At 44.7% G+C, this 72089-nt stretch overlaps 1 protein-coding gene across 1 annotated transcript; it reads left to right on the plus strand.

Annotated features, from left to right (window-relative positions):
- Positions 1-26044: 26044 nt before the first annotated feature.
- MYL10 (myosin light chain 10) lies at positions 26045-57428 on the plus strand. Its single transcript, XM_075014069.1, has 7 exons — positions 26045-26189; positions 36131-36220; positions 39517-39592; positions 41171-41275; positions 45569-45647; positions 54508-54556; positions 56855-57428. Exons 1-7 carry the CDS (start codon positions 26187-26189, stop codon positions 56951-56953), a joined length of 501 nt encoding a protein of 166 aa, XP_074870170.1. The 5' UTR covers positions 26045-26186; the 3' UTR covers positions 56954-57428.
- Positions 57429-72089: the final 14661 nt, after the last annotated feature.

Raw genomic sequence — 72089 nt, forward strand, 5'->3', positions numbered from 1 at the left:
CTGCCAGTTGTAGCCCCAGGGTCATCCTTAGCCACTGGGAACTATTCTGCTTGTTTCTCATATATGTAGCCTGAGTCTCGCATTTAAACTCCTCCCACTCCATCACATGCTGCTGCTGCTGCTGCTTCTGGGTGTCCCACCCCCTCCCCCCGGGGGACCCTAGAGGTTCCGCTCCCCCCAGCCCCAAGGATGGGGCATGGCACTGTTGTGCTGGGGGGGGCAGGGGCTGATGCACTTTCTGAGGGACATGCCACTGCTGTCCTTGAGGCCATGGTCATCTGGGCATGTGGAGGGCCCTGGTCATATCTACTACCCCCGCCCCTCAACCCCGGGGGTGTGCACCGGGGGGGTACGTACCTGACGGTCCACTCCCACGGTCGGGGGACACCCGGGGGGCGGACGCCCAGCTGGAGCTCCTGGATGGCAGGACGATCCTCAGGCCAGCGTCGCTGGAGGAGGACTCCCCCTCCTCCTCCTCCGGTGCCCCGGGGGTGGGCTCCTGGGGGGGACCCCGGGGGGTCAGGGCTTGCCTCTGGGGTGGACTCCGCCTCTGGGGCCTGCTGGGGCTCATTGACCGAGGTATCAAGCGTGGCCGGAGGGGAGGAGGTGTGCCGGAGGCCCAGGATGTCCCTGAGCTCCCTGTAAAAGGGGCAAGTGACAGGGGCGGCCCCAGATTGGCCGGCTGCATCCCGGGCCCGGCGTAACCCTGCCGCAGCTCCTTCACTTTACTCCGGACATGATCCGGAGTGCGGGCAGGGTGACCCCCGGTGGCCAGGCCCTCGGCCAGCCGAGCGAATGCATCCGCGTTCCGCCTCTTGCTCTCCATTACCTGGAGCACCTCCTCCTCACTCCAGAGCCCCAGCAGGTCCCGAAGCTCGGCCTCCGTCCAGGAGGGGCCCCGCTGCTGCTTCCCCGCCTGGCTGCTGGGCTGGGAGCCCTGGCTCCCCTTGAGGGGGTCCCCTGGGGGCACTTGGGGGGCTGGGGGGCGGCCATTGCGTTGGGTGTGGGTGTATGTGGCTGCGGAGGAGCGTGCAGGCTAGCCGCGTGGCAATGCTGCTGCCTGCACGCTCTCTCAGCTTCCTGCACAGGAAGGCAAGGGGTGGGGAGCTTTAAGGGGCCGCTCCACGTGGCCACCATCGAGCTCAGGGGCTGGAGAGAGCGTCTCTCAACCCCTCAGCTGATGGCCGCCATGGAGGACCCCGCTATTTCGATGTTGCGGGATGCGCAACGACTACACGTTCCCTACTTCGACGTTGAACGTCGAAGTAGGGTGCTATTCCCATCTCCTCATGGGGTTAGCAACTTTGACGTCTCGCCGCCTAACGTCGATGTTAACTTCGAAATAGTGCCCAACACGTGTAGCTGTGACGGGCGCTATTTTGAAGTTGGCGCTGCTACTTCGAAGTAGGCGGCACGTGTAGACGCGGCTATTGTGTGCTGCACAGGACAGCAAATGATCCTGGGCTAAACCAGGGATGCTGAGTGCCTTCCAAAAGCAGAAGTTCAGCAGCTCTCTGAATTTGATGCTTAATTTCAGTAACTCAGTTGACACAGACTGGGCTGTCCTGATAGCATTTATTATTATTATTATTATTATTGTTTGTATTTTCAGTAGCACTCAGTCATAGACCAAGACCCTGTGGTGTTAGGTGCTGTACAAACACAGAGCAAAATGATAATTCCTGACCAAAGAGCTGAAAATAAAAGACAAAAACAACAGATGGATACCAATGAAGGAGGGCTTGCCATTTCTCTGTTAAATATGATGGTGTTGTAGACATTGTCATTGATTTTTTCTATCGCATGATCCAGCAAGTGCTCTGCTAACTGCTGGCTCAAACCAATACAAAATTTAAGCACATAGGAAATTTATCTGTGCAGCATGTGCAGATGTGGTTGTCACATCTCAAAAAGATATGTTTGAATTGGAAAAGGTTCAGAAGAGAGCAATAAAAATGATTAGAGGTACAGAATGCCTGCCATGTGAGGAGAGATTAAAAAGATGGGGACTTTTCAGCTTGAAGAAGAGACAACCTCCTAATTGAAGTCTGTAAAATCATGACTGGTGTAAAAAAGTAGATAAGTAGCCTCTTTTTTGTCAGAAGCTGAGAATGAGTGACAGGGAATGGATCACTTGATGGGTATCACTTCTGTTCCTTCCTTCTGGGGCACGGGGCACTGGCCACTGTCAGAAGACTGGACGTTGGGCTCAATGGACCTTTGGTCTGACCCAGCGTGGCTGTTCTTATGTTCTTATGCTTAACCAAATGTGAGCAGCCCCATTTGCAGGATCAAATACTTCACTTTTATGATACTGGCCAGTCTGGAGGTTTCAAGTTTCCTTTAGAGTGGTGGAAGCCTGTAGGGAGCACTGTCATAAGGATGTGGGAAGAGCTGTAATCAAAGAAGGCATGGCTGGCCTTGGACTCATGGTCAGAGACTTCCCTTTCCATCTCTCCTAGGGTGTTGCTGCATCTTTCTTTTACATCCCGCATATAGGCAATGCCAAGCACACCCTCTTAGAGGTGCAGAGATGCACAGGCCTCTTCCAGCTTTTTAGGCCCCCTAGCCATAACAAAAATAAATAATGACGACACATGAAAACAAAATAAGGTTCCAAAATTTTTGATCTGATAGCGAAACACATAGAAATAAGATGCAAAATTTATCACATGCCAAAACATTGACAAGTATCTAAATTTGAGGCCCCCTTTGAGCTTCAAGGCCTGATGGCCCTCCTAGTGCACCCTATGATTAGCCCTGGTGCCAAGAGGTTAGTCTGAGTGGTGCCCTGCAATATTTGATACAATCTACATGTCTCATTTTGAGGCTATTCAGGCTGGGTCAGATAGTGACCTGGCTATGCAGCGGTGTCTATATACCCAACGGGGCAGCTGCCCCAGAAAGAAGATTCTCTCTGGATGTGAGTGATAGATATATGCCATCTTTTCCTGTGCTTCCCTCATAGAAGAGCACCGTTAATATCAATGGGAGCCACAGCAATGCAGCTTGCCCAGCACTTGCCCTGAATCACCCTGTCCTCTGGGTGATTTGACTCCAGCTCAGAGCCACCTGATAAGGTGGGAATTGTGAGCAGATTGCCCCAATCTCCATCTTCTGCTGTCTGCTCCTGGGGTCTTCATCCACCAAAGAGAGCTCTGGGGGACAGATCTGATTCTCATGCACAGGTTCATCCCTGCTGATTTCAGTTTTCCCAGCTCTCATACTTTTATTGTCTGTCTTGTGAGCTGCACGCTGCAGGCATGTGAGAACCTCAGTTATCATCTGAAAATAGTTCTAGTTTTCAGGATGGCAGAGAAAAGCTTGAATGCCTGGACGGTAAAAGCTTAACCAAAAAGCTGAAAATATTTTTTTAATTTAAAAAATCTAGTGTGTGTTTAGACTACCTTGAGATTTTTCAGGGTCTGACATATATTTAAATGACAGCCATTGGCTGTGCCAGGGTAGATAGGTGTGTCAGGCTAGATCTAAACAGTAAACCGTCAATTTTATGGAACCCGATTTAGTGGATTTCCAGAACAATAGATGTTGCTTTATCAGGGCCTGTAAAATCCTAAATCCTGACCCCCCAATAAAAAAGTAAGGGACTCACCCAAGGTGCCAGAGCTGCCATTGCCTGGACTGATGCCACTGCCAGAGCTGCCACGTGCTCCACCCATGGGGGTGGGGCATGTACACAGGCAGACAGCACTTGTGCATGCCCCCACCCCTGGTGGGACGAGCATGTGGTGGCTCTGGTGGTGGCAGTGGCTCCTCTAGCTTGGTTAACTCTCAGCTCAGCCTAAGGCATGCCTAGGCTAGCAGTTTATGGGCAAAGCTCTTCAATTGTGACACTGGGCGATCCTGTGCGGAAGGCTTTCAAGAGCTTCCAAGTTGGAGGTGCTCAGCAACTTTCAGAAGAGAGACAAGAGATGTCACAAGTCAGATACTCTCATCTTTTAAAACGCACCCCCTCTCCATCCAGCCACAACACACCTCACAGGCAGGTCCTGGGCTCAGATAGAAGGCCTCAGTATCCAGTGCTGTTATCTGCAGAGCAACAAAAAAATTGGGCCAGATTCTGATTTGTCAGCTCCTAGAAAATCCTGAGTCACTCTACTAATTCAATGAGGTTATTTTGGATTTAAGCTAGTGTGACAGACCAAATTTATTGGGGAAAAGTAAAGGTGGTTTCTGTAAGGGGAATCATGGCTTACTAATCCACCAGAGTCGTTTGAGGGGTTAAACATGCATGAGGCCATGGGAGAATCCAATAGATGTAGTGTACTTAGATTTCCAGAAAGCCTTTGACAAGGTCCCTCACCAAAGTTCATAAGTAAAGTAAGTTGTCAAGGGATAAGAGAGAAGGTCCTCTCACAGAATGATAATTGGCTGAAAGACAGGAAACAAAGGATAGGAATAAATGGTCAGTTTTCAGAATGGAGAGAGGTAACTAGTGGTGTCCCCAAAGGATCTGTACTGGGACCAATCTTATTCAACACATTTATAAATGATCTGGAAAAAGGGGTAAACAGCGAAGTGTCAAAATTTGCTGCTGATAATGACTGCTCAAAATAAAGTTGAGAACAGAGCAGACTGTAAAAAGCTTCAGAAGGATCTCACAAAACTAGGTGATTGGGAAATGAAATGGCAAATTAATTTTAATGTTGGTGAATTCAAAGTAATACACTTTGGAAAAAATAATCCCAACAAAATGATGGACATTAATTTAGCTATAACCACCCAAGAGAGAAGATCTTGGAGTCATCATGGAAAGTTCTCTGAAAACAATCACTCAGGCTGTGTCTACACGGGCACAAATCTTCAAAATAGCCATATTTCGAAGATTACTAATGAGGCACTGAATCGAATATTCAGCCCCTCATTAGCATTAGGATGCTTTCTGCTGCGGCACTTCGAAAGCACCACTTTTGAAAGCGTGGCTCGGTGCGGCTACATGGGGATCCTTTTCGAAAGGACCCTGCACCTTTCAAAATTCCCTTATTCCAATCAGTGAGCAGGATAAAGGGATTTCGAAATGTGCGGGGTCCTTTTGAAAAGGACACCTGTGTAGCCACGCTGAGCAGCGCGCTTTCAAAAGCAGCGCGTTCGAAGAGCCGCAGCCATAAGCGTCCTAATGCTAATAAGGTGCTGAATATTCAATTCAGTGCCTCATTAGTAATCTTCGAAATATGGCTATTTCGAAGATTTGTGCCTGTGTAGACACAGCCTGAGTAGATACAGCCTCAGTGTGCAGCAGCAGTCAAAAAAGTGAACAGAATGTTAGGAATAATTTAAAAAGGGATAGAGAATAAGAAAAAGAATATCTTTCTGTCTCTATGTAAATCCATGGGATGCTCACATCTTGAATACTGCATAGAGATGTGGTGGTCTCATCTCAAAAAAGATAGACTGACATTGGAAAAGGTTCAGAAAAGAGAAATAAAAATGATTAGGGGCTTGGCATTTATGTCTGTTAACTATGATGGTGCTGTAGAAAGTGTCATGCTGATTTTCATTTGTATCTTGAGTCTGCAAAGTGCTAAGTGCTCTGGCTCAATCCAATAGGAAATTTAAGCACACAGGAAATCAGCATATGCAGATGTGGTTGTCATATTTCAAAAAATGATACAGTAAATTCTTTCATATCCGGCAGCCTTGGGACCTGGAGATTGCTGGATAATCAAATATTCTGGATAATAGAGAGATATACCTCACATTGCATATCACAAAAGGAAAACAAGATTAGATATTAAGAAACAAACAAAAATGTATACAGAGCACTTTATTTACCAATAGCTGTCATATTGTACACTGTAAATTTATACTATATTTTTTGTATTTAATTGCATTTACTTTCATTATACCATACTTATGAAAAACATAACTAAAATTTACTTATGGTTAAAATGCCAGTTATCTGAGAGTTCTGGATAATAGAATGCTGGATATGAAAGAGTTTCTTGTATGTTTGAATTGGAAAAGGCTCGGAAAAGGGCAACAAAAATGATTAGGGGTACGGAATACGTGCCATATGAGGAGAGATTAAAAAGACTGGGACTTTTCAGTTCAGAAAAGAGGAGACTGGTGCAGTGGCAGGGGGTTGGAATATGACAGAGGTCTATAAAATTATGACTGGCGTGGAGAAAGTGAATAAAGAAAAGTTATTTACTTATTCCCAGAATATAAGAACTAGAAGTCAGCAAATAAAATTAATAGCTAGTAGGTCTAAAACAAACAAAGGGAAGATTTCTTCACACAACTGGTGGAACTCCTTGCCAGAGGATGTTGTGAAGGCCCGGATTTTATCAGGGTTCAAAAAAAAAAACTAGACAAACTCATGGAGGTTGGATCGATCAATACTTATTAGCCAGGATGGGTAAGAATGGTGTCTCTAGTCTCTGTTTGTCAGAGGCTGGAAATGGATGAAAGGAGAGGGATCACTCAATGATTACCTGTTGTGCTGCTCTCTCTGGGCCACGTGACACTGGCCACTGTTAGAAGACAGGTTACTGGGCTAGATGAACCTGTGGTCTGACCCAATATGGCCGTTCTTATGTTCTTGGAATCTGACCAATTGCTTCTGTGTACTGTGCTTTATGCTCATCATGCTAATTAAAGTGTAGGAGGTGAGTGTGGTTACCTCTTTAGTACAAAACAGGAGGGTTTGTTTTTGTGCCACATCATGTTGCTGTCATAATGATGTCTAAGAAGAGTGCCAAAGGATTGAATTAGGGTTAGGTAACATTTCCAAAGGCACTGTAAAAATTTCTTTGTGGTTCCCAGATTTTACAGCTACTGCAGGGAGAAGGTAGCTAGGGGGCTCAAAGGGGGCCCCATAAGCTTGGCCAACACCAAGTTGAGATCCCACTGGGGCAGTGATGGCCAGATCTGGGGCTTGATTCTTTCTAAACCTTTACACATCTTGGACGTTCGAAGCGTGCTGGCCTTCTATATGGCTAGGACTAGGCCCTTTAGAAGAACACAGCAACTCTTTGTGGCATTTGCTGAAAGAATGAAGGGCCTTCCGGTCTCCTCCCAGCAGATTTCCTCCTGGATAGTGATGGGCAGCAAGGAGTATTACAAGCTCAAAGAGGTCTCTCCCCCACCAGTTAGGTCTCACTCCGCTAGGGTGCAGGTGTCTTCTGAGGCATATTTGGCACAGGTGCCTATCCAGGACATTGGTTGACTGTCCACTTGGTCCTCAATCCACATGTTTACAGCACATTACGCTTTGATGCAGCATGCAAGGGAAGATGCTGCAGTGGGCGGGGCTGTCCTGCATTCCATTTGGGGCTCCGATGCCACCTCCTAGGCATTGGCTTGTATTCACCCAACTTGGAATGCACATGAGCAATCACTCAAAGAAGAAAAGACAGTTACCTGTTCTGTAACTGGTGTTCTTCGAGGTGTGTTGCTCATAACCATTCTAAAACCCTCCCACCTTCCCCACTGTCGGAGTAGTTGGCAAGAAGGAACTGGGGAGGTGGGACAGGTGGGGCATATATTGGTTGCCATATCAGTGCCACTCCCTGGGGCACTGCACTGACCCTATGGCTACTGGCTAGGGCAAAAAGCTTCCGGCGACTGGGCGTGTGCCAGCGCATGCCCAACTTGAAATGAACATGAGCAATGCATCTCAAAGAACACCAGTTACAGAACAGAAATTGGAGGGAACACATACATCAGTCTACCCAACCAGGGCACACCAAAGGTGTCTGCCTAGGACCCCGGGCTCTGATTGTGGTAGGAGCAAAGCATCCCACATTTTGCATTGAGGTGGCAGGCGAACAGGTCTACCTTGAGATACCCCTACCTCCAGAAAATATAATGAACGACTTCTGGGTGGAGAGACCATTCGTGATCTGTAAAGGACCTGCTAAGCTGGCCTGCCAGTGAATTGTGCATACCTGGCAGGTAAAGGGCCTGCAGCATGGTGCTGTGCTGTATGCAGAAATCCCAGAGCATCGTGGCCTTGTGAAATAGGGGAGAGGAGTGTGCATCCCTGGTTGGTGATATAGTACATTGCTGTCATGTTGTCTGTACTGACTGACACGCAATGTCCTGCAGATTGGCCTTGAAAGCCACACATGCTCGTCTGATAGCCCTGAGTTCTCTCACATTTATGTGGAGCCGAAGGTCTGAGACGCTCCAAAGAGCCTGGGTTCATAGCTGACCCATGTGTGCTCCCCATCCCAGGTCCGAAGCATCCACTACTAGGGAAAGTAAGGGTTGCTGAGGGGCAAAGGGGACTTCTGTGAGGACAAATCACTCATCCAGCCACCAGCGCAGGGTCGAAAAAGTCTGTGTCAGCACCTTAACCACCAAGTCTAAACTGTCTCTTACAGGGTGATACAGCAATGACAGCCATAGCTGCAGAGGGCACATCCTCAACCTGGCGTGCTGTACCACGAAGGTACATGCTGCCATGTGATCCAGCAAATGCACGCAGCACCTGGCTATCATGGTGGGAATTGCCAGGATGTGTTGGATGAGAGCACCCAGGGACCTGAACCAGTCGTCCGCCAGGAATGCCCTGGCACACTTGGCATTCAGTTGGGCTCCTACAAACTGATACGGGACCAACAGTGACTTTGTTTTGGTGATCGAGAGACCTAGGCTTACAAAAGTTTGGCAGATCAACTGTACATGCTGAAGCACCTCCTCCCTGGAACAATCCTTGACCACCCAGTCGTTCAGGCATGGGAACAGCTGCACCCCTTGCCTGCGTAGGTGCGCTGCCACTACCTCCATGCATTTGGTGAAGACCCTTGGGACTGCAGACAGACTAAAAGGCAGTGCTGTGAACTGAGAATGGTTTGCATATGCCATGAACCTGAGAAACCTCTTGTGAGGAGCGTAGATTGAAATATGGAAATATGCATCCTGTAAGTCAAGAGCTGTGAACCAATCTCCCTGCTCCAGCATCGGGAGTGTGAGACCTAGGGATCTCATACAAAACTTTATCTTTCTTATGAACTCTTTGAGACCTCTTAGGTCCAGAATGGGTCTCAAGCCCCGCTTTGGTTTCAGAATTAGGAAATACTGGGAATAAAACCCCAGTCCCATGAACCTGGGAGGAACTTCTTCTATGGTCCCCAAATCCAGGAGGGATTGCAGTTTCTGCTGTAACAGGATCTCATGAAAGGGGTCCCTGAAGAGGGACAGGGAAGGGGGTTGTGACAGTGGGTATGAAGAAAACTGAATAGCGTATCCCCCCTCTACCATATGTAGGACCCACCAGTCTGTGGTGATGCTGCTCCACATATGGTAAAAAGGAAATAGACAGAACGAAAAAAGTGGGGACACTGGAATGGGTGAGATCGGCTTGATGCTCCTGACCATGCTATCAAAACTGAGGCTTGGGCCCCTGTGGGCCCTTTAGGTGACCTTGTGGTTGCTGGCCTGAATGGCACCTGCCCACCTTCTACTGCCGTCCCTTTGAGGCTGCATAAACTGTCTTTGCTGAGGATGGGGGTTAAAATGCCTGCGTTGGTTGGCAGGTGGATATAGGTCCAAGGAGTGGAAGAGAGTCTTTCAGACTATTCAGTCTTTTATCTGTCTTGTCTGAAAATAGGGTATGCTATCAAAGGGGAGGTTCTGGATCGTGGGCTGGACCTCATGAGGCAGGCTCGAAACCTGCAACCAAGCCCCCCTGCGCATTGCCACTTCAGAAGCATAACCCTTGTGGCAGCGTCTGCAGCATCCAGTGCTGCCTGCAGGGCCACCCTTGAAACCAGTTTGTTCTCCTTCAGCATGTCTGTGAAGTCCTGCTTGGCTTTGGGTGGTACCATCTCAGAGAACCTAGACAGGGTGCTGGCTGTGTTATAAGCATACCTGCTAATCAGAGCCTGCTGGTTAGCATTTCTTAGTTGCAACCTTCCCGTTGAACAAACCTTCCTCCCATAGAGGTCCAAGTGCTTAGCTTTTCTGTTTTTTGGTGCTCTCTATGGTTAGCAGTGTCCAAGGCCAGGGAGTCAGGTGCGGGGGTGAGTGAACAAATGTTCATTGGCCTGGGTACCATCTCTCATTCCTATGGGCCATAGGAAGGGCGGAAGCAGGGGTCTGCCAAACTGTTTTAGCTGAAGTGGCAATTTGATTATAGGCAGAGCCACCCTCGTGGGGCCTGCGGAGGACAAAATGTCTGTGACAGGGTCCATTTAATCCTGGACCTCCTCTGCCTGCACCCCCAAGTTTTGGGCCACTCTCCTGAGGAGTTGTTGAAATGCTCTACCATCCCCCAAAACAGGTGAGATCGATAAGCCCACCACCACCTCATCCAGGGAGGAAGAAGATGATAGCCCTTGTGCCTCCATTTGGAGGGGAAGGGCAGTAGTGACCTGCTCAGTCACTTGGCCCCTGACGGGAATTATGGAGAAATGAGGAGGCACTGTAGGTGGAGCTGGCATAGGCACTGGCTGGCTAGAAAATCCCACAACAGATAGCACAAGTGATGCTATTACCGCTCCATGTACTTAAGTCAGTGCTGGTGCCTGTCCCATTAGCACCGGAGGTACAGTCACAGATGGCACTGGCACAAAAGGGGTCCAGTCCCTCTGCAATGGTGCTGACAACAGTGCTGAGATCAATGCCAACAAGGCAGAGGCAGAGGGCTCCACAATGACCGCCGCCTCCGGTCTTTGTTCCAGTAGTTGGACACCCAGTGACACTGATGGTGCCGAAAGCAGGATCCGCACGGTCCCCAGCATCCTTAAAGGCACTCCAATGCCCTGGCCTTGTACCTCGTGAAATGTCCACGGGGTCCAGAAGGGCTACTGTTGAGTTGCCTGAAAAGCCGGTGGCCAACCCATATTGTCCAAGCGACGACTACCATGCCTGCGACAGCTATGCTGTTACCTTCTCGAGCTCCCACTGCATCCAGAGCTTGAGTAGAATGCATCTGACTCTGACACTGATTCAGAGGCAGATGACCACGGTGGGGCCATCGGCATTGGCACCGATGTCATGTGCACCAAGGACGGTGACAGATCATAGGACACTTGAAACTGGCCCACAGTCTGCTGGGCTGGACTGGAGGACTTGGCACCAAATATGGTATCGTTGCTGGCATCAATGTGAGTGCAGGGGTTGGTGCTGGTGTCACGTCCATGAACCCCAATCGTTCTGTGTCAGTGCTACAGTGTCTGTCCTCCATAGATGGAGAAGGACCCAGCACAGTCATCTGAAGAAGTCCTTATGCTGCTCAAAACACCTCTGGGGCTGAAGACAAGTCCAGCACCTGTGAGCTACCACTCCGTACCAGCTTCAATGTCTATGCCTCCTGCCCTTCGACAGTGTGCACCGGAGCCTTGGACTTGAGGCTGCCCCGCTTTGACTTTGGCGAGTGATGCCTGTCATGCCTCCTCCTCTTCTTTGGCATTGGAGATTGACTCTTATGGTGCCGAGAAGGCGATAGTTCCTGCACCTGCTCCCTGTGCTGGGAGTCCTTAGGCAGCACTGTGGTTGACAGTGCCGGTGTACTTTGAACCGAGGAGGCTCCACTCTCTGCTCCTGCTGGAGACTCTTGAGGCTTAAATGCCGCCTCCATTAAGAGGCCTTTAAGGCGTTGGGCCCTATCTTTCAAAGTTCTGGGCTTAAAGGCCTTACAAATCAGACAGTGATCATGCAAGTGTCCTTCCCCCAAGCAAATCAAACAGGCTGAATGGGGGTGACTTTTGGGCATACGTTTGCTGCATTTTGAACAAGCCTTAAAGCCTGGGAAACCAGGCATTCCCCAGTGCTGAGGCACTGAGGGGGATGGAAAGCCCCACTTGGGCTATTAGTTAAAACACGACGACTAACTAACAAGTACTATAATTATTTACACTGCTTCAAAAACTGTTTACACTACAATAGGCTACTATCTAATGATTTGAACAGAGAAGGCAAGAGCTCCAACTACCAGCAGCATAGTGAGAGGAAACTGAGCAGAGCAGGGGAGGGGCATGTTGGGTGGTGCATATGTTGGTTGCCATATCAGCACCGCTCCATGGGGCACCACACCGACCCTATGGCTACTGGCTAGGGCAAAAAGCTTCTGGTGACTGGGCATGCACCAGTGCACACCCATCTTGGAATGGACATGAGCAATCACTTGAAGAAGAACTGCCATATTACTGTGTCCTACTGACAGTATCTGGAAACCAGTCTTACTCTGGTACATAAGAACATAAGAACATAAGAATGGCCATACTGGGTCAGACCAAAGGTCCATCAAGCCCAGCATCCCATCTGCCGACGGTGGCCAATGCCAGGTGCCCCAGAGAAGGAGAACAGAAGACAATGATCAAGTGATTTATCTCCTGCCATCCATCTCCTGCCCTTGTTATGAAGGCTGGGGCACCATACTTTATCCCTGGCTAATAGCCATTTATGGACCTAACCTGCAAAAATTTATCAAGCTCTTTTTTAAACCCTAATAGAGTCCTGGCCTTCACAGCCTCCTCAGGCAAGGAGTTCCCCAGGTTGACTGTGCGCTGTGTGAAGAAAAATTTCCTTTTATTAGTTTTGAACCTACTACCCATCAATTTCATTTGGTGTCCCCTAGTTCTTGTATTATGGGAAAAGGTAAATAATTTTTCTATATTCACTTTCTCCACACCATTTATGATTTTATATACCTCTATCATATCGCCCCTCAATCGCCTTTTTTCCAAACTGAAAAGTCCCAGTCTCTCTAGCCTCTCCCCATATGGGACCCTTTCCAAGCCCCTAATCATCTTAGTCGCCCTTTTCTGAACCTTTTCTAATGCCAATATATCTTTTTTGAGGTGAGGAGACCACATCTGCACGCAGTACTCGAGATGTGGGCGTACCATAGTTTTATATAGGGGAAGTATGATCTCTTTTGTCTTATTATCGATCCCTTTTTTAATAATTCCTAACATCCTATTTGCCTTACTAACTGCCGCTGCACACTGCGTGGATGTCTTCAGAGAACTATCCACTATAACTCCAAGATCCCTTTCCTGATCTGTCGTAGCTAAATTTGACCCCATCATGTAGTACGTGTAATTTGGGTTATTTTTTCCAACATGCATTACCTTACACTTACCCACATTAAATTTCATTTGCCATTTTGCTGCCCAATCACTCAGTTTGCTGAGATCTTTTTGTAGTTCTTCACAATCCGTTTTGGTTTTGACTGTCCTGGACAACTTGGTGTCATCTGCAAACTTTGCCACCTCACTGCTTACCTCATTTTCTAGATCATTGATGAACAAGTTGAACAGGATCGGTCCCAGGACTGAGCCCTGGGGAACACCACTAGTTACCCCCCTCCATTGTGAAAATTTACCATTTATTCCCACCCTTTGTTTTCTGTCTTTTAACCAATTCCCGATCCATGAAAGGACCTTTCCTCCTATCCCATGACCACCTAATTTACATAAAAGCCTTTGGTGTGGGACCGTGTCAAAGGCTTTCTGGAAATCTAGGTATATTATGTCCACTGGGTGCCCCTTGTCCGCATGTTTATTAACCCCTTCAAAGAATTCTAATAGATTAGACAGACACGACTTCCCTCTGCAGAAACCATGCTGACTTTTGCCCAACAATTCGTGCTCTTCTATATGCCTTGCAATTTTACTCTTTACTAGTGTTTCTACTAATTTGCCTGGTACTGATGTTAAACTTATCGGTCTATAATTGCCAGGATCTCCTCTAGAGCCTTTTTTAAATATTGGTGTTATATTGGCCGTCTTCCAGTCATTTGGTACCAAAGTGGATTTAAAGGATAGGTTACAAACCACTGTTAATAACTCCGCAATTTCACATTTGAGTTCCTTCAGAACCCTTGGGTGAATGCCGTCTGGTCCTGGCGACTTGTTACTATTCAGCTTATCAATTAATTCCAAAACCTCCTCTAATGTCACTTCAATCTGAGTGAGTTCCTCAGATTTGTCGCCTAAAAAGGCTGACTCAGATTTAGGAACCTCTGTAACATCTTCAGCCGTGAAGACTGAAGCAAAGAAATCATTTAATCGCTCCGCAATGGCACTGTCTTCCTTGATCGCTCCTTTTATATCTTTATCATCCAAGGGCCCCACTGCTTTTTTAGCAGGCTTCCTGCTTCTAATGTATTTAAAAAACATTTTACTATTGTTTTTTGAATCTTTGGCTAGCTGTTCCTCAAACTCTTTTTTGGCTTTTCTTACTACATTATGACAGTTAATTTGGGAGTGTTTATGTTCCTTTCTATTTTCCTCACTAGGATTTGACTTCCACTTTTTAAAAGCTGCCCTTTTCTCTCTCACTGCCTTTTTAACATGGCTGTTTAGCCATGGTGGTTCTTTGTTAGGTCTCTTACTGTGTTTTTTTATTTGGGGTATACATTTAAGTTGGGCCTCTAGTATGGTGTCTCTAAACAGTTTCCATGCAGCTTCCAGGGATTTTAGTTTAATTACTCTACCTTTTAGTTTCTGTTTAACTAGCTTCCTCATTTTAGTGTAATTCCCCTTTTTGAAATTAAATGCCAGAGTGTTTGACCGCTGCGGTGTTCTTCCCAACACAGGAATATTAAAAGTTATTATATTGTGGTCACTATTTCCAAGCGGTCCAGTAACAGTTACCTCTTGGACCAGATCCTGCGTTCCAGTCAAGACTAGATCGAGAATCGACTCTCCCCTTGTGGGTTCCTGTACTAGCTGCTCCAAGAAGCAGTCATTTAAGGCATCAAGAAATTTAATCTCTGAATCCCGTCCTGAGGTGACATGCACCCAATCAATATGGGGATAATTGAAATCTCCTATTATTACTGTGTTTTTTATTTTGATAGCCTCTCTAATCTCCCTCATCATTTCAGCATCACTATCACTGTCCTGGTTAGGTGGTCGGTAATATATTCCTAATGCCATATTCATATTAGAGGAACGAATTGTTATCCATAATGATTCTATGGAACATTTTGATTCCTTTAGGATTTTTACTTCATTTGATTCTATATTTTATTTGATTTGATTCTATATTATCCTTCACATATAGTACCACTCCGCCACCCGCACGACCTGTTCTGTCTTTCCGATATAATTTATATCCCGGTATGATAGTGTCCCACTGATTTTCCTCATTCCACCATGTTTCTAAGATGCCTATTATGTCAACTTCCTCCTTTGATATGGGGTACTCCAGTTCACCCATCTTATTAGACAGACTCCTAGCATTAGTGTAAAAGCATGTTAGAAAACTACCACTATTTATATGTCCGCCTTTCACAGACGCGTTGGATTTTTTTATGCACGATTGTTTCACATCTGATCTTGCCCATATATTATTTCCCACGTTCCCTATCTGACTAACTTCTAGGGAATCCCTGTCTATGGAGCCTCGTGTAAGAGAAGTCTCCGTCTGATCCAGGTGCTCCCCCGCACCAATCGGCTTTCCCCCACCTCTTAGTTTAAAAACTGCTCTATGACCTTTTTAATGTTTAATGCCAGCAGTCTGGATCCACCTTGATTTAGGTGGAGCCCATCATTCCTGTATAGGCTCCCCCTACCCCAAAAGTGTCCCCAGTTCCTTATAAATCTAAACCCCTCTTCCCTACACCATCGTCTCATCCACGCATTGAGACTCTGAAGTTCTGCCTGTCTATCTGGCCCTGCGCGTGGAACTGGAAGCATTTCAGAGAATGCCACCAAAGATGTTCTGGATTTCAGTCTCTTTCCTAGTAACCTAAATTTGGCCTCCCCAGAACATCTCTTCTACCCTTCCCTATGTCATTGGTACCAACATGTACCACGACGACCGGCTCCTCCCCAGCACTGCCCATAAGTCTGTCTAGATGCCTCGAGAGATCCGCAACCTTCGCACCAGGCAGGCAAGTCACCATACGGTTCTCCCGGTCATCACAAACCCAACTATCTATATTTCTAATGATCGAATCCCCCACTACTAAAACCTGCTTCTTCCTAACAGCTGGCACTCCCTCCCCCGGAGAAGTATCCTCGGCACGAGAGGATACATCACCCCCCTCTGGAAGGAGGGTCCCAACTATGGGATGGTTTCCCTCTGCTCCCCTTGACTGCTCTCCTTCCCTGAGCCTCCGGGTCTCCAACCAGGGGGACTAGTATAACTAGCTATCTTCACTGGGACTTGGTTGTGGATTGCCCCTCATGTGGCAGTCCCTATTGTAAACACCCCCAAGGTTATGCAGCCCCACATTTCTGCTGGGACCTGTTGTACTATTATCGACTACCCCCCATTTAGTTGGGTGTGTGCTCTAGCCCACAATGGCACAGAAGCCACTCCAAACCTCATTCTCGTGTAAGCTGTACATTGTGGGATTCATCTGCCATTAAACCACAAAATACAGGGAATGAGTTTAGTTATATTCCGATACGGCTTTTGGTAAACAAAATTCTCTTGTGATCTAGAATTTTGCAGCCTTGGCCCTCTGACTCAGTAAGTATAAAGACAAGTGCAGTGGAGGTTTTAGCCTGATGAATTGATATTGTTTCTCCACTCTCCACCCAAAAAATAAGCGCCACCATGCTACATGTATTTCAAATTTTTCAGAAATAGTGCATGTGTACAAATGAGAGATTGTAAATATAGTCAATTAATTTAGAGGATTAATCCAATGGACAATGGCACAAGATTCAGTGAGTGGAGGGCAAAGATTTTTAACAGTGAGGGTAGTTAAGCCCTGGTACAGCTTACCCAGTGAGGGCATCTTTCTCCATCCCTTAACATCTTTAAATCTAGTTTGAATGTTTTTCAACAATATGCTGTAGCTTCAACGTAAGGTATGGGTATAGTGCAGGAATTATTAGCTGAGACTGTGGTCTGTTTTATGCAGGAAGTAAACTTAGAAGATCATAATGGCCCCTTCAGGCCCTTAATTCTATGACTATGACTCTATGGCTACGTCTACACGTGAACGCTACATCGAAATAGGCTATTTCGATGAATAACGTCTACACATCCTCCAGGGCTGGCAACGTCGACGTTCAACATTGACATTGCGCAGCACCACATTGAAATAGGCGCTGCGAGGGAACGTCTACATGCCACAGTAGCACACATCGAAATAAGGGTGCCAGGCACAGCTGCAGACAGGGTCACAGGGTGGACTCAACAGCAAGCCGCTCCCTTAAAGAGCCCCTCCCAGACACAGTTGCACTAAACAACACAAGATCCACAGAGCCGACAACTGGTTGCAGACCCTGTGCATGCAGCATGGATCCCCAGCTGCAGCAGCAGCAGCCAGAAGCCCTGGGCTAAGGGCTGCTGCACACGGTGACCATAGAGCCCCACAAGGGCTGTAGGGAGAGCATCTCTCAACCCCTCAGCTGATGGCCGCCATGGCGGACCCCGCAATTTCAATGTTGCGGGACGCGCAACGACTACACGGTCCCTACTTCGACGTTGAACGTCGAAGTAGGGCACTATTCCTATCCCCTCATGGGGTTAGCGGCTTCGACATCTCGCCGCTTAACGTCGATGTTAACATCGAAATAGCGCCCAACACGTGTAGCCGTGACGGGTGCTATTTCGAAGTTAGTGCCGCTACTTCGAAGTAGTGTGCACGTGTAGACACGGCTTATAAGACCCAATAGACTCCATTATAATCCATCAACTAGTCTATTAGATTTTATTGGTTACCACTGGGCGAATAGTAGGCAAAGGGACCAATAAACCAATGGATGGCTGTTCCATTCCAGACTTAGTCACCTACTTGAACTAGTAATTAACCATCTGAAAAATTTCAGCCAGCAATTTTTATGAAACCCTAACTCTCCCCAATTGTGCTTATGCATTATGATATAGTCCTTAGACATTTGCCATATATTTTTCTATATATACTGGCATGTTCTTTGGGTCTGTTGGGTGGAGAACAAAGCATGGTGGTATGCTGGGAACCAGTTCACAATCCTGCTTTGTTTGCTGCAGTGGTTGTATGAAGGGGTAGGAAATGAGCTGTTGTCTGTCTCATTCACTGAGGAAATTGGATGGTCTTTTGGTGTATGGATGGGTATGTTGAAGAGGAGGAATATTTTGGTGTGTTCTGGCATTCGGGTGGGGCCTATTCTTACTTCTGTCCCAGAGTTTCTTTGTGATTATCAGAAAGACACTTTTTCTGTGCCAAGTTCTCCTCTGTAACATGGGCGTAGCAATGCTTCTCAACCTTATAGGTGTGTTGTAGAGAAAACTTTGGTATTGGTCTTGAGAAGTTCAAGTACTACAGAAGTTAGCGCAGTGCAAGAGCGTATAAAGATACGGGGGCAAATCTTTACCCAGCAAGGATTAGGATGATGTGCAGTAAATGAGGCATGGGACCACACACTAAAACAGGAGTGGGCAATAATTGTTGATGCGGGGGCTACTCCAAGAATTTGAAAAGTGATCAAGGTAATACTCTTCCATACTATTAATAGAGGAGGTCTGGAATAGAGGTTTGATGCAGAAGGGAGCTTGGAGTAAGGGAATGGAGTGCAGGGAGCAGGTCTGGGAGGGAGTTTAGATGCAGGAGGCAGTTGTGACCTGGGGCAAGGGACTGGAGTGCAGGGTCTGAGGGCTAGGTCTGGTGGCTTGGTGGGCTGGATCCAGCCTGTGGGCCATATTTTGCCTGGCTTGCAGTAAATGATGATTATAATGGACAGAGATCTTTGCTTGCTGAGCACCAGTGCTTTTTTTGTACCAGTACTGAGTACCAGTACCTTGGCAGCCCCAGTTGCAGGATTGGCTGGGGGTGGAATGGAGAGCTGGCTGAGTACTGGCTCCTCTCTGTCTCTGTCTGTCTGTCTGCCTGCCTCTCTCTCTCTTTTTTTAAAAAAGCAATGCTTAGCACCATCCATCTTGTGAACTGAATGAGAGTGGGTCCCGTGGAAAAAAAATACTGTGAGGCACAGCCCAGTTACAGGTGCAGGAGCTACAATTCTATTGTCATTTTCTAACTTTGGAGTGCTTCACTTTCCATCTTTGATGTTTTTTTAATAAAGTTTTATTTGTAAGGAATAAATACACAGGGTCTGATTCACCCTAATGAAAATCTTGTGTGACCCAATGAACTCAGGGGAATTACAGCAACATGAAATGGGTGTGAGCAAAAGGGGATCAGACTCCAGTCTACAAACTATCCCTCAGAATTCTACACAAAAGCCCAGTGTCTGATGAGTAGGTGGGTATCAAATAAAATACCAAACAATGGCAACCGTGCATTCTTCTATGGCCACATCACAGTCTGTCACTCTTGTCACGTTGAATTACATTAGTCTCTTTTTGGTATGTTACGTTATGCCACTTGACACAGTGCAACACACTGTAAGTAACATAAAATGACCTCCAAAAATAAAAAAGAACACAGTTCTTGTCAGGTTAGATAGTGGCTATGAGCTCTCAGACAGAGAGAGAGGTCCATTTTATTGCATTGAACAACAACTGCACAGAACTTAAATTAAAACTGCAGAAACCCAGCTGCCCGGACTGTTTCCAAGTAGGTCTACATGGCCCTGCTCAATAGAGAAAGAGAAGCGGCTTCTCAGGGGGACTCATAGTTGTTTAATTTATTAAAAAGCCTGCAGTGGTATCTGTGATAGTTTTTTCTTTGGTGTACTTAGAGATTCGGCAGTCCCAGTTACTGCACATGTAAGTCTAAGATCACTCAGACTCATGGATCCCATTGCTAGTAGTTTTTGAAACTTAGTAATCAGCTCAAGATTCACTGGTGGGCTTTCTGAGCATCTGTGTGTAACATGTCCTCTTTAGCTGGGGTTTAATCAGCTGCCAACTGCTGCAGAAGGAGGAGGAGGAAAAGGGGGCCATCTTGTCTCTGAAAGGAAATAGAATCCCTAATTAATTTAAGCTAATTGAGGAAGAGGGGATGGCTCAGGGGAAGGCAAAGTCTTTCACATCTCATTTGAATTTCCAGCTCTAGCTGGCAGTGGTGAATAGGGAATCAGCGGTGGTTCACGTTGGTGAAGTGAGTGTTTTGAGGGCAGAACCACAGAGAGGGATCATGCACAGCAAGGTGCAGTGTAAATGTACAGTGTGCTAGCACACTGCTGATTTGTCTTGTGGACACCGCTATCTTATGCTAGAAGTTCCATGGTGCTCTGACATTTGGAACATTTAGTGCATGCTGGTAGAGTCCATGTGGTGAGTTAGCAAGTGGCACACAACAGCACTGTGCATTTACACCTGAGCTTGCCATATCGACATGACCTCAGCCTGGCTCCTCTTAGAAATGGGATTAAAGGTGTTCCAGTTGTTAGCATACTAGCTCGGGACATAGGAGATGTGGCTGTCCTGACTCTGCCAATGACTTCCAGTGTAACCTAGGGCAAATCATGTAGCACCTGTGTGCCTCAGGTTTCCATCCAGAAGCTGATTAAACTGCTGATACCTCACAGAACATTCTGTGAGGGCCTTGGAGACTATAGTCATGGGTAAACCCATCATCCCGAGAGGTAATAATAGTAACTCACCCCTCTTCAGAGCATGTAGCCCATTAAAGCCCTAAATTGAGGTGATGCATTTGCCTTTCTGAACAATGATACCTTTTCTCTACAGGGACCAAGTCTGAGTGGTTCATGGAGGCTGAAATCTTCTCTTAGAACTCTTCCCACCAGTTCTGGATTGAGGCAATTTAAAAGGACAAAATGTTGTGAGGAAACTTACCTCACAGCTAAATGTCACTACAGATAAGAGGCAGGAAGGTTTCAGTTTTCACTAATTAATCTCAAAACTTCTTTTATGTGCATGTATTTTCTATATAGCACACAGCTTATTGTTATTTCTATTCATGTGGAGGACCCAGGGAGCTCGGAAAAGGCACTGGCTTCCATTCTGCCTCCCATATCACTAAAAGGATTGCTGGTTAACTGCTAGTTACTTGATCTGTGCTGGTGGGAACAGTCTCCGAAGCAAAAAGGATGAGGTTATGAGATTCTAGTATTGAGCTGACAGAGTGGCATTTTCAACCCAAGACATTTGATACAGCCTGATTGAGAGGGAATGAAGATGGAAGTCCACTTTAAAGGATATTTTTAAGAACACAGCCACACTCAATAACCTCCTGAGGTCCCTTGCAGCCCTAGGATTCTATGATTCAGGGAAGGGGGTTGATTTTTGTGGAATGAGGAAACATTACCTCATAGCGATTAGAGAGGCAGTGGTGCAGGAACAATATGTATAGTGGGGATGCTGAGAAACACTGTACCAAACTGTAAACCCTGTATATAATGGAAATCTGTTCAAGGCAAGGGGTGTGACAACAACCCCCCACCAACGCACAGACATCCCTAGTTCCAGGACCCGTATGAAAAGGACGCTGCGTCAGAACTCTGGAATTTTGCTACTGACTCATCATATGACCTTGGAAGAGTCACCTGACTTCCCTCTGCCTGAATTTCTGCATCTGTAAATTGAGTATAAATTAAACTTCCTTCTTTCCAGGGCTTCTTCCTTTAGTGGCATGTGTGAAATGCTGTGTATGCTGATTTATGACACCACTGAGTCTGAGAACATGGAAGAACTAACTAGTTAATCTGTGTCTACACTACAGAATTCTGTTGACAGAAGTCACTGTCGACAGACACTTCCCGACAAAACATCTGTCTAAAGAACAGGTCCACACCTGATAGGGGCTCCCCCTGTTGCTAATCTCTGTCAACAGAGAGTGTCCAGACTGCCCAGCCCTCTATCGACACAACAGCCAACTGGAGGCACTGCAAACAGGGCTTCCCGGTGAACTGGAAGCCTTCTCTGTCGACAGAGGCCCTGCCTGGAGCGTCTACTTTATTTTTCTGCTAACAGAATCTGTCTACAAGGGTGCTATGCGTCAAACTTTCAAGACATAACTGCCAGGAAAAAGGTTGTGTTCTGTTGACAGATTCTAGACAGAACGCATTTGTAGTGGGGCCACGCCTTAGTTTTGTCGACAGATGGCCTCTACTGTCTAAAAACTTTGTCGTGTAGACACAGCTTTATTGTTCCTGAACGGTGCCCAGGAAATCCACTGAGACCATCCTGCAAACAGATCCGAGCAGTTACTTGAGTGCAGGGGTCTACCCAGATGGATCATCTTGGAGCATTAGAGCCTGTGCTCTGAAACATGAGACATTCTGGCAAGAATTTTGAAGATGTACGAAAAATCCTTATCCTTGGTAGCACATCAAACATTCTTAAGGACTAGGAAACCCAGGGACTTTACAACAGAAAAATCTCCTTGAGGGGTTTCCAGCCAGAATGGATCACCAGATACGTCCTGTTGTTATTTTCTTTTCTAATAAATCATTTTATTGTCCCCTTCACAGCACAAAGAATTTAAACAAACCTGCCCTGTGACAGTCTGACTTTCTGAAGGAAAGTCTTGTTCTGATGAGTCCCAGGAGGGAAAAATAAAAAGAAAGAAAAAGACAGATGAAAAAGGGGCAACGCAAAGGGTCTGGGAGACAGCCTTAAGTCTGGTGTTTAATATTTCAGGTACAATGCTCACTTAGCATCAAGTATCTTTGGTTGTCGGGTTTTGTTTTTTTTTTCCAAAGGAAATTGCCTTCTGAATCAGCCAGCTCTCTAATTACTGGATTGGACGACTGAAATTTTTAGGGCAATTAAATTCAAGACTTCCTTTTTCAGACCTAATGTTATCCGCCTCTTCTCCCTCCCCACTCTAGTCTGGAGCCTTTCTCTAATTTGGAGGCAGTTAAAACAGGCAAACAAACCTTTAAAGCTGTATGTCTCTTCAAATTCCTCTGTGGAATTGTTTTGTAGGCTAAGCAGAGAGGGATTTGGTGAGTTTCTGCTCTTAGTGCACACATGTAACAGACCTAATGCAGGGTGGGTTTTAGTCTAACCTCTATTTTAAAAAAAATCCTACAAAACTAGAGAATTAATTAAATGTAGACACTCATGAAAAAATGAAAGTTAATGAAAAAAAAAAAAGAAACAAATTAAAATCCCGAAAATCAACATAGCAGCCTATCTGGCAAATTGATCGATGATGATGATGATTAATAAAAATTATAAAACAAGAAACTAAGAATCACAATAAAATCAAATACAACATATTCTGGTAATACAAGTGCTAAGAATACACAATGATTAGATGGCAAAAGCAAACATTCCTTCCAAATAAATCAAAATAGGCTGGGTGAAATCCTGACTGTTGAAGTCAAGGGCCTGTGTGTGTAGGATATTGATAAGATTACGGCCAAGATAAGGCCTTGCCAAACACTTAAGCATGTGGTTAATGTAAGTACATGAGCAATTATATTGACTTCAGTAGGACTACTCAGTGCCTAATGTTAAATACATGCTTAACTGCTTGCTGGATTGGGCCCCAAACCAGTGGGAGACGTGTCAAATAAAAAGAGACTTTATCTCAACACCCACAGCAAACTTTTGAAACCCTGTTAGTTTATCCTCAAATGTCTTGTTATTAGTTTTCAGTTGAATGAAATCAGTTTGCAATACAAATATAGGACTGCTGTCCACCAAGCAGCTGCAGGGGAAGGGACTCTGGGATCTGATTCTAGGTTGGGTTTACACTGTTGTAACTGCACTCAAGTCAGGACAAATGAATGCTGTCCTAAATTTGGCTTGCACCCAGGGCAATTTCATTAAAGCCAATGGAACTGTATTATATTAATTTATTTACTACTTCGTGTTTGTTGCTTTGCTTTGTTTTCACCATAGTTGTTCAGGGTACTTTAAACACAACATCTGAAGAGCTTGCATGCAAAATTGAGATGCAAACAACAGGTGGACAACTCGGTGAAAGGTTAGTCATTGGAAAGAGCACAGGACTTGATTCAGCAAGGTATGTAAGTACACCCTAACTTTAGGCTTGACTGGCTTTAGTTTGCTTAAGTACCTTGCTAAATAAAAGCCAATGTGACTGCCACACAGAGTTACTTGGGAAACTAATAAACATGACTAAAAAGCATGTTTTTTAAATAGATCTTTTAATTGATCCTAAACATTTATACTGTTTTCATTATCTTGGTTGCTGAGTTCCTACATGACACTGCAATAGGTATGCCTTCTTGAAAAAGTGAGTTGTGAGAAGAGATACTTCTGGCATGTAAAGGAGGGAGTAGGTTCCAAACAGAGGAATCATTGTTAAATGGATCACAGCAGTGAATTTATCCCCAGTATTTGTGTATTTTGCTGTTTCTTAGCATTGATTCTGCTCTAATACAGAACTGAGAACATTCAGCTTTTTCATATATAATATACCATAACATACCAGATTTTCAGGTAGTGTAAATTGTCATACCTCATTGACTTGAATAAGATTACACCAGTTCACATGAGCTGAGGATCTGATTCATTTTAACAAAGTCAAAGATCATTTATGAGTTGTCCGATTGTGTTTGTTGTCTGAATGCCCACGTGTAATGGCAGATGTACACAATCATAATTTAACAATGGGCTTTTGATATTTATGGACCTGTGTCACCTGTAATGAAAATATGAGGCAGGAATTAGTTTGGTGTTGGAGTGATGTTTATAAATATGTCATAGATAAATCTCTGGATTTATCTGGACATGGACTTCTAGATACTGCATGTAAGCTCTTTGTGACATGGACCAGCTTTTGCTTAGTGTCTGTACAGCATCTCTAGCTCAGTGGAACATGACTGAGGCTCCTAAGCACCACAATAAATAAAGAGAGCAATTAATAATAAAATATTTTTTGAGGAGCAGTGGGGTTTCTACATGGAAATGGAAATCTCTGTGAAATGGCTAGAGACATTCTACATGAATGGAGACTGTAGTTAATGTGTCAGATTCTGCTCTCAGTTAATTGATGTAAATGGAGTTACTCTGGATTTTCGTTAGTATAAAAGGAAACAGAATTTGGCCCTATTTTATGACCTTCTAGCCTTACTGGATTTATAGTAACCTTCTATAGCCACAAGCTTGCTTTTTTTTCCTTGTCTGTCTGTTACAGTAGCACACAGAGACCCAGTCGTGGATTGGAGCCCCACTGTGCCAGGTGCTGTACAGAATATGCGATACCTTTTGCACTTTTGTTTCCTGCTTTCTAGCAATTGGTGCATTTCAGTTAAACAAAACAATGAATCTGGAGCAAGGTCCTTGCAATAAACCAGGGAGGTCATGGCACAAGACTACATTTAGCCTGCTACGTATGCCTCAAGTTCCATGCTTTGAAGTCCATGAATTACCATCTACTCACACTAGCTGAGGGTCTGGCCCAAAAATACCCTTAGTTTCTCTTGTGAAAGTGATAGAAAAACCTCAGCATCACCATCCTTCAGTACAATGATCTAGAGTATTTACCCTAATTACAAGGTGTCTGCATGGAGCCTCTTTGACTTAGTGGAGGTCAGGACTGAGATCTCAATTTAAAAAATGTACATTTAAAATAATGATTAATAATGGAGTTTAACTGCACGGGGTCATCCCTATTATCTCCAAGGTGAACCTCTTACAGACTGGTTACTGTCCCAAACTTAAATGGCCCACACCCAGAGTACCAGATAACTAACACAATGATGTCTGGATTGATGACATGATTTGGCTGAGGTTGGCATTCTTTGTCTCCCTGTAGCTATCGTGAGGGAGAGTGCCAATGGTTTTGTTCCAGCCTCTCTGTCTAGTTCTGAGCAGTCCTCCTATGGCCATAAATAACAGTTAGTTTCTTCTGTATGTAACCCACACACCTGGGTGTGGTTTACTGTTCCATCTGGTGGCACCTAGACCACTTACACAGAAAAAGAATAAGTGTCCTCTGTCTAGAGCCTTAGCTGCGAGCTAGCTGGCTTTTAGCTCAATATGTAGAGGCCCTTGCAGCAAGCTCCAGAGATCCCAGGTTCCACTCCGCCTGTGGGTGGTTACCTGTGCTTTCTCAGGGTGTCTCAGTGCTTCCCTCTTTCCATGAGGCCTCAACAATTTACAGCCCCTTTTAGTGAGTGCCACTATTTAGAAGCCTCTGGGAAAACCCTTTAGCTCTGGCACACTGTGAGGACTGTACACTTGTTTCCCAACTGCCTATCTACTTATCTGCTGTGGTATTTATGTGAAAGCAAAAGTTCGGCATGGAACAGATGCTTGGAATGGTATTGAGATCCAATTACTGCACTTTTCCAATCTTACATCTATTGTCTAAACTTGGAGCAGGCATATTTTTACTCCTTGGTGACACTATATAAAGGAACAATTGACATTGTGTGAGCTGGCTGTCCAGTTGGTACAGAAGGGGCAGAAGGAACAGCAATATCATGGTAGGAATTTTCTTTCTTTCTTTCTTTCTTTCTTTCTTTCTTTCTTTCTTTCTTTCTTTTTCTTGTTCTTTTTTCTCATAGCTACTTTACCAGGAGAACAGTGTCAGACCCTGGGCTGGTGTGATAACTGTGGGACCTGTTGCCTGGATAACTGTAATATTATCCCAGCCTTTGTGGTTTCAAAGAGCAAAGGCGAAATTTCAGTCCAAGATGCAGTGTTAATATCTGGCTCTGCAATTCCCTTCTGCAATTTCACTAGAATTATGAAAACATCATTTAATCAAAGGCTGAAGTGCTAGACATTTTTTTCTGTCTCAATAGGGAAGAAAAGGAATCTTGTGCCTTTAATTATTGGTTTTCAGCTTTTTTTCTTTATTTCCTCTTTCTCTTGCCTCCTTTCAGGCTTTCTGAGTGTATCATGTCCCACTGGCATTTGTGAGCTATTTGGAGCCTATTGACAGGGGAGTGAGTTCTTTTGAAAACATTAGTTGAACATGTTTCAAACCTCGCTCCCTTTAAGTAAGAGTTGAATGTGGTCCAACTACTGTTCTGAACAGGACCAAACCTCATTCAAAACAATTTAAAAAACCGTGCTCAAGAACGTCAGTTCGCACATAGTGAAGATGGGCTATCCCTGTGTACACCAGCAACCAGGTGAATATGTACCACCAGTTTACAGGAGAGTGTAATTTTCCCCATTTTTCAGCTAGGACCTCAGATACAACCTTAAATGGACTTCTCTAGAACCTAAGCCAACCATTTATCTGTTCACATGTGTTGAGTTGTGACTTTTTCTTTTTCGTGTCTTTAGGTATCGTCCTCCCACACACCCAATTCTGATGAGCAGACTTCTTTCCTATAATGCTCTCTGCTTTTGGATTAATTATTCCAAGACTTTACTACACCAAATTGCCCATCAGAATGTGGCAAAACATGCCCCCAAAATGTCATTGCTACTACAGATTGTCTGTGATATTTCTTTCTGCTCTGCCTTTTGCTCTGGGAAAGCATCTTCTGAGTCACCTTACAATTCATGGAGACATGAAACAGATTTAAAATGGAAAGAAAAAAATTGTTGTAATGAAAGAAAGCTGAGAATATCTTCACATAAGGAAGAGATTTTTTATTAATGAGAGGGAAATGTATATGTAATTATGCAAGATGAACTCTGTGGGGAGGGTTTTCCCCCCTTTATAATGTCTTAAGGGATTTATAAATATTACAGAGGTTTTATAGCATCATAATATTTCAGATGTTCAGGAAAGCTACTTTCAAAGGATTAGAGCAGACAAAGCACCACAGTAAAAAATAATTAGAAGTCAGCCAGTGCTACTAGGCTGTGACATACAGGACCAGAGAGAATGAGAACGGCAGGATTCAGGGAGATAATTTTTCGAACAAGAGGCAAGTGTTACAGGACAGAATTTTGAGGCACCAGTTAATATCAGAGCATTTTCAGTAAAGTTGTGTCTGTAATGTTTCTATGAGAGAGAACGAGAAAGAGAGCGAGAGACCTTTTACACATTCAGACAACATGCCTGTGCTCATTCTGCTCAGAGACACCTTGTAGCAAATTGTGTGTGCTGAAGGGAATCTTGTACCCCAAAATAGATCATATTCTCTTGAAACGTGTTTTGTAGCTTGCGAGACTGGATGGAATTTACCACCTGTACTAAATGATACTGACTGCTACAGAGCCAGGTTGAATTACACCAGCTGGGAATCTGGCCCATGGCTTTCCTATGGGTGTCTGTATGTGTCTGTATGTGTGCGTGTGTGTGGGGGGGACTTTATGTTGGAGGTGATGAGCTGTGCATTTCTACAGGCTGGAGAGGAGACCATTTGTTTGTATACTTGCCAGAGGAGAAATAGTATTATACATTTATGTAGCACAAGGGGATTGCAGAGTGAATTTGGGATCCCAGAATTTGAACAGGCACAATGGAGTACAATGCATGTGTGTTTGTCGGTGGGTGAGTGATGGAAGCCAGTGGATTCTCTGTGTGTGTGTGCGCGCGCGTGTGTGTGTGTGAGAGAGGGCGTGTGTGTGTGTGTGTGTGTGTGTGTGTGTGTGAGAGAGAGAGAGAGAGAGTGTGCATGCTTATCAAAGAGAGAGGGTGATGGCTGGGGTGAGGGATTTTGTAGGGAAGAGAAGAGAGAGTATTTTTGGTGCGATGTGTGGGGGATGGAGTTCAAGGAATTGTGGGATATGGAAGCAGTTGTGGCGAGGGTGGAGGGGAGCAGGGACTGTGTGTAAGACCTGGTCTACACTAGGGATCATCGTCAATCCCAGATATGCAATTCTAGCCACGCCATTTGTGTAGCTAGAATTGACGTATCTGGATTGACTTTCTCCCTAGGTGTAGATCAGGGATCTTCAAGCTTGTGCTGATGTCCCTTGCTCTATGTGTCAGCCTAGAGTACCAGGGCTGATGTCTAAGTCCAGAGAGATCAAATTTGCCGTGTCTTCATGCACACAGCAAAATCGGTCCCCAGATCGATCGTGGTGCGCCAACCCCCCCCCATTAAGTATAGACATACCCTCAGATAGCGTGCAGGGGATATGAGGATGGAGTTGTATGTGAGCATAGAAGGGGTCATAAAAAGATCCTGTGTTTCTCTGTTTCAATAACTCAGGTTTTCATCTGAGTTCTTGGAGCCTCTATTGTTGCCTGCTTGAAATGCAGATTGTGGCTCTTAGAGTAGTTTACACTGCCTACTCTTCTATAGTAGATCATTTCTTGCAAGCCCTGCTTTGGGATGGATGGAATGCATCTCACCTGGCGCTGAAATTTTGTGAAAAGGACAGATGCTAAAAAATTATGTTGACCGAACTTACATTGACATACAGTGACTGTAGTTAAGTCACTTGTGCATGCACAAGTTTGGCTCTTTTGTTGGCCATGCATATCCTCACCAGGAGCACTTGTATCTATTGTATTGTCAGAGTGGAGCATTGTGGGATGGCTTCTGAAAGCCAGTATCTGTTGGCATAAGCAATGCATTGTCTACACTGACCCAGGGTGAACCTAAGTACAACAACCATGACTCTACATTGCCTCGGGAGCTGGTATTTCTTGGTCTGTGCAGAGAGGTGATTACATCAGTGAGAGCCAAGTTTAATGACAATACTTCCACAGCTAGGTCAATGCAAGGCAGCTTATGTTGACCTAACCCTATATTGGAGACCAGGCCATGCCCACAACTGGGTTCTTTGGTGCAGACACAAAATAAGTAATCTAAGCAAAACAAATGAAACCAACAGTGACTCTGCCTTGTCCTGCAAAGATGGACCTGAAATGTGGCATTTGGCTATGAGCCAGGATTCAGATGCCCCCAAAACTGGATCATGGAGATCTGTGTCATTTCTGTGGTTCTGGCTTGGGTTGAGAACATGCAGAGAATGTGAATAATACTGGAATAGATGAAGAGGGAGCTGCAGCCTTCAGTCAGCTTCATAAGGTGTACCATAATATGAAGTTCTGGCTTGGGTTGAGAACATGCAGAGAATGTGAATAATACTGGAATAGATGGAGAGGGAGCTGCAGCCTTCAGTCAGCTTCATAAGGTGCATCATAATATGAAATGCTATGGATCTGATTCGCAATTGCCTTGCATCTTGTGTTTCCATTGACGGTAGCACAACATAAGTAAAAATGTATGCCATCATTTTGACTTAGTAACATCTTACGCTCACTTTGCACTAGTGCAAATCCCCTCCCAAGATGTCCTTCATGTCATGAAGTCTAATGGCACATCTATGCTACCACTTAAGTCAATTGAACTTACAGTGCTCAGGGGCAAGTTAGGGTTTGTCTATACGGGGAGTGGGGGTTGGAAAAATCCTCTCCTTCTGACCCCCCCCCCACCAAAGTGTTCACAGAGCTAAGCAGGATAATTTGAGAGAAGAGGACTTTTCCCTCAATATAACTGCTCCAGCTCTGTGAACGACTTTTGCTGACCCCCCACCTTTTCCAGGTGGTAAAGGAATGTGTGTGTGAACAAAGCACAGATGTTTTTGGCCCATGTGAATGCTCCTTTTGCAATGCTGTGGTTGTTTGAATGAGATTTTTTGACTTTACTTATTTCAGCCTTGGGACATTGAGAAAAGTATTGAAAAAAACATGCCACAGACACAGCCTTATAGTGAAATAGCTTCCCTCTCTGGCAGAGCAGGGTAATTGTGCAGATGGGAAAGCACTCTCCAGGGTGGCCAATAGACTTCACCTGGCTCTGGGTAGTGGGCAGGGCTGAGTGGATCTAGGCCCCCCCGAATGGGTGGAGCCTCAGATGGAAGGGGTGGGGCTTGGGGCTAGGTTACCCCTGCTAGCCTTTCAATGCCACCCAGTGCACGTTGCCTCGGGCTCCAGTGACGACTTAGAGGGCCTAGGGCTCTGGCTGCTGCTGTTGCTGTGGTAGCAGTGGCCAAGGGCCCTGGACCCTTTTAGATAGCTGGGCCCCAGCACCTTCACCAGATGCACTACAGCAGCACAGCAATGACTGCCAAAAGGAAAAAGAAACTGACTGTGTGTCCTTTATTGTTTAAAAAAAAAAAAAGGTGATCCAGGAAGTTGGAGGGTTCATTTTTTGTCCTTGTTTCTCACCTTAGAAAATCAGGAACAATGTCTTTTTGTCCCTGTTTTAGCTTAAAAAACTCCTTGAAGAATTCAGAGAAGTAGATTTGGAGTTTCTGAGTCCTTAACTAAAAGGAGCTGAGGCGTTAACAAATATAGCCTTCCCCATCCTCACCTCAGGCATTTCACTTAATTAGCTGTTACTGAAAACAGGGACTTTTAAACAGTCTGAATAAAATTCCTTCCCCTCTAAAATAGTGTGTCACTTCCTTAGTATCTCTGATGTCATAAACCTTTTATGGCTCCAGACTTCTGCAGTTTTTCAGAATAGGCAGGACCTGACTTTTCCAAAACCACATAAAGATGCAGACACAGTCCCTACCTCCCCCTCGCTGTAAGTCACTTCTAAAGCAGAGGAGAAATTACTTGCCTGCAGACACAAACATACACACTTTTGCTCCCATCCTATCTCGGCCCCCAGATCCCTGGTCTTACCTTGCACCCAGAGAGAAGGAGGCGACGCTGACTCATTGTTTCTGTCTATCTTTGTCAGTGGGCTAGCCTTGTTCTCTCAGCCGCCCTGGGCCTGTCAGGCAGAAGAAATGTAAAGAATTTCAGTGAGGGAAACTCAGAACACAGCAAGTGCTGAGCTAGCCTGGGCTTTCTCAGGGTCAGGGTTTTTCATATTCTGATTTTATTTAACACGTCTCAAAATTAACAAAAAGATCCTTAATTAGAAACTAAGCCAATTGAGCAAGAGAATCCAGCAACGTGTGATGGCTCTGCATTTCCCTTTTTAAAGGAACTGTTGTCTTCTTTGCACTGGGGTGATTAATACACCCAGGCTACAGTTGTACCAGACTCTTTTCTGTTAGAAGCCTTGAGATCTCAACCTGAAGAACTCATACCCCCTCATAACTCTTTACATTCTTATCCACCACTTTTCAGCAGCTGAGCTCAAAGAACTTAGTAAAGTTATTATCCCCATTGTACAGATGGGGAAAATGAGGCAACAGAGCGATAATGTGATTTGCTAAAGGCTATAAAGCAAATCACAGGCATATGCAAGAACAGAAATGAGGTATTCTTCTTCCCCATCTGCTGCTGTGATGTAAAACAAAGACAGTAAATTGTTTTGGAGAGCTACGCCTCAGATGAAATCCTGGTTTAATCAGAGCAGAACAGTCATGAGTTTTCAATCCAGGTGCAAACTCTGCAGCTCAGGTGCATTTCTGCTGTCTTGTAGCTGTTGTTTGACTTACACTGGGCTTGTCTACACTACCACCCTCCAAAATTTTGAGGAGTAAAGGGACTTTGAAGTTGACCTGGCACTTCCAAATACCAGTGGGTGAGCCACGGCTAGACGTGTTCCAGTACTTTGAAGTTTTAAACTTCGAAGTTGCTGCAGTGGGGTGTGGGGGAGGAGGGAGGGAATTTGCTTAACGAAGTGCTGCCGATGAAGTGCTCACAACACCCTGCTTACCATCCTTCCTTCCAAGGCAGGTGGTAGTGTAGACACAGCCATCATCAACAAGGGTGAAGTCACATATATAGAAGTTAGCCCCTCAGCATACCTCATATACCCATTGTCCCATGATTCGGAGTTAGCCTGGCATTCCTGTCTTTGAAAATGGATCTGTGGGCCTTTCCCATAAGTGGGGATTTGGGAGGGATATCCCAGCAGACTGATGATAATTCATTGAGCCTTAGATCCAGCAGTTTGAATTTGGAAACAGTGATGGGAAGTTACAGTTCAGTGGCTTGTGTGAAATGGTTTGTTGTTCACAGTCCAATCCCAAAGCAACAAGAACAACAACTATTGGTGGCTCAAATATTGTCCCCCTCAGATGGATCAGCTAAATTTGAGGTGCCCTTAATAAACCACACTCCTGGCCTTTCCCCAAAATCTCAGGCCAGCCCTGAGAGTACTGCTGTAGAGTGGTGTTAGTGTGCTAACACCTGCTCTCTTTTCACCTTGTCAGTAAGAGGTGTTGTCCATACTTTTTCCATTCTAACAAGAAATGGTGAAAATGTCCACCAGGCCCTTCAAGTTGCAAAGAAATCTGCTCATTTTGGCTCAAAACAACATCCACTCTGGGCCAAGGAGGAGGAGGGAATTGATTTGTTTTCCAAAATCAAAATTTCTACATTAATTAAACATTACATTGGTTTGCATTTTTTCACATAAGTACTTTTCCCATACTTTCCCCTTCTGTCAAGTGGTGTTCGACACCCCCCGCAACAACTTCTGGCCCCATCCCCACTCCACTCCTTCTCCCAAGACCCCACCCGAGCTCTGCCTCCACTCCCCCCATTCCACTCATTCCTCCAGGCCTCCACCTCTGCCCTGCCCCATTCACCCCTTGGCCCAAGATTCTGCTCCTATCTCTTCCCCTTCTCTGCCTTCTCACCCAAGTATGTCCTTTCCCGTTCTTCCCTTCCAAAGCTTCCAGAACACCATGAATCATCAGTCTGCAGCACTCTGGAAGTGCTGCCAGCGAGTGGGAGAAGTCAGTAAGTGTGACCACCAGTGCAGATGGGAGGGAAGCAGAGGGGGAGTGTGAGTGCTGGTGGGTACTCCGCACCCACTGATTTTTCCCTCTGAGTGCTCCAGCCCAGGAGCACCCACGGAGTCAGTACCTATGTATTTTTCCATCTCTTGTGTGGCATTTTGTCTTTGTTTTTCTTCCCAGAAAATCCATTTTCTCATGCATTACCCATCGTACAGAAGGCTGTGTTCCAGATGACAAGTACAATGTGTGTATGGAGTGTATACCATAATCTAATGTGCAACCATGAGATCCATGCCAGGATCTCATGCTGAAATCTGCACAGCAAGTTAAGTTGACCGGACTGTGTATATTTGCAGCAATGTCTTCAACTAGCTCTCATTCCTAGCACCTCATTTGAATCTTGCTGGATTGTAGTGAGATGAGAAAGTCACCTTTTGTTCTATACAGAGTCCCTGGGGGTACATCTGCACAGCAAAATTCCTGTGAGTGTGAGTCTCAGAGCTTGTATCTATAGATTTGGGTTTGTGCTAAGAGTAGGAGTTTTAAGTTGGTATCTAGAAGGCTATTTTTAGCTTGCGTCTGCTGACCTGGACTCTAAGGCTATGTCTACATGGCAGAGCTATTCTGGGATATCTCAGTATCCTGAAATAGCTACTCTGCATCTTTGAAACGTGCCCATTATTTCAAAATATTTTTCTGAAAAATTGGGCACACTATTTCAGCGTTCTTGTACTCCTTGTTGCAGAAGGAGTAAGGGCTGCTTCAAAATAGTACATTATTTCAACATTAGGTGCTGTCTAGACAGAGCCCAATGATGAAATAGCCTATTTTGAAGTCAATTCAAAATAAGATACACAATTTGCTTTGTGTAAATTGCATATCTTATTGCAAGTTTAGGATTCCATGCAGACATAGTTAAGGCTACGTCTACACTACAGAGATCTTTCAAAAGAAGCTATTCTGGAAGATCTCTTCTGAAAGAACTTCTTTGGAAAGAGAGTGTCCACACACAAAAAAGTGGATCAAAAGGGTGATCTGCTCTTTCAAAAGAGAGTGTCCACACACAGCTCCTGCTCTTTTGAAAGAATGGGCCAGGGATTGAAATGAAGAAGAATCTTCTGAAAGAAGGGCCTTGCGGAGTGTCTACATACATTTTCTTTTGAAATAAACTTTTGAAAGGGGAATTCTTCCTGAAATGGGAAAGGAGGAGAGATTTCAAAAGGAGCGCCACAGTCTTTTGATTTACTTTTGAAAGAATGCTTTTTGTGTGTAGATGCTCCATGGAATCTTATGAAAGAGCCCCCTTCTTTTGAAAAATATTTTGAAAGAACTTGTTAGTGTAGACGCAGCCTAACAGTATGTCTACACAGCAGCACTATTTCAAAATAAGCTGGTCTGGAATAGCTTATTTCGAAATAACGCTGCTACACACAAAATGCATTTAGAAATAGCTCAGCGCTATTTTGAGATAGTGTCTACACACAACACACCCTATGTTGAAACAGGCTCTGTTCCCTGTCTACACAGCCCCTCTTTTGAAATAGCCATTATTAATTGATATTTTGAAATAGGAGCTATTCCTTGTGGAATGAGGTTTACCTATTTCAAAATATGTTAACCGCTATTTTGAAATAGTGGTTGCATTGTGTAGATGCTAGTAAAGTTATTTTGAAATAATTTTGCTGTGTAGACCCACTGATTCTTTTTCCCTGAACAGACATACTCTCAACTTTGGGTAAGACATTTAGGCCCTGATCCATGAAGATTTTTAGGTATTGAAATCAATAGAAGTTAGGCACCTAAATATCTTTGAGGATCTGGACCTTTGTCTCCATCTATAAAACAGGGGTAATAGCACTGACCTGCCTCACTGAGATGCAATGAGAACTAGTGAATCAATGATTGTGAGGCGCACAGATACTGGAGTAGTGAGGGCCATGTAAGTACTGAAGAGAGGGACTATAATATCTGTGATTGGAAGGATCTGTCTATTCAGTACTGGTTCAGTACTGCATGTCTATGACAGCAATTATGGAGCTGTTTTTTGCTTCACAGCTCTGTATGAGAGACCTCAGAAGGCCTACACAGCAGCTGGAAGTGAGCCAGGCTAGACAGCCGATGTCCACACATTTTTACTTTTAGCACATTTGTATAAGCCTCACGAGTGAACGTTACCCAAGCTGGAAGACTCGCTCCCACAGGCAGTGTAGACAGACTCATGTAAGACATTTTTGAGTCTGGCTGCCTGGCTTCTTACCTCCCCAGTGCAGGCTACTTGCATTGCTAGATCCTGCAGAGGAGGGAAAGGGACTAGCTGCTGGCAGGGTGCTTTTTTTGCACAGGTTTGCACATTGTTGGGAGAGGTCAGAATCTTAGCTTCTTTCACCCCTAAGCAGCCAGCCAGCTGGCATAACAGAGCCAGCCCTGAGAGAAAGTAATTGGCACCAGCAAATGGGCTGGCATACACCACTGCCCCCAAGAAGCAAGGAGGAAGCAAAGACCAGTTTCTGACTCTCCATCCAAGTTTGTTTCCTGCATTGCTGCTAGGGCAACGGAGCCATGGACAGCCTCGCATTCAGGCTGGATTATCACATTACAATGCAGGCCATAGGAAGCTGATGACTATACAATTCTTGGTAAAAATGCACCCTGTGTTTTGTAAGCAAGCAGCATTTTTCTGTGTTTATATATTTGTTGCACAACAAAGTAGTGAAAAAATTTGGGAGAAAATATAACCTAATACAACCTTCTCATACTAATTTTGAATTCCTGTTACCTTCTGTTATTGATATGGTTGCCTTACTCGTGTTCTAAGTATTATTTATTTTGTACTGGAGCTTTATATTTCTTTCAGTCTCCAAAAAAGGCAAAGAAGAGGACAGAAGGAGGCGGTTCCAATGTATTCTCCATGTTTGATCAAACTCAGATTCAGGAGTTTAAAGAGGTAAGCCAAATTTATGTTATAGTCTTTCTCTCTTTCTTTCTTTGTTTCACATATTATTTAAATCCTACAAAGCTCAATATAAAAAATACCATACACTTCACTCAGAAAAGTGCTTGGGTGTAGAATCACAGAATCCTAGGACTGGAAGAGACCTCAGGAGGTCATTGAGTCCAGCCCCTTGCCTAAAGCAGGATCAGCCCCAACTAAATCATCCCAGCCAGGACTTTGTCAAACCTGGACCTAAAAACCTTCAGGGGTGGAGGTTCCACCACATCTCTAGGTAACACATGCCAGTGCTTCTCCACCCTCTTCCATTACAAATAAACTAGAAGCATCTGTCGACAAACATTTCTGTTGGAAGAGATTTTCTGACAAAATGTCTGTCAACAGACTACACCATCCAGAAAAGTGGATCAAAAGCATGATGCACTCTGGTGACACAACGGCCAGACTGCCCAGCCACTCTCTTGACAAAATAGCCCACGGGAACCCCAGCAGACAGGGCTGCCCAGTGTCCTGGAAGCCCTGTCTGTTGATAGAAGCCCCACTCCTCCCCAAACCCCTGGAGCATCCACACAGCTTTTCTGTCAAGAAAGGTGCCCTTCCTCATATGGGAGAGGCGTAAGGTTGTTGGTGGAAGTGCCAAGTTTTGTCGAGAGACTGTTGACAAAATGCATTTTGTGTGTGGATGTGCAGCAAGTTTTGTTGACAAAACGCGAGTTTTGTCGAAAAATCTTGCTAGTGTAGCTGCAGCCTTAGTGAAATAGTTTTTCCTAATATCCAGCCTACACTTCTCACTTTGTAATTTGAGACCACTGCTCCTTGTTCTGCCATCCATCATTACTGTGAACAGCCTCTCTCCATCCTCTTTTTTTTTCAGGAAGCTGAAGGCTGCTGGGTATTCACATTCAAAACATTATTTAAGCATTTGCTTATCTTTAAGTATCGTATATTTTCAAATCCTAAGATACTTTTCTGAACTGGGCCTTTAGTTAATGAATAGTTCCATGATACCCACACTTCAGCTACCCAAGACCGAAACTAGAAACTAAACTCAGTCAAATCCTCAGCTCACCTCTTCCCAAATGCCCACAAAAACAAGGGCTTTAAAGTGGTGCATGTAAGGTTAACTAATTCAGGGTCCTGCCAATCAAGAAGCGTCTGTGGTTAACTAGGTATTATTAATTCCTTGATCAGTTACCAATGCAAAGTCAGAACTAATGACTTTGGCAAGACAGCAGAATGAATAATTAATTATGGATAATTTATTTGATGTGCTTAGGCTATTTTTCTGTTTCTCGAATGTCCATGAGCACATCACAGTTTCCTCAGATTTGTCATTTTAAATTATTCACTTATCATAATTATAATTCAAATTATTCATTTTAATTTATTAAAAATTACACCCCTCCATGACATTTGTTAACTTTGTGTATTGACTGCAAATGGTTTTGTATGTTCATTCTAACTCTATGAGCTATGTTGATTAATTCTGGTTCGTCAGATATGGTGTGTCATATCATTTCTGTTCCCTGATGGAACAAAAGCACTGCCAGAGTGACTACTGAGGTGTGTGACTATAAGCAATTCGTTTATATGTACATAGCTTTAAAATTCACTTTCCATAATTCATATTATTAAGATCAGTGTCATGAAACACCATTAGAAGCCACACAAGAACTTGTGGACAGGAGCGAAGAAAATTCATTGAAACTGTTGACCTTTTCCATGGAATTAACAGTAATAAGTGTCCATCGCTGGTTAACCACTATCACAAACAATGCTCCAGCTTCTTTCTTAAAGATTGCTACCTAAAACCTAACTACATAAATTGGAGCTGGTCAAAAAGCCATTTTTATGAAGTATTTTAAATTATTGTTTAAAAATATTCCATGTGGAAGTTTTATGTTATTTTCCCCTATGAAAACCCAGAACATAAAACAATTTTTGATATTTCAGCCTCTTTTTGAAATACAGGGGAGTGTTGACTAAAATTAAAAATTTAATCCAATTTTTTATCGAAAAGAGTTTCACAACTTGAAATTTCAGTGAGATCAAGATACTTATGGCCTGATTGAAAGCCCATAGGCAACAATCTTGATGACAGTAATCAGCTTTGAAGATTACTCTGTGGGACTATTCACATGTTTCAAATTGGGCTCATTCTCAACAACTTTACTGAATGAGGGACTAGAGGGATAGTGCCTCATTTACCTTGTGTTTATCTCTCCCTGGCTATGTCTACACTTGCCCCCAGCTTCAAAGGGGGCATGGTAATCAGGGTGATGGGAGATTACTAATGAAGTGCTGCAATGAACATGCAGCACTTCATTAGGCAAATTCTAATTTGATGCTTCGAAGTTGCTATGGGGGAAAATTTGCCTAATGAAGTGCTGCATATTCACGCAGCACTTCATTAGTAATCTCCCATCACCCTGACTACCACACCCCCTTTGAGGTTGGGGGACAAGTATAGACGTAGCCCCTATCTATTTTTGTGCCCATTTCCATGGTTCTGTATCTTTACCATATCTCGTGTTATCTTCTTTATTGAAACACATTGATTATAAGGAGCGGTAACATCTATGACGGCATAAAGGTATCTCAAGCTGAAAACTAGAAAACAACAAGAATATTTTCTGTGAATTATCCAGAGTTGCCTATGTGATATTTTAAGGTAAATATGCTGAGGTCACTCAGAGAAGAATTAGACCACAGCCTGAAGGACATAGTGTGATGGAAAGGGCAACAAGTCTTGGCTGAATAAATAACACAGTAAATTCAAGATTTCTGACTTTTCTTAACTCTTGTGTTTTTATTTCCTCTGTCAGACTTTGAGGCTTCACGATTAGCTTCCACAGAATTTTGATATTAATTTAGTGCTAGTGTGGTGGCCACGTTGTTTTACAGCTCATTTTAGCTGCCCACAGCTACATGATATTGGCAGGGGTAGGCAAATCTGTGGTAGCTGTGACTAGAGCGTCCCTAATTCAAGCTTTCATGGGTTAAAGTCTGAATGGCTGGATCTGACAGCACTGGCACAGACCCAGCTAAGTGCTGTGCCAAGTTTTAATTTAGTTAGAAGAAGTTTGGGTTGGTTTAATTAAATCTCTTGCCAAGACACATTAATGTGTTGAAAATAAGTAATGCAAAATAATTCTGTATGTTGTAGAGTAATACAAGAAAGATAAATATTCCTCTTTCTAATGCAAATATAATACCACATTAATGAGTATCAGATTTACAGTAGGACATGAAAAGGCAATGGCAACATAAAGCCCTTTTTCTCATAATAGGCTTTTACTATCATGGATCAGAACAGAGATGGCTTCATTGACAAAGCAGACCTGAGAGATACATTTGCTGCACTGGGTGAGTAAACAAACAAACAAATAAATGCAAGTACTCGAAATGCAATTTAAATTTCAAGCACATATGAAAGGATTGTATTAAAATTAGAGCCGGATGAGTCATAAGATATGCACAAGGCTCAGAGAGCCAAAAGGAAATCCTGCCAAACTTGCTCAATTTGATCCTCTTCTTCTACGGCTGGTAGCTGCTATCTTGGCTGTAGATCTCCAACCAGGAAGTTTACTGAACAGCCCCTTTCAAAGTCTAAATGAGGGCCATTCTGGAATTCGTTGGTGGGGGCTACAGTGCAGTGCAGCTGACATCCTCTCCTAAAAGACTGTTCCCTCCCCTCAATCCTTTCATAATTAGCCCACCCAAGTAGGGGTGAGTCCATGCCAGACATTTCTGATTTGCCTTTTTAACTGTGCTTCTCAAGATGCACCCTTTTCATCTAAGAATCATGTAATATCTACCAATTAATGTTCCTGTCATGGACCAGCCACAATCCTTCCCCCCGCAATGTGGGAACTTCGTGTGAAGGTCCGTCCCTCTGTGCCCTGACATAGGTTGGAATGTGTGTGTCATGAGGTTAAGGAAGGCCCTTTCCAAGCCATGAATTTAGAGCACATTTAATGCCCTGCAACATCAGGCCTTCCCAAGCAATGGAAGGTCAAAAGACTCATAACCCAGAGCTACTTCCCTTTTGCACCCTTTGAGGCTTCAACAGTGATGTAGGCATCATTTTGCCATCGGATAGTATCAAGATGAGTTTAATTAGAAGCCATAGTGCTACCTTGGGATGAAATTAGAGTCCAGCAGAGACCATGCAAAAAGCTGCAGCTTCCCAAATCTGTGTAGAGATAGTAAGAAAATTTGTACCTGCAACTGAAGTTACTTTGGAATGCTCATTATTTCCTAGGGATGGTTTCTGGGACTCTTAATTCATGTCGAATAGTAGCTCACCCTTCAGCTAGGCTCACTGAAATCAATGGGATGGCACACCTAGCAAGGTACGAATCAGTTTGGGTAGGGCTGTCACAAGCTCCACTTTAGTCAAAGTCCTGGAGGTTGGAGAGGAACAGACATGCTTAGGATGATGCCATAATTACCAAACCATTTCATGTTGGGCAATTGTGTGATAAGATGAGGGCTGAAATCCTGGTTTTCACCCATAGAGAAAGAGAATCAATTTCTTTACAAATGGCCCCAATATTGGCTATTATTACCTCCTTATCTATTGCTTTCCCCTCCAATTCCTTCTTTTGCCCTTTTACCCTGTAGCCAACTCCTTTAGTTATTTTTATGATAGTGACTTTTTGAGTTACATCTACCTGAAGCTGGGAATGGGTGATGGGATGGATCACTATATGATTCCCTGTTCTGTTCATTCCCTTTGAAGCATCCTGTCATGAGACAGGATAGAGGAATAGATGGACCCTTGGTTTGACCCAGTAGGGCTGTTCTTATGTTCTTATGTCTTATCACATAGTTAATGTGGTTCTGCTGAGCCCTAACCACCACAATAGGAGGGGGTGGCAGGGAACTACTTTTTGAAATAGAATGATAATTTATTGTGAAAAATTATCTCTGCTACTACAGGTCGTTTGAATGTCAAGAATGAGGAGTTAGAAGCCATGGTGCAGGAAGCTCCAGGTGCCATTAACTTCACTATTTTCCTGACTATGTTTGGTGAAAAACTGAAAGGTAAGTACCACTGGGGGATTGATATGGACTGCTTTGTTATACTGTTTTAGCATCTCACAAACATTGGTCAATGCATCTTGAAAACGCCCCCGTGAGGTAGGGAAGAATTATCTCCATTTTTGCAGACTGCGAAATAGGCTACAGAGAGACTAAATAGCATGCCCAAGGACACACAGGAAATCTGTGGCAAAGCTGAGAACAGAATCTTCGTAAAGTGCCTTAGCCACATGACCATTCTTCATTTTTCCTACAGGTTAGTGACAGATTGCCCATAGCTCGGAGGTTTGTGCATTAGCCTCCTAAATTTAAGGTTGTGATTTTGATCCTTGAGGAGGCCATTTGGAGATCTGGGGCAATTAAATGGAGGCAGGGGGAGCAGAATGGGTGATGGTGCTTGGTCCCTTGATGATCTCCCAAGGTTCTTTCCAGCTCTATGAGATGTGTATCTCCATATATATATCTATTAACCTTTGTCTGAGTCATATCAATGGGAGATTTGCTATTGACTTTATCATGACCAAGATTTGGCCGAAATGTTGCTGTTTAGTGGACAAAGTTTACAAATATAATCTGAATTGGCTTTACGGGAGTTACAACAGAGAGGAACTCAGCCCAGTGCCGTTTAAAATACATGGATCTCTGCCCCACCTACTAGAATCTAACTGGAACCAGTAATTTGGTTAAATTTTTTGCACTGTACATGGCCAGGAGTGGCAGAAGAGAGACCCCAGTGGACAATATACCCCTCCAGTCAGCTTTCCAGTAAATAGTACTGAGCAGAGAAAATTTGGCCTTTAGATCAAGATAATTCTATTCCATTCTGTTCAGGTTCTTGTATCACCTTCACTTCCATAGAATCTGAACACCTTCCGAATCTCATTAGAGCTATTGCAAGTGTTTGGTGGTTCTCTCTTTCCTCTCATTTCCTTTCAAGGGAAATACTTTGTTGTAATTTAAAAATATGTTTTTGAATTGCTTGTTTTGTGTTTACTGTGCTATGCTTCTATATTCCTGAAGTCAAAGAAGTGCTCCTTGCCTTACTAACCTCCCTGATGCACAGGGGAGTGAAAAAGTGGATTTCAGGCTCCTGAACATCAGGAATAGGCTGACAGCCCCACCAGGCTATTTTAACCCAGGGGCTGTCCCAAGCTTGGCCAAAGAGGACACTGTTGTGCTCACAGTAAAGTTTGAGGTGGGCTTAAACTTAATATAGGGTAGCTCAGCAATATCTTTTAAACAGCTCACAGCAGTGTTTCTCAGCCAGATATACCTGTACCTTTGGGGGTACACTGAGATCTTTCAGGGGGTATATGAACTCATCTAAATATTTGCCTAGTTTTACAACAGGCTACATTAAAACACTGGTAAAGTCAGTATAATCTAAACGTTCATTCAGACAATGACTTGTTCCTACTGCTTCATATGTCTGATGCTGAAATGTCAGCACAATATTTCTATTACAGGTCATTTATTTGAAAATAAGATGGTAGAAAGTCAGCAAGTTTACAGTAGTAGTCTTCTGGGATATTTTGGCATGTTTTTGTAAGCAAGTAGTTTTTAAGCGAGGGGTAACTTTGTGGTATGCAAAACAAAACTGCCTCCTGAAAAGGGTACAGTAATCTGGAAGGGTTATTTCAAGACCTCAGATTACTTTAGGACCATGTTTCTCAACCAGTGGTATATGTATCCTTAGGGGTACATGAGGAAGTCTGAGGGTAATACAAGTTGTTTTTTTTTTGAAAAGGGGCACTTTATAAAAAATGTTGAGAAACACTGATGTACAGTAGTATCTATCTGTCCTTCCTTGTACATTTCTCTCTCTCTCTCTCTCTCACACACACACACGCTTTCTCTCTCCGTCCACTGATATATTCATGTTTATCTCCCCTAGTGACATCTTGCTTTTTTATGTGTGGGCAAGCCCTTAGAGTCTTAAAGTCTGTCTGCTCTGCAATCACAGGATATGGTTGCAACTTGTTTTGACATACCTTAGCTAGCTTGAGTATTGGAGTAGTGAAGCCAGACTTGTAAAAAGCTGGAATCCTGGGTAATCACTTGTGGGGCTAGCTGGCAATGAAGCATGAACAGCTATTGCTGACTAAAGCTAGTTCAGGTTTGACACCAGGAGCTGTGCTCACACCTTGCAATTACAAGGTGATCACAGCCTCAGAAGGTAACATTTAGCTTCCTTCGCAGCTGGGCGCTGCTAGATATCTTGATTCACCATTTTGGAGTGCGCTAGGGCAAACTCTTGCTTATTCATAATGTCCATGGTTATACAGCGCTTGGCAAAGCACCCCCTTCCTCTTTTCCTTTGCCTCTCACAATTGCTGAAGTCTGGTGGGATCCCAGCCCTGCCAACTGCATAGCATGAAAACAGAGCCAGCACAGGAAGGTAAACAGGTGAAGTGTACTCCTCTTGTCCACAGGTTTCCTGTTAGCTATTAGCAGGAGAGCTTTTCTTCTTCTTCCCATTTGTCAAAGAGAAAATTGCAGCTGTGCTTGTCATGCCCTTCTGGTTGGGTTTGTCATGCAAAATAAGCAGAGCCAAAAGACTGCACATTCCCAATCAAAACTAATTGGGATGAAGAGCCTTTGTAGTACAATTATAAAGGGAGAATGGACTGGAGGAAGTGGAAATGGCAATTTTGCAACACTTTATTAGCTAAGTACCACTCAGTTTGGTGAAAGGTGCTTTCTAAGTGAAATTTGTTGTGCTGTAATTGATTTGTCATAAAAGGGAAGCTGGGATTTTTGAGACAAGCTTTAGCTTTGTATATTGATATTATGATGCCAGATGAACAGCTAACAAAACTCAGTTTATGTTAATGCCAACCACATGGAGCTGCTTCTACAGGGAGTTGGAATAATGCAATTTGTACAGAAAGCAGAGATGCCTTACATCAAAGAAACCACTTTATTTACTAGCTAATCAATAAGGAATGCTTGCTACATTGCTTCTCTTCAAAGCTAAAGTCCAAGGATATTATAAAGTAGAAAATGTGAAATGCACTAAGGGGAAAAATATCTCCCATGTGGTGGGGACTGCAACCTCCTCCTCGGAGCTAGGATAGGTTTCCCTTCATGGGGCAATCAAAACATTAAATACCAACACTCACTGTATTAAAACATAGCCATTGCATTTTCAATTAGGGTCCAGAATATTATATAAGTATACTCAAGGCCAGTGGTACAAAAGCTTAGAAAGAGCCCCTCTCATGTATGGGGCCTTCACCAAGCTGTTATTAGCCCCCCCCCCCCGCCCCCCCGCCCGGCCTCAGTTCAGAAGAAAGAGAGGGAGTTGATAAAATGAAAAACTAGGTGTCAGAGCTCCTGGGTTATAGTCCTAGGTCTTCGTTACACTGTATGCCCTCATGGCATCACCAAGGTTTGAGCATATTTCTGTAGGGCTCAGTGTAGTTATTTGTAAACTGGATTTCTTAGTTAACAGTTATTTGTATATTATCATACCACCCACACCCAGACTGTGCTCAGAGCAGGACAGACAGTTTGTTACCAGGAGCTTACCTTCCAAGTAGACAAGACAGACCAAGGGAAGGAGAAAGGAAGATTTATTATTTCTGTTTTACAGATGGGAACAGAGGCACAATGAGTTTGAATAACCTGCCCCATGTCAGTCTGTGTCCCACTCAAGTGCCTTAAAAAAACCCACCACCTCTTTACTCCCTCTAATACTTGTTTACTTCCCAGGCCTGTCAGTGACTATTAGATGGTGCTCTGAGATCCTCAGATGAACACACAATACAGAACTAAGGACAATTCACAATTGTACATGGATCATCCTGTTTCCATTGCATTTCATTGACACTTCGTTTTGGTGACTAGCTTCATTTCCTTTGGCGAGGGAAATAACCTCTCCTCTATATAGTGAGGAACAAGTAACATCAAAAAGTGTTTTTAAAAGGAACATACAATACAAGATTAAAGGAAGCCAGCCGGGGAAATAGTTTGTTATATTTTCATTTCTGAAAGCTGTTAATCCTCTGGGTACTGATATTGGAGACCAGTTCCTGGAAGTTCTCTCCTGCAGACACAGAATAGATACGAGTTATTATTTTTAAGCTTCTGAACACTGAACTATTCACCTTTATTGTTTATCTGACATGACGTATGCTGAAGACTTAAGAAATCTTTGTCTTCAAGCCCACAACTGCAGGGTTCTCCATTTTGCTCCATTTTCAGATTAATGCAATTATTTAGCACATTATCTAGCCATACAAATATACTCACCCACTCACAAAAATATCTACATTGTATTTCATTTTCTTTCAGGCACGGACCCAGAAGAGACCATTCTGAATGCTTTTAAGATTTTTGACCCAGAAGGAAAAGGCCACATAAAGGCAGACTAGTAAGTTTATTCATAATCCCTTTTTAAAAGTGCACTGCTTAAAGGGCAGTCTAGAGGCTGTACATTCTACATCATTCCAACAGGCAGAAAAGCATGTAGCTTGTAAGCTGGAGTCAAAAGATTAGATTGTTGTATGAATGTTCTTGTATTCCTCCTACCCTCTCCCAAAGATGTTATTGTCTTTAGACATTTCAAGAGGCAGCAGAAATGTAATCACATGCATGCCATTAGATAGCCTCTTTTCAAGGTTTGGATATAAATTAACACACGACCCACCCTTTATAGACCAGCTCCATATGTTGAATGAAAGGAGAGGCTGGTGCATAACTCTCAAAGAGGGGCTTTACTCAAAGGGGAAAGCTTTTGAAAAAGAGAGCAATCAGCTTAATTCATGCAGGGAGAGAGCTTCAGTGAAAGGGTCTTCCCTTGCTAGATGTTTACCATTGAAGCTCTCTGCACTAGCTTTCTAGATCACCAGTGGACATCGTGGAAGCCCCATCCCCCAATCAATTAGTATTTAGTAGTTTCAATGCACAGCTTCCCAACTTTGCTGATATAAAGACATGGGGCCCAATTTTTATCTGCATATAGTAGGCCTCTACACCAATCTGGCAGTTAAAGGAACTTGAAAGTGGAGGCCTTAATATAATGAGAATTACACCCAGGAGAGAAATTTGAGGAGGTCAGATAGCAAATGGAACTCTGACCTTTGAGTTCATGGGACTACTCACATGCTTAAAGTTAGACAAGCTTAAAATACCTTGTGAATAAGATATTTGAATTATGCTACATCAGCCAGTTTTGGTGCCTTTGACAATGTCCATTGGGTTAGGAAGTGATAACACTTCAAGGGGATCTATCAACACTGTAGTAACATGAGGGAACCTCAAGCAGTCTTATGCTTTCAGATCACCTGATGTGTATGTTCAGCTACTTAGTTTATTGTTAACTGTCCCATTGTAGCTGTTTTGGGCTCCTGGAAGAGGACACTCTGCCCCCTCTGCCATGGGTACCACAACTTCCCCCACATTTATAGTTCATTTATTCCAACTTGCCTCAGGTGGGTGAGAGGTGACAGTCAAAAGCCCAGCCTTGCTTTTGGCAAGTGCTGGGGAAACTAGCTCAGGTCTCAGCCTAGCCCTAGGTCAGGGCAGCACACACATGCTTCCACTATGCCTAGGCCAGGGTGGCAATCAGCCAGAAAGAGACCAAGCCCTGGTGCAAGATAGGGCAGGCCCAGGTGCAGGGTAGGACAACAAAACAGATGGTCTTTGAAAGTCCAGGCCCTAGCAATAGGGTGGGGTAGCAAACAAACAGTTAACCAGGGAGCCCAGGTCCTGATGCAGGGTGGAGCTGTAAACCGTTCAGGAGAGCCCAGGCTCTGGTGCAAGGCAGGGCAGGACCAGGCCCTAGTGCAGGGTAAGGCAACAAAAGTCTTTGAAAGCCCAGGCCCTAGCTCAGGTAAGACAGCAAACAGACAAAAAGAGCCCAAGCCCTGGTGCAGGGTGGGGCAGCACAACAAATCAGTTTATAAAGCCCAGGTCCTAGCTCAGGACAGGGCAGCAAACACCCAGGTTGTCTCCTTGCTCAGGAGAGTCTCAGCCCTAGCTGAGGGCAGGGCAACCAACCCAGTTTCCCAAAGGGCACAGACACTTTGCCTGTTCTGGCCAGAGGGGGAGGAGGCTGCCACCCAGTAGGTGTGTGGCAGGGCGGACATGGGCCCACCCACTCCACTGCCTCCCAGCCCAGGGCCCTAGTCGCAACAGCACAGTTGGCTGCGAGGGTCAGTGGGGAATCCACACTGCAGCATGCTGGCCCAAGGCCCTTTATGGCCCTCTTACCCCTTGGGCACATACCCAGTGTCCAGTTGTTCTCTCAGGGCTCATGGGGTTCCAGGTCCAGGTGGGGGCCAGGTGGCCCAATCCAAGCCTGCACAGCTTATCAGTTCCACTGCCTCAGGATGCAGGCTAAAGCCAGTACTCAGGTTGGTCCTCAAGGTCCAGCTGGTTTTCTGCAGCAGGCAGGTTCTGCTGGGGTCCAGAGGGTGTCAAGTATGGCAGGGGTCCAAAGGCCCAATCGAGTCTCAGCTGGTCTTCAGCCTCCCAGGCTGGGAGCACAGAGCCATCCTCTGGCTCCTCCGGAGGTTCAACCCAAAGGCTATGTCTGCTCTAGCCCAAATACTCAAAAATGGCCATTTTGAAGATTACTAACGAGGTGCTGAAGTACATATTCAGTACCTCATTAGCATGCTGGCAGCTGTGGCACTTTGAAATTGCCACAGCTCGCTGCCACACAACTTGTACAGATGGGGCTCCGTTTCAAAAGGACCCCAGGAACTTCAAAGTCTTCTTATTCCTACCAGCAACCCTCAGGCTGGGCTTTTAGAGCACTGGCCCCACCTTCTGACTTTTGGTCAGGTGACTGGGAGGGGCCAGGCTCAGCACAGAATGGCTCCCAGCAGGGTTCCTCCCCACTGCAAGTCCAGTTCCCAGTTATGGGGAATGGGCCCTTGGTGCTCCCCTATGTGTGACAGGGGTTCAGCACTTGCATGTGCCTCAGGTTTCACCCCCTCCTTCTTTCAGGTGGTCTCAGCCTGATCCCAGTTCACAGGCACATCCCAATCCTGTCTCATGGGGCAGCATCTCTGTATATGGCCTTGGGATGGTACTGAGAACACCTCCCATGCTTCCCCTTGCCCCCTTTGGTTTAGCCCTTCCCTCAGGGCTATCTGGAGCCTTGCAGGGCACTCCCTCCTCAGGTGCCCATGCTTCCCACAGGTCCAACATGTTCAGGGCCCTCCTGTTACCTTCACAGGGGGTACTCACCCATGGTCCTCAGTTTCTGGGTGGGGCCTCCATGTGCCCTCCCAGAAGGGGCATTCCCTCTTCAAGTGTCCCCTGTGCCCACAAGCAGAACAGTGTACTGGCTTCTCACCCTTGGTGCCCAGCTTCACCCCAGCCTCAAACCAGGCTTGGACCCTCCCCCAACCCCGCAGCAGCAGACAGAGCAGTCTCTTCTGCTGTTCAGCAAGCTGGGCTACCCAAGCCCTCCAATAATAGTCCATTTTGCTGACCAGTGGCCAGAATCCATACAAAGCCCTCTCTGCAGCACCTTGACTTTTTTCCTCTACTCTAGTGCCAAGGCAGGTCAAATGCTGGAGAAGCTGCAGCTGTCTGTTCTGGCTCTCCACCAGGAACTTAAAGTTTTTTCCCCCCACTGTATTTTGGGTCCAAGGAAGGGGAGGAAAATAATATTCCCCCAACCACTGAAGCACACCCTCAGCCCCTTAGATCAGGGCTTGGATCGTTGTGCATACATTCTCTACTATGTGTGCCTGATATGGGCTCCCAGAAAGGTTCCTCCCCTTCTGGGTCAGTGGATGACCACTCTGCCCCACTACCATGGGCAACACCACATCCCCCAAGTTACTAGTTAGTTGATTCCCACCTTGCCTCAAGTGGGTGAAAGGCAACAATCAAAAGCGCAGCTTGGGTCACATGTGCACTTGGAAAACCAGCTCAAGTCTTGGCCTAGCCCTAGGTCAGGGCTGGGCACCCATACTCCTACTACAGCCAGGCCAGGGCAGCAAAACAGCAGTCTCAGGAAAGCCTGGCTGTAGCTCAGGGCAGGGCAGCAAACACACAGATCAGCTGGGGAAATTAGCTCACATCTTACTGATGGCCCAGGCCCTAGCTCAGGCAGGGCAACAGACATCTCACAAGGAAGCCCAGGTCCTGATGCAGGGCAGGGCAATAAACACAGTTCAGAAGAGCCCAGGCACAGGGCAGGGCAGGGCAACAAACCAGCAGTCTTATAAAACCCAGGCCCAAGCTCAGGGCAGGATGGGCAAATACCCAGGTTGTCTCCTTGCTTGGGAGAATGTCCACTCTAGCTCAGGAGAGGGCAGGGGAACCAACTCAGTTCAGTTCACAAAGGGCACAGACACTTTGCCTGTGCTGGCCAGACAAGGAGGAAACTGCCACCTGGCAGGTGGGTGGCAAGGGGGACATGGGCCCACTCACTGCATCCTGGCCCAGGGCCCTAGTCACAGCAGCACAGTCAGCTGCAAGGGTCAGCAGGGAAGCCGCACCACAGCATAGCAACACAAGACCTGCTAATGCATCTCTTACCCCCCTGGGCCACTCCTTATCTGCCCCTCAGCACATACCTAGTGTCCAGGTATCCTCTCAGGGCTCCAGGTCTAGCTAGCCTAATCCAGGCCTGTGTAGCCTGTCAATTCCACTGCCTCAGGGGGCAGGCTGAGGCTAGAGCTCAGGCTGGTTTTCTACAGCAGGTAGGTTCTGCTGGGGTCCAGCAGGGGACCAGGCAGCCTAATCCAGGCCTCAGACCCAGCCCAGACTAAATCTTCAGGCTGGGCTTTTAGAGCCCTGGCCCCGCCTTCTGACTTCTGGTCAGGTGACTGGGAGGGGCCAGGCTCAATACAAAATGGCTCCCAGAAGGGCTTTTTCCTTCTAGGTAGTGGGGTGGTCACTCTGCCCCACTACACCTATGCTGCTGAGTCTCCAATCAGTATCAGGGTCTCATTGTGTTAGGTACTATGTAAATAGGTTAGGGCTAGACTAGGGAGTTTTGCTAGAAAAGCTAGTGGAGCTGTGTGGATGCTCTAGGGGCCCTTTTCTCAACAGACAGGGTATCCAGAACAATGGGTAACCCTGTATGCTGTGCTTTTGGGTACCTGTTTTGTCAAGGGAGTAGCCAGGCAGTCCTGCTGCTTTATCAATAGAGCAGAGTACTCTTCTGCTTGGCTTCTGTGCGTGGCCTCACTCTGGTGACAACATTTTTCTCAACCTGCTGACCTACCACACGCTACTGTCCTTGTGCACTCTACTGATGCACGTTGACAATTTGCTAATGTGCTTTGATTTAGTTTGGTTTCAAAGAGGAATAGCTCAAATGGCATTAATGAACTGTTAGTGTCCAGTGAGGTGGGGGTGGGGTCCTTGCTGACAGTTAGGCATTGGTAGGCAGGCTCCTTCAGCTTCCTGAGGGCAAAGTGTTCATGCAGACAAGCCCTAAGAAACAACCATTTCCTTAAAGAGTCTACAACCCAGTTTAATCAGGTGGGTGTGTAGCTAGCAGTGGGAAGGAACTGTAGGTGAGAGCTCTCCTGTTTATTTTTGGGTTAATATTTCATCAGCAGTTTGGGAAGAACTCATTGCAGGCCAGCAGGAATGGGACATTTGAAGAGACTCAGCACACCAGAGTAAAGTTATCTTACTGCCCAAAACACAGTTTCACATGCTAGTGAAATCACGGCCATGAAATAGGATCTTCTGATGAACTATGAAATACTGTTTTCCCCACTCCCATCTTTAGTAAGATGTTGGACACAGAATATGTTACTGCCTTTCCTGTGCTGATCCTTCAGTCTTTGCACCCACCAAGATCCAAATGAAGCCTCTTAAAGTCTGGGGTGAATTAAGAATTAGGAATGACTCCAAAATTGAAGAAGAGAGCATGATACTCTTTTTTCCTTGACGGAAAAGGTCACCCTCCCCACTTCCTCTGCACAGCTAGCTTTAGACAATGGCTTTAGTTCATCACCACAACAGAGCATAATGTTTACTTATTAGACCCGAGGGTAATGTTGATCATGACAGAACAAACCATTAAATCAATTCCATAAATGTCTTTGAGGTTTTACTTCTATTCATATGCTTCCAAATTTTAGACATTTGAAGGTTTTGCAATCATTTTTACAGTGACTCCCCCAACCCTTTCAATCTGAAAGCTAATATATTAATAAATAATTCTTCTCATTAAAACCATTAGAATGGCTCCTCCAAACCCAGTCACAGTGATCTTTTAATCAGAACTTTTTTCTAGATTCATATATTTAACATCCTTCTGTAGATTGTTATGTCTCTTCCCTCTGCATGTTTTTACCTCTTGTCTGGAAATTACTCACTCAGTCCTTCCAATGGCAACTGTGATGAACTCTTCTAAACTTTCCAAAAGCTCCAGGACTTTGTAAGCAGCTTCCAATTTCCATGATAAACTTTGTTTCTCCACGTCATTGAGCCACACGCAAACTCCCTCCTATCTAGTGACCTCAAAGAGAGAAAATATATTGGGCCAGATCCATAGCTGGTGTAACTGGCGTAGCTTTTGGAAAGGTTAGATGACTCAGTCCCGGTTCCCATTGATTGAACTGAATCTGGCCAATGTCAGCCACTGCTAATAACGAAGTCAATGAAACTCTGATTTGCCCGAACTGAGGATCTGGCTCTTTAAGTTTCAATATTTCCTGGACTCTTGCAGATTCAAGTGGATAGATTGAATGGTAGATGTTTTCCCATGATGTAGACCAGCGCTAACGTTAATCTGCATAGCTCTGTCCAAGACTTGATTGTGTGTTGGGCTCTTGGTATTGAAAAGCAGCTTGCCCTATGAATTTCAAAGATAATTTTCTAAAATTACTGGGAAATTAAAGGAGCAACCAAGATATTTAAATATTAGAACCATTCAGTATTAGCTAGAGGAGCTATAACCTCATGTCCCACATCAAGGCAACGGACATACTTCTTTCTGTAAAATCACCACAAGGCTTTTTTTTTTTTTTTTTTTTGAGAGAGAGAAAATATGAAAAAAGGACATAGCTTCTAGTTTTGGAAATTGTGAGTGTTCATTTCCCTATAAAATAAACAATGGAAAATGTTCATAGGTCCTTAACTCAGTCCTTCCTACTTGTGAGAGTGCCAACAGTTGCTGGGCTATGCATCAGAAGATTATAATTAGACATTTGATTTTTTTTTTTTTAAAATTCCAAAAACACTGTAAGCATGTGAACGGAGGACACATAACGCCCAGCTCTTTTCCTAATTCAAGCCTGTATGTTTATTTGTGATCCCTAACACGATGAGTATTTTAAGTGCTTCTTCCCATTCACCAAGCTGTATCCAACACCCTATTTACCTTTTTCTACTGTTGTTTTTTTATTGGGAGCAAATATATACTTATCAATGTACTTACATGAGAACTATCTTGTTAGCTTTTAATTACATGTAGTGGCGGATCACGTGTTAAGTACATGGCAAAAACAATGGTCATACAAAAATGGTCTGGTCAAAAAGACAAAAATTATTAATGACAGGGAAAGTCTTTGTGTGACTGTACTAAATAAGGAGCATGGGAAAAGAATACAGGAAATACACTAACATAACTAGATTTGTGTCAAAGTGTGGAAAATATTTTCAAGAAATTTTGTATGAATATTTTCACTCTTTTTTGTTCCTTGCACTCCATTAGTAATTCCGAAGTTTCGTTGCTCACAGTGTTTCTGTAAAATGGAATAGTATGACATTCAGAAGTATATATTTTTATCCACATTAATTTCCATCGTAAAGCAATTCTGACTTTGTACTTATGTATTGGTACTTTTCGTTTCAAAAAGGTTCTATTGCAGAAGAAACATCCAGGACATTTCACAGAGACATTAATACGCTTTTCAAAATCAGTCCATTTTCAAAGGTTTAAAATTGAACTGGAAATCTTTGGATTTCAACTCTTGTTTCAAATTCTTAACACAGATCTAATTGTAATCCACTGTCTCTAATCCATTTAATCTAGATCTGTTTCCTCTAGGATTTTCTGAGTACACAAGTCTCCTTTGGTAACAACACCACCACCACCAAAACAAACATCTTTAATTTGTGCTCTAATAATTGAATGAAGGATGGGGAAAGGTTGAAAGTAACAATTATCTGGGCCTATCTACAAACAATCATTGCACTATTTTAACTATATCAGTATAGTGGATATAGTACCACTGCTCCCAGGATGAACACAGGATACTGGAATTGCTATTCCTGTATTGGGAGGGAAATAAGTGATACCCATGTAAGGTATGAGCATAAAGGGTGGCAAAACCAATGAGAAGCCTTGTGGCGCCTTATAGACAAACAGATTTTCTGGAGCATAAGTGTGCATCTGACGAAGTGGGTCTTTGCCCACGAAAGCTTATGCTCCAAAAAATCTGTTAGTCTATAAGGTGCCACAGGACTTCTCATTTTTGTGGATACAGACTCACACAGCTATCCCTTTGATACAAGGGTTGCAATGGTTTACCTATTGGGATTAATTCAGGTTTAAATGAATGAAATTTAATGGCCTGTGATACACAGTTCAAACATCACTTCAGTCTATAAAACTCTATGAATTTTGGTTACAGAAAGTCACACTCCTATTTTACAGTTATACTAATGCAGAAACAGTACATAATCCAGATCAGATTTTGTCCCAGAGTATTAGTTCTTTGATGTCACTGCATAGAAGGGAGTGTGTGTGTAGTATATGGTCTGTGTTAAAGTTCAATAGTTCCAGATCAAGAGACTTTGTCTTGAAATACAGCAGGAATTGTGAAGTGAAGGATACTCCTATGGTGATTCGGAATGGCTGCTGGAGTTCTTTTACGTCTTGTTTCTCATGTCCTCTTTCTCATTTCATGCTCTGTTTCTTTCATCCTTAAATGTCACAAAAATGCTCTTTCTTACCTTGCCTAGGTGACGCAAACTTATAAACAGCTAGCACAAAATCTACCATTTAAGAAGAGGAGTGTTGAAAATGGCTCTATTGCTATATATACAAATGTATTATAAAAGTTTCATAAAATGTTACAAAGCAAAATAACACGGCAGAGCTGTGTAATGACAATTATGGTGTGTGTGTGTGGGGGGGGATCTTGGAATCAAGATAGCTGAGTAAATCTTGTACAATATCTTTGAAGGATTAGCAGCTCTAATTTATGCAGTCACACACCTTTTCAGAAGGGAGTTTGCAGTCTGAGATGTGATGTGCAGTTATCTTCCTTTAACCAGGCAATTTTATTTTATTTGAGCAGCATCAAAGAAATGCTTATGACACAGGCAGACCGGTTCACTCAAGAAGAGGTAAGGACCTTTCATCTTCTTTGAAATATGAATGCGTCTCTAGCTGCTTTTCAGCAATGGGCATTTGCTCCTCTTTACTTTGTGAATGTAGTTCACAAGAAGACTGACAGAGAGATCCATGCTAGCTCTGGCAATTAGGAACAATACAAAAACCCTCCTCTGAATTATTTCATGGTTAAATTAGCCTTATGTACTAAAAGCATTCCCTGGTTTTCCATGGAGGCTTAGCACTGGCCTATAGCCAGCTACTCTGTTCTGCAGTGATCTAGGCAATGAAGTTTTGTTGGGTATGGACTAGAACAATAAAAACAGCCATAGTGGGTCACACCAAAGGTCTGTCTAGCCCAGTATCCTTTCTGCCAACAGTGGCCAATACCAGGTGTCCCAGAGGGAGTAAACAGAGCAGGTTATCATTGATTGATCCTTTTCCTGTCATCCACTTCCAGCCTTTGACAAACAGAGGCTAGGGACACCATTCCTATCTGTCCTGGCTAATATCCATTCATGGAACTGACCGCCATGAATTTATCTAGTAATCTATTATTTGTCAAATCTGGGCTCCATTTCTGTGGGAATTGTATTGTTTGGAAACTTGTTGGAATGCTGAACTAATCTATCAAAATTCTGCTTGTCTGGGATCTGCTGAGCGATAAGCAGAGCCCAAAGAGAAAGTTCAAAGTGGATCCTGTTAGTTAAGGGGTGAGACTGAAGTACTGAGTGGAATTCTGTTGGGTGATGGATAGTTTGAATGCTGATGAGAGTCCTTTTAATCAGGGGGCTGTATTAGGTTCCAGTGGGAGCGCAGTTAACCAAGTCAGCTGTGTTGATTCCCATTCCAATAACCATTGACATTCATGGAGAATTTTCCACTGTGGACTGAGTTGCAGTGGAGCTGAATTGGGTTGGAAGTCATGAAGAGATTGTGTCACCTCCCAGGGTATCTTGGGTTGCAAGCACTTTTCTAATACTTGTCTAAGACATGAGGAAGCCTTGTGTATGCTTGCCAGGGGTCAGTTCCATGACTGTCACAGCCAAAGGCAACACAAATGCTCCCTTCTCAACCTGCGTGGATGCCACTGTCTGTCATGCAAGCTAGCAGTACACGCACTTCAACACCTGATTCTGAAGCACCTGACCCGTTTCACTAAACGATCAGAGAACTCTAAGTTTGGCTCCTCCCAAAGGAATAGCACACCCCAGCTCACCTTAGAACACCACTTAACACAAAGTACTTAGATTTGTTTAAAGAGAAGCAAATCTAAGTTTATTTTGCTTAGAACAGAGAGCTTCATAACAAGCAAACAGAAATATTGGAAACAAAAGGTGACCCAGAAAATGAAATCTTGCACACCTTCTACAGCCAAAACTCAACTAACAGAATGAGCTCTTGTCTAATAAGGTCCTGCTTTCCCCTAAGTCCTCTCCCCAGTGTTTTCCACCAGGACAGCTGAGGCTCTTTTCTCATGAGCCCAAATCTGCTGGTAACTTGCCTCTCCTTCTTGAAGATAACCAGGGGACTCATCTGCACCCTACGTATAGTTCCAAAAGTTGATTGGTTTTTCTCCTAAAAAGAATGACTGATGCTGCTTTTTTTTTTTCCTTCCCTACAGCACACTGCCCTCAGTCATTTTGCTTGGGCTGTAAATGGGCATTTGTTGTGAACTATACAATGCTCAATTTGCACATGACCAGCCAGAGAGAGAGAAGTATCTCTTGCACCCTGCCAGACAGTGGTCTGTATATCACCTTTTGGTGTTCTGCTCTAACTGGACTAGACCTAGAGAACAAATTTTTTGAGATATACACATAATGCCCTTCATGTTTTCCATATGTATATCTCAGAAGGAATATGATGACCAGTGTGACACACATCAGAGAGGTAGCCGTGTTAGTCTGTATCTTCGAGAACAACAAGAAGTCCTTATAGACTAACAGATATTTTGGAGCATCAGCTTTCACGGGAAAAGACCCACTTCATCAGATGCATGAGTGGGGAGGCGCTCCAGAGAGGTATTTAAAGAGTGGGGTCCCAGTAAGAGGGAGGGCCAGAGCTGATGAGGTCTATTCAGCAAGGTGGAAATGGCCCATTATCAGTGGTAGGCTTTCAGCAGAGTCTTTACATGGCATATTTTGGCCAACTTGTATGTTAATCTCATATCCAGAGGATCCCTGTAACCCTTATACACCTTTGTACCCTGTGCCAGTTGGCACAAAGAGTTCCCTCCATCATACATATCAGTACAAGTTCCTGTCCTACAGTCCTTTATTTGCAATGCTTATTTTCTGTTTGTTCTGCAGGTCAGCCAGATGTTTACTGCTTTCCCTCCAGATGTCTCCGGTAATCTTGACTATAAGAATCTTTGTTATGTCATCACCCATGGTGAGGAGAAGGACTAAGAGGAGAACTTCTCCTCTGAAGAGACCTTATACTGAGTTATTTCCAAGTGCTTTTGTATGGAGGACAGAGAGCTAAGCTGTCAGCATGCTGAAGCCATATGGTCATAAGAGCAGAACCCAATAAAACAATTGAAATTAGATTAAAGTTATTTAATACTCCTGTTTTTATAAAAGCTGAAAATACCAATGTTGTTAGTTTTTTCCCCATCCCCTTACTTCCATCAGTGGCTTGAAGTGGAATTTTCTTGATGAACTGATGTTTTTACGATTTATTGACAATTCTAATGTTCACCAGATGGCCCACTGGGCAGTGCAGTGTTGTTTAACCTTTTGTCTTTTATACATAAACTCCATAAACTAATTGAGAAATGCACTAGCTTATTGCATTGGGAAGAACATTTTGTAAATAGAATTCTGTTCCATTTCACAGCCCCTTGCAATGAAAGTGTAAATAAAAAAATAAGTTTTTGTCTTCTGTCTTAGTGATGTGGTCAGTTTCATAAATCACTTGACTTGTTTGCCTTTGTGCAATAGAAGAGAAATTATAGGATTATCCCAGTTTATTAATAACGGAATTACAGCACTTTTAAGCAGACATTGTTGGAAACAACTGAGGGGTGAATTTTCACCCCTACAAACCCCTTTATTGTAGGAGAAAGAAATTGTCCCTGGCTCAGTCATGAAAGCAAATAGAGTAGATAAATTATTCACCAGTTTCTATTTCATCACAATCTTTGTAAAAGGATAGTGCAGGGGGTAGAACCTCAGAGCAGTTAATGAGATTGCTTTAGAATAACTGAGAACAAAATTTGGCTCTTTAAGGTACAGATCCAAATCCTTCACCTGGAAATTTGTGGGAAGTGCTTTTACCACCAGATTATCGGCCAGATGCTCTGTCAGAGCTATTTTCTGTCCACTCTTATAACATGGTGCATGCTGCCCCTCTTTTCTGTCTATCTGTTGTCAAACCAGGGGCTCTTAGGTGTGTGGGTGCGGAAATGGTGGCTCAGCTATGAATAGGACCATACATGACATTTGAACTGATTGTGGTGCCCATGTTGTCACATCCTAATAATAATAATAAACAACTAATAATTAATATGGCTGTTTTGAAATTTAATCCAGGCAACTGGAGGCAGCTTTTCTCTAGGTATCCTCTTTTTGCTGTTGCAGAAGAGCCTTTTGGCAGCTCTGTGAATCAGGGGTCAGCTTTTTGTTCTGTGTGCAGCACCTAGCACAAGAGGATCCAGGCCTGTGACTCACAGATAATGTAAATAAACACAAATTGATAATTTTCTAGCTCTACTTTTGGATTTTTCAATTTCCAGGCCTGTGCCATTCTGTTCTGGTGCCACAACCCACTTCCCATTCTCCCAAGTTAGGAACAGTTCAAGAGAGGAGATGCTTTCTGCGTCTTTATGCTGCTGAAGCTAATTCCTGATGTTCTCCCTCTTCCCCGCCCCCAATGCCAGCTAAATAAGCAGAAGCTATGGACTATCATTGACCAGTGTGGTGAGCTGTGCACATCTTGCACATAGCCACATGCCCCTTGGACAAAGCAACATCTCATCAGCTGGTCTGTTGCTGGAACGAGAAGTCTTTTTGTTCAGTAGCCCGGGGATTAGCTTCTGCTCTTCTAGGGGCCTGTGCTGAGGTGGAGCTGCTCTTGCTTATGTTGTTTCCCATGCTGCCATTTCCCTGGGTACGTCCCATATCTCTGCTTTGCTGGGGTTGGAGGGGCATTTGCTCTTGGGTTGGTCTCTGCCTCTTGGGAATCCTGCCTTGCTGGCATGAAGGGCAAAAATTGTCTGTTTGGCTTCTCCTGCCTGGCCTCCCAAAGGGCATGTGACCAAGTGAGATAAAGGGCAACCAGCGGGCAGCCCACACTGGGGTTTGGACACTAAGTCCAAATAATGCCAGGCCCCTACACTAGTGACCCAAACGGGTTTTCTGGTCCATGATAGTAGATGCCAGAGCTAGATGTTGTCCATGATATCTGTAGGATAGCCTGTCACTCCCAGCCCTTGCCCCCACAGAAAAGGATGAAGAAGAGGTTCCAAGGCAGCCTGGACCATCACCAGCCACCTCAGCCAATGCTGTGAAAGGCAGGTTCAAATCCTGATCCCGGGAAGCAAAGCATGGATTTACCTTCTGAAGTAAATTTATTAGCCTCCAGAGGTGTTCTGCATATAACCCATAATGCTTCCTCAGTGCTCTGCTCTAGCTGCTGCTTTCCAGTAACAGAGAGAGCCTGAATTTCAAGCCAGAGCAACAAGCCTACAGCTGTGGGCTCATGTTAGTGTGACAGCCTGAGAAATGGCTTCTTTCTTTCTTTCTATGCTGTTGACAGTGTGAGTGCACCTGCCCATTTAGCTAGTCCCTGCAGGGAGTTTGCGGCTTTGTCTGTACACTTGCTATTTTTTTCTGCGCTGCCTGGCACCAGCTCCTGCCCCACTGTACCATGTGTCAACAAGGTTTTGCTGGGGGTTGTGCTTGCATAATATGCCAAGAAACTTCTTCTCAACAACAGATTACATTTGTGTGCAAACCCCCTTGCACCCCCACAGGCACCACCCAGTCTGGGTCTTTCCCACGCTCAGCCATATCATGTGGGTAGCCCCCCAACCCAATAAATGGATGTACCTGCTATTCAGTGCTGACAGTGCTGCCAGTCACACAGGAAAGAAACTCTGGGCTTTGCGGTTGCCTGGGGAAGTCTCCCCCGGCAGTTAAGATCCGGGGGGGCTTTGCTGTGAGACATTACAAAATATCCCTCTTCAGAGCCGGAATTCTGCCCTGTGTGAAAGCTTTGGGTTGGGCTGTCACTCACAATAGGGGATTCCTGCAGTGGTGACTTCCAATCCAGGATGCTGGTGAGTGGGAAATTGCTGCTCTGATGATTCCTACCTGCATACTGGCCTCTTTGGGCACTACAGTTAGCTGGGCAAACCTTAGGATGCTTGTAAGGCCAGAAGGGCCTGATCTGGGGCCACACACACGTGCCATACAGCCACTATTCCTGCACCCCAGTTCTATGCTGAGTGGTGCTTGGTCAGCCCAAGATTTAGGCTTTATGCATCTAGTCTAGACAAGTCTGTCTCTCTTCCCAGAAGCGCCTTAACTAGACCCTTCAGGTCCTTGTGCCACCCTGTGGTATGTATCCAGTGAACCATTTGTTTTGTTTGTTTGTTTTAACCATGAATGACTTTCAGTGCCCTGTTTAGTCAGCTGTATCTTATTATATAAAGTAACCCTCTGGCTTTCCCTATAACATGTAATGCTTATCACCTTCTTCTGGCCTTCTCCACCTCAGTACACTCATTAAAGCAGCCCTCAATCACAGAAAGAAAAAAACCCATGTTTGTAGTATTTAAGCTCACCTGTGTTTCAGAAACTCGCAGTGCTATCAGGGTTTTATCAATTAAACTACAAGGCACCGAGCCACATGGGCAGGGCACTGGCTAGCCAGCTGCTACAGGCAGGGCCTGGTGGGGCTACATACATTTCTGGCTGGCTCGAACTTTGAATCAATTCTTTCCCAGATGGTGCCTCTAGTTAGGTTTTAATGGCTTGCTTGGAAAAACCCTTACAATGCAGAAGTGTCTGCCAGTTCCAGGAAGAGCAGAACATATACAAAACTTTTTTATGGCCCTCATTATATAGGATGCTTGACAACAATTGGTACTGATATCTGTTTATCTATATTAGTCATAAAACTAAGCTATATGTGCATGTAGTTTCACAGATGACAATAATTGTTCCATGTGACTAAGTCCCCTTCATCTTTTCCACCCTGGGGCATCTGTGGTGGGCTGCCACAGATGGCTTCTGTATGTCATGAAAGAAAATGAAGGGGATGTGGTTGAAGGAGATGTATTGTGGGCCAGGGCAAAGCTCTTTCTCCTCTTATATGGAACTTTTGCCTAATAAAATATTAGCGCATCAGACACTGGCTCTTTTCATGCTACCAACCATGTGAATGCTCACTGGGGTGCGCCTCTGGGCAGAGTAGATACATGCACCACGTACAGAAGGGTAGCAACACTCGCGAGGGTTTGGTGCTGAGAATCCTTGCGAATGTTGAGTTTTGTGAATACCTAGGCGCACCACACAAGTGGCTGGGGCACCTCGCAGCAGTTCCAGAAGCACTGCACAGGCAGCGGCAACGTCAGTGCCATCTGGGAGGCTACGGCACCTCATGCTGCCTGGCGCCTATGGCAGCGCTGCCTGGGAGGCTATGGTGCTGCGTGGCAGCAACAGTGCAGTGGACCACGAGCCACTCGTGAATAATTGAATTCACGAATGTCAAATTCACAAATGTCACGAACTTGCTGTATACCCTATGTGGAAGTGGCATATTGAAGCACGTGTGCAATTCATCACATGGAATACTGTATAACGGACAGATACCTGTATGAAGATGGGATGTTATTGATGGGGCTTATCCTCAGTGACATCAATTTTGATGTAATTAGGGCACATATGATATGTTCTCTGGGGACTTCAGCAGCCACTACACAGCGGTAATTTTAACCCTCCTCCCCCAGTCCTGCAAACACTTAGGCATATGCTTAACTTTGTAACCAACAACCATGAGTAGGTCCCCGATTTTAATGGGACAACTCATTGCAGAGCGGCAAACATGTGCATAACCTTTTTCAGTATCAAAACTTGACAGTTTTTGTAGCATATAACTCTTAGAGACAGGCTTGTTTCATAGTGCTTTGGGTTTTAGTTTTTGTGTGTTGCAATTCCTGAATCAGTTTCATGTTGATTACTCAGTTCAATTTTAATTTAACTAGTTGGGAGGAAACTTTTTAGTGTTTGGAAGGTTTTTTATTTTGTTTTTAGAACTGTTTCCTTCTACTGTTATATGGCTATAGGAGTTGGAAAATAAAATGCCAAGACTGTCTTTTAAGGGGTGCTAATTACCATGAATGTAACCAACCTAGTTAGTTTATAATGCTTAAGCAAGGAGATGGGAGACCGTTCTCTTCTTTTGGTTCAACAGAGCTTTCTTATTATCCTCAATTCCTTGCCAGAGAAGAGCAGGATATTAAAGGGTAGCTCATGCTAAGCATTTCTTTCATAGCCTCCCTGTTTTCTGACATCCTTAAGGTGTTGTTTAGTCTGTTTTGCATTACTTTAAAACAAATGAGTTTTTAAAACCAGCTCTTTGAGTCCATGGAAATATTTACTAACTGCTTTTGATGAGAGGGGTAAGGTTCTTATTCTTCAGACTGGCATTCCACAGCAAATGCAAAAGAGGAGGTTTTAATTTTTGCAGTATAGGGCATGTCTACTTCAAACAGCAATGTTTGTGGGAATCGGGGAGTATATTAAATTTTCATGCACTTCCCTGAGTTACAATGGGAGCTCAGGAGTAGTGTATCATGTCATTTTTCCAATGGAGAATCACTTAGCCAAAGTACAACGCTCCCCCCGACCCCACCACCATCATACACACTCCTGTGAAGCAAAGAACAGAGAAAGGAATCATTTAACCCCTGGAGCAATGAGAAGACAAAGCACTACTGGACAGGAAAATAAGCTTTCAGACTAACAAGTCTGTCGCCTTAGGTTAATTTCAGCCCCACCTCCCTCCTCTGTTACTATATTCCTCAGTCTCCTCCTCCTCTCCCTGCTGCTGCCTCTTAAACTCATTAATACCATTTGCTTTAATGCCTTTAAATTGTTGGCAACTTATTCCAGATGTTTAGTACTCTGGGTGAAATAGATGTATCTGAATTTCCTGTTTACCCCTAGTTGCCATATGTGTTTGAACCTCTTATTAGTCAGAATACTTGCACTTACACCCCAAAACCCCAACAGCCTATCCTAAAACGTCGAATGATTTTGTATCTTCTTATGGGAATATTCTGGATCGGTTTTACCTTCCCGTGTCACCAGTAGAGCAGGTTGGCAAATGTTGTATATTGAAGCTTATGTTTCAGGGAGTATGATGGGAGGCAAAATGTTCCCTATTTTTTTACCAGCTCCAGTAACACGTGTTTAGAATGTGGACTTACCTTTGTTATGCTTTGCTGTACCCCTTTGGGACTGATAATATCTCAGGGACTTAGAAGTGGACACAAAGAGTTTGATTCTCCTAGTTGACCTTGTCTAAAGACAGAAGTAACACTGTTGCTAGTTAGTGTTGCAACCCTTCTAGTGTGTTTTTGAAATATACCAATATAGTTATTGGGAATAATCACTCACCTGTGGTGCCTTTATAGGTTGTCACAGGGCTGATGTGCCCTATCCTCACTTAGAATGGGGTATGTTTGCTCCCATGCTCCCACCTTCACATACACGACACCGCAGGCTAATGGCCTAAGTCCATCTCTACAGCCTGCCTCCAGGGCAGCATGGCCTGGTGCCCAGATCAAGTATAGTGGCCCTATATGTTCAGAGTCAATCACCACAACCATTTTCCCTGCTGGTCCACACCATAGAGCCCTAACAGCAGACAAGTAGCCTGCCACAGGATCAGTGTGGAATCCAACCACAGTACACTGACTCATTCTCTCGCCCTGTAGGAGTCACTTCCTGCCCTGTATTTTGAGGCTGCTGTCCATGGGCTGATGGAGCCACTGAGCTCCTCCATGAAGCCAATGCTCTGGGTCTCCCTGGGCTCCAGGGAGTGAGGACTTCCCAGCTAAGGTATCAGCAGTCCTTCTGCAGGAGCCGCCAACACAAGTCCTTCCTCTCTGGCACACCACCCTGACTGAGCCGAGCTATTCTCTTTTATATCTGCTGCTCAGTTAGAACATGCCCAGGTGAGCCATGGGGTTGTGGCCTCCTCAGCCCAAAGAGTGGGATTAACCCTTTCAGTATCAGTGTGGGCCAGATGCACCCCATCACACAGGAAGGAAGGAAGTTATATCACTTTAACTATTTTGGTAGAACATAACAGAAATAGTTACACAAGTACAGAAATTGTGTAGAGAATGCTGCAGGTTACTGTCCAACAAACCATCCTACATAAGCTTAATTTTACCGCCATGAATAATCCCTCTGATTTCAATGGTACTACTCATGCTGTAGAGCTGAGCAAGTGCAGTTTGTATGATCTGAGCCTGAGTGGCCTGAGGGGAAGGAGAGGGTTGTAAATTAGAATTAGCTCCAGTGAAGTTAAAAGTTAATGCGTGTAAGAAATGAGTTATGCATATGGTATCTGGATTAGTAAAGAGTGTATTGTGCAACACCAACATTGTTTTGCTTTGCTTGTATACTTCATTTGAGACTCTAGACTGACTTGTGTGCCTTTTCAACTGCAGTTTTGCAAGGGCTGAAGATGCCTTGGGCACAGTAACAAAAAGCACGGGGTTTTATGTTTGTCTTTCAAAACAGAAATTTGGTTATCGACAGAGTGCCTGCAACATTTCATGGACTTGCAACAGTGACCTTGAATTTCAGAACCCTCTTAGAAGCACACCTTCCCAATCCCAGCACACTTCCCCAGAACAGGGAATTGTCAAGCAAGGGCCAAATTTTCTGCTCGCATAAACGGAAGTCAGTAGAGCCGCGCCACTTCCACAAACAGAGTTTGGCCCTAGATCTTTCAAAACTGTAAGTAGCTACGTCTACACGTGAAGCCTACATCGAAGTAGCTTATTTCGATGTAGCGACATCGAAATAGGCTATTTCGATGAATAACGTCTACACGTCCTCCAGGGCTGGCAATGTCGACGTTCAACATCGATGTTGCGCAGCACCACATCGAAATAGGCGCTGCAAGGGAACGTCTACACGCCAAAGTAGCACACATCGAAATAAGGGTGCCAGGCACAGCTGCAGACAGGGTCACAGGGCGGACTCAACAGCAAGCTGCTCCCTTAAAGGGCCCCTCCCAGACACAGTTGCACTAAACAACACAAGATGCACAGAGCCGACAACTGGTTGCAGACCCTGTGCATGCAGCATGGATCCCCAGCTGCAGCAGCAGCAGCCAGAAGCCCTGGGCTAAGGGCTGCTGCACATGGTGACCATAGAGCCCCGCAGTTCTGTTGGGCACGGTCACATATCAGGCATGATGCAGCCTGGTAGCAGAGCAGGGACCAGAGATCTTGGGAGTTTAAGTGACAATGCATCAGGGCTTCTCTAAGTTTGATTGACTCAAACAAGCAAAAGTCAGGAGGCCATATGGCCTAGTGCAGTAATGGGCAGCCCGCAGGCCACATATGAGCTACTGGGGTTCTCTGTGTGGCCTGTGAGACATTTTGTTCACCCTTGTCAATGCAGTGTTGCCAGATTCTGCTGTTTTCTGCCCATATTGTTTTTTTTTTCCTACTGACATTACTAAAGTGACAGGCATGCAAAGCAAGGGCACGTGAAGTGAGGTGCATGCTGATTGCCCACAGTATGGACTGGGAAAGCCTGTGTGCCCTCTGCATCCATTCAAAGTGCTGCTATGGGTCAATCAGCACACCCTGCACCTTCTACGTACACATGCAGTTTTGACTGTCTTGTGGCCCACTGAGATGAAGGAGGGCCACACATGAGGCCCACTTGCTAACCTAGGTTGCCCATCACTGGTCTAGTGGCTAAGTTACTGGATGGGGAATCAGGAGATCTGGTTTCTGTTCTTAGCTCTGCCATTGGCTTTCTGTGGATGTCCCTGTTCAGTGCCTCTGTCTTCCCCTCTCTTTCCTTGTAAATTCTCTTGCTACGTGTTTGTACACATTTGGGCCTTGCTCTCGGCTGGGGCCTCCAGGCAAGACTGTAATACAAATAATAACATTCGCTTGCTGGCTTACTATTGTTGGGACTATGGAAAAAAACAAGCAAACAAAAAAAACCCCAGAAACACAATTATCATGACAAATCCAGGGGATAATACCAAAATCCCAGCCATTGTGCTGGGCACAGAAACGCTACCTGTGCGTTGCTGCTGTTCCTTTCCTGCTCTGACTCAGCATGTAGTGACACTTCTCTGCCTCTCTCTCCTATTATGGTATCCAAAGCACTTTGGAGCTGGATCTTAGTTCCAGCTGCTCCCCCTCCTTCCCATGGGTTCAGTGGCTAAATTTACCGGGTACGGTCTTGGGTGCTGCTGCACATTCTCCCAGAGCACAGTAGTGATCCTAGCCCTTGACTAGCCTGAGGGGAATGCTGCAGCTGTGCTTGCCCTTCCTAAGTATTGTTTTTGGGACACTGCCACTGCTACTGCCAGAATCAGAGACTCGGGCTTGGCTCCTGTTGCTGCTGCTGCCTCAGCTGCCTTTTATATACATTTTTTTTTTACTTTATTTTATTTTTATTTTATTGCATGGAAGCTCTTTGGTCAGAAGACCTTAGCTGCAAACCAGTAACTAGAGGGATTGTTCACTATGGGTTTTACTTTCTTCTCACCCCAGGCTCCTTGTTTCTGATCCTTTGTGGTCCCATCTGTGCTATTTTCTATCTTTTGCAATCTTTGGGTGGAATTATCTGAAAACTTTAGAAGGATGCCATTTCTGGATTAGAATCTTTGCTTTGAGTTTAGGTAGGGTTATGTGTTGGGGTCTTGTACTTCATATACGCATCCTTTTTAAATTTAAGCTTGCCAAGGATTTCCCTGGTGAGCCAAACTGGTTGCCTACCATATTTGCTTTTCTTACCTTGCATCAGGGTGGTTTGTTCCTGTGCCTTCAAAAAGACTTCTCTAAAATACTGCCAGTTCTCCTGAACTACTTTCCCCTTCGTATTAGTGTCCCAGGGGATCCTGCCTGTCAGCTCTCTGAGGGCATCAAAGTTTGCTCTTCAGGGATCAAGGGTCTGTTTTTTCCTGCTCATCTTTCTTTCTTTATGCAACCCAAGTTCTACAAGTGCTGGGTTGGATGGGAAAACAGCTGCCCTTTTGGGCTTGGATCAGGTCAGATTTCCTCATCTTTCATGTTGGGCTGGCACAGAGGTGGCTATTTGTTCACCTCCTGCTGGTTGCCACCACCTTGCTCACTGCATGTGATGCATAGTGAGTGTGCTGAGGACTGACGGCTCTCACACAACCCAGGAGGGAGCAGGGTGCAAACTGCCACCCTGCTGTGCAGAGGGAAGAGAGCTGACCCTGTGCACTGGGGGTGGTGATGAAAGACTCAATGAACTCTCTATATCAGGGGTCAATGACCCCGAGGATGGGGTCTCAAGAGTGGCACATGAGGCGGTTTTCATCTGCACAAGAGACAGGAGCTCATCCTTGCTTCTCCTCCCACATGGGGCTGGGAGCTTGGTCAAAGCCAGGCTGCCTCTGGATTAACAAACCTAATGCTACTGACCACCACCTAACCGGTAAAGCTCTGCATCTTTATTTATTTATTAATGAAGCTGTTGTAAGTAAGACTGTTAATGACTTTTAAAAGTATCACCAGCACTTGGACCACACATAGAGGTCAAAAGGTCAAATTTTGGCACTCTGCCTTGGCAAGGTTGCTCTAGATTCATGGTGGGTTGGGTGGATGCGGGACTGGATCAGCTCTATAAATAGGCCTGAGCAGGCCCCTTAAGCTAGGCTTCCTGATAGCTAACCTGATGCCTTACCCACGAAGCCATCAGCTTCTTCCTGAGATACTTGTATAAACTCCAGCCTCTGGTAAGACCCATTCACAGAGCTGGGATTCTAGATGCATTCAGCTAAAGCAATTTAACCTTATTTAGTGAAACTGCCTTTAAAGCTAAAGTGGTGCATCTACATTGCACTGCTAGAAATGGGTTGGATTTAGACACTCTTTGGGTGGGCAGTGTGGCAACCAGCACAGGCAGAGCTGCGTGCAAGGCACAGCAGGCCCACAGCACAGTGCTGCAGCACAGCTGGGCTTCTAAAAGAACGAGCTGTGGGCACAAGCCAGGATGCCCATTTTAAAATCATGCTAAATTCCTCCACCAGCCAACTGAACGCTCCTGACACTTATTACTTTAACCAATTAAGCCAAGGCAATATACAGTGTGTATGGGCCAAAGAAAGCAGTTGTGGGTATAACTCTCTGAAGGTGAATTATAGTCCCTGCTGATCATGCTGTTACAGTAAATGCTGTCAGCGTTTCCATTAATGGTGCCTGTTTTTTCCCCCCAGTAAGTTATTATTGAACTGTGTGAAAAGTTATTGCGCATAATGCGAAACCAGTGAATCACAGCTCTCCAAAGAGTCCGGGAGGGCTGAGGACAGACACAGGATTAGGCTACAAAATGTGGATCCAAATTGCATTTCATACACCTTAAACTTTGGGGCCTTCAGTTCATGCCCACCTCTTGTGTTTGCTTTACTCTTATTCCATCACTTAACAGTCCCTAATGGTACATCTACACTATGCAATTAGATTGAATTTATTCAGGTCAATTTTCTGCACCTGATTTTATAAAGTAGAGGGAGTATGTCCACACTGGCACGTAGAGTCTATGGAGTGTGTCCCTATTAGTGTTGCCAGCTTCAACTTCAGCAGCTATGCACCGAAGATACCTATCCCATGGTTCCTGCTGCCCCTTTGCATTGTGGGACAAAAATGTCCTGTGGGTGGTTCTGGGTGTGTGTCATCAGTCTTCCAAAGTGCATTTGTCTCCTCCCCTGCCCTTTGGAAAACAACATCAAAAAGTGTTTTCATGGCCTTTTTTCATATCCATGCAGACGTCGTTGCAGGGCTAGCATGGATCCCATACGGCTTCAAACGCACCTCACACGTCGTGGTGTGGTACGTGCAGAGCCTAAGCAGCCACAGGAGTGATTAAGTCTCCGAGGAGGACACGGACATATACAATGTGAGACCCTGGAGAGGAGGAATGTGCTTCTCCTCCTGCTTTACTGGGAGATGCAGTCATTCCCCAGGGCCCAGGGAAAGAGAGACGGGGGGAGCAAATGTGGCAGTGTAGTTGTGCTATCAAAGCTGTGTGTCTCTTGCACTTCCCACATGCTTCTACTCCTGGATCTGCTGTCACAGTGAAAGTTTTTCTTCCCCAAGCAGCTCAGGAAAGGGAGGGTGTTGGCGGTCCAGGCATGAGGGAGCAGCCTGTGCTTTCATCCCTGTGGCAATGTGCCTGGCTCTGTCAGCACTGAGTGGTCTCCTCCCACCCCCCACCTTGACTGGGCTAGCTAAAGCTTTCCTTCTTCCAGCACCCCAGGGAAAGAAGGGAGGTGGAGGTCCAGGCATGGTGGAGCAGAATGTGCTTTCCTGCCTATGGCTCATCGCTGCATGGTTCCCCCAACTTGGCTGGGTCAGGGAAAGTTTCTCTTCCCTCAGCAGCCCAGAGAGGAGAGAGGGATGGTGGGGCAGTGTATGCTATCATAAAGTAGCTTAATGCTCCATACCCTGCTTCCTCTAGGTTGCCAAAAGAGATATTAGTCTCCTTAGAATAACAAACGTTGATAAGTAACAGATGCTGACTGAATGTGGGCACAAGGCCGGTCGTTATGCTGCACTGCTCTGTGGTGCCATGACTCCAGATTACTTATTAGTGGCTTGGCATGGAAAGGCGTCCTATCGAGAAGGTCATAATAAGGCAGGCCTCTCCAGAAACCTCATGAGAAGAATTAAACAGCACCTGTCTCTGACAACTTTATGGAGATGTGCAAGGAGAATCAGCGCTCCATCCCCAGACACATTAGAAAACTGCTCTGGGGGCCATGGGCCGTGTAGGAACAGTGGCGGTCACAGATCACACCCAATTGCCTTAGCCCACTTGTAGGATGATTAAAAATTAGAACTCACCCGACGTGCCCTCCCTGCCATCAGGGGAATGAGACCCAATGTTACAAAAAGTTCCTGGCTGTTGGTAAGATCATCTGATCCGTTCACCTCCTGAACACTGTCATTCTGCTCCTCTTCCTCATTTACTTACTCCTTGCTGTTGCTAGAGACTTCCTGAGGAATCTCTTCAGAGGCATCCACAGACTCTTTGGGAACAGTGGTTGGGTCGCTCCCTAGAATCCAGTACAGTCGCTCATAGAAGAAGCCTGTTTGCAGCAATAACTCAGAATATCCGTTTACTTCCTGAACACCTGGGCTGCGTCTACACTTGCATGCCTCTTTTGAAAGAGGCATGCAAATGAGGGAAATCAGATGCAAATGAAGTGCAGATTTACAAATCTGGTGTCCCATTTGCATGTTCTTGTGAAAGGGCTTCTTTCGAGAGAAGAAAAGCAATGTAGATGCAGATCTTTCAAAAGTAAACTGCATCTTCGAAAGAACCCTTCTTCCCTTTTTTATGGGAAGAAGGGATCTTCCAAAGATGCAGTTTACTTTTGGAAGAGCCGCGTCTACACTGTTTTTCATCTTTTGAAAGAAGCTCTTTCAAAAGAAGAATATGCCCATGAGGCACCAGATATGTAAATCTGCACCTCATATGCATTTTCAATTTCCCTCATTTGCATGCCTCTTTCAAAAGAGGAATGAAAGTGTAGATGCAGCCCTGGAGAGCAGTGGAGCTGAAAGTGGTGGCTAGAGTGGTCACACTGGGGCACAATGGGAGGCAACCAGGAGGCCAAGAATATCAAATTGCACAATGCTCCATCTGTGCTACCCTAAGGCTGACCATGCAAGGTTGAATTTGGTGTCACGCCTCATGACAATCAGGAGTACAAAAGTCAACCTCAGTAGCCCTTAAAGTCAATGGACCCTGTAGTGTGGACTGAGTTCTTAGAAATTCGACCTAAGTCACCTAAATTTGACCTAATCTAGTGTAGAGCAAGCCTACGAGAGCTCGTATTTTAAGTCTTATGCATTGAAGCTGGTAGAATGGATGGTGTTTGACTATCTTTGTGATTCTTACTTTTGTATGACAGTAGCTGAGAGTTATATAGCAAAATAAATGAAAGTGTCCTTGTCCCATAGAGCTCCCACTGCTGATTAACTTCTGTTCCAGTCCACAAGGATGTGCTGTTATTATTAATCATGATTATTATGGTAGTGGCTGGGCACCAATCCAAGAAGAGGGACCCATTGTGCTAGGGTTTGTGGCAGATCACCAACTGCATATGGTAAGCGTGTGTTGCAGGGTGAGGGAGGGATAGCTTAGTGGTTTGAGCATTGGTTTGCTAAACCCAGGATTGTGACACCCCCCCCGCACCTTTCCCCTGGAGGACTGCCCATGGGGGAACCCACAGCAGCCCAAGACCTGTGGAGAGGGCCTACTCCACCCCTTCTTAGGGCTGGCCTGTGATGAGACTGGCTCAGTAAGCAGAGACCCTTGCCTATGGGAAGACCCAAGGCAGCCAAGGGGCCTCCATGAGGCTGAGGTACATAAGGAACTGCCAGGAAGCACAGAACCCTAGTGGACTGTCGAGGAATCAGTCACAGGTTGTACAGCTGCAGTGTAGTAGACAATTACATGTGATGGGGCATCGAAACAGAAGTGACCCTTTGGCCTTCACACCTGCCCCCCTCGGGTGATGCAGGCTCCAGGGTTGAGTAGCCTGCTCCTGAATAAGCCATTGCACACATGGCAGCAAAAATGTAAAACACTGTTCTGATTTGTTAGCACTTTTTGCCTGATTTGTGCTGGTGTGAATAGTGACTGATGGCTCAGGGCACTGGAAAGCAGGTTTGTGCTATGTTCTGTGGTGTGCCAAGTCAGTTCATGTGGTTAAACCTGCTTTTGGATTCAGATGTCAGATAAAACCAGTGAAGAATCAGTTTCCTCGCTCTTTTTGGGGACTGCCTGTAAATCACTGGGCGCACACACACACACACACACACACACACACACACACACACACACACACACACACACACACACACACACACACACAATTTGCACATCTTAGAGCCTTAAAATGGAAATGCTGACACTACATTATCATCCCTGACTCTAACTCAGCATTGAAGAATGAGTTCCACCAGGATTGTTTGCTTTGGCCCATGTATGTTGTATATTGCCTCAATTTAATTGGCTAATTTAAAAAACTTCTGAAGTGCTGTATCAGTGCTTGGCTTAGCTCTTTATCCACCAGCCTGATGAAGAAAGTATAAATTTCAAAAGCTTTCCTGTAAGAAGTTAATCAAATCAAAGAAATCACCTACTGTACTTTGTGCTCTGTGTGTCTTGGATGGGCTAACTGAGCTGACACATTGTTACAATTAGCGCATTTAAGAAAAACCCTTTTGTTTACATTTGGTCGCAGGTTTGACCTGCCTAACTTCAACTCAGAAAAATCAGGAAATTCAAGCTC

Source organism: Carettochelys insculpta, chromosome 19 (assembly GCF_033958435.1).
Source record: "Carettochelys insculpta isolate YL-2023 chromosome 19, ASM3395843v1, whole genome shotgun sequence".
Classification (NCBI taxonomy): domain Eukaryota; kingdom Metazoa; phylum Chordata; order Testudines; family Carettochelyidae; genus Carettochelys; species Carettochelys insculpta.

Coding starts and splice junctions, on each gene's coding strand:
- MYL10 (XM_075014069.1), top strand. Junction 39,593..41,170: donor AGATACATTTGCTGCACTGG/GTGAGTAAACAA, acceptor CTGCTACTACAG/GTCGTTTGAATGTCAAGAAT. Junction 45,648..54,507: donor GGCCACATAAAGGCAGACTA/GTAAGTTTATTC, acceptor TTATTTGAGCAG/CATCAAAGAAATGCTTATGA.